Raw genomic sequence first — 60,948 nt, forward strand, 5'->3', positions numbered from 1 at the left:
CATAAATATCAAATAATATCACGTTTTGAGTAATGGAACAAATACGGAGTAAACTTGTTTGATGTTTTTCGAAGGAATGTAAGAATTATATTATTACTGAATGAGAGGAAATATTTGCTGGGCGGACATTTCTATATTTCATAATTCATTTGAAATCTAATAAAGTAAACTACTTCAGCAAAGTGATATGTGGAGGGCTTTGTTAAGCTTCACAAATCCTTTCCTTCTCTAATAGACAGACTCTGGAAGCAGGATGGAGATCAAATGTAATTAGATTCTGTTATCAACTCAGAAATAATCACAAGATGCTTCAGCAGAAAAATACGCTTTTGTAAATTCAATATGAAACCAATTGCATGGTATGTAATGTTTATATCGTAAACTACACCATCTTCGTGTCCAAATCTTCTGGTCATTGGACCAGGGGAACGTTGTCATTAAATCAAACTGAGCAAGGATTCTGCAGAAACTCCTTTTTCAAAAGCAAATTGAAAGAATAATTGGAATAGAGAAACTTCAAGATCACAGAAAGAGAGAAGGACATTGAGACTAATGGATTTTCTCTTTTTCAATCTATATTTTTATTCGACTTTTATCATTTTTACAGATAACACAACATATTTTCCAAACACCAGTTCAATGGGCTCATTGCCAATCAGCTGTTCTTTCAGTGTACTGGTTATCACGTTCCCCTCACACACCAAATGTCCCATATTATTATTATTCGAAACATTATTGACGTCATTCATCTAAATTTGCAGATAAGTTGTATCATTGTTATTTATTGTTCAATAGTTAAACAAATGCATTACCTTACACCCACAAAGTTCCAAATGATACACTGCAAAATCCTCTGTGATGGCGAACGGCAGGAATCGCAGTCAGAGAGTTCACACCTGTTAACTTTGAATGGTTTTCTAATGTGCTGTGATATTTGATGATTCTAATATCAGATCAATTTCTCCGCCAATTGCCTAATTTTCAGTCAAATTGTACTCCCACAATAGAACGTTCTTCAGTGCAATGAGGACGCACTATTTACTGTTCTCGGTCAGTGCGCTAAGCGTTGTCCCCTGTTTCTGTAGTGTAGTGATTACCATGTTTGCTTAAAGGCCCTCAGTTTAAAACCCGCACAGAAACATTATCAAACCCTATTCATTTGTGTGTGTGGAAAAGTTACATGATTGCAACTCATTACCATGGAAAGGAGTTGAGGAAAGTGCTGAGGTGTTGTCAAATGGAAACGGGACAAGCACATGAGAGAAAATGGAATCGAAAATCAGCTGAAAGGCTGAGATTTTATAGGTGTGACAGTCGGAGATGTGTGCCGAGTATGGACAGCAGCAGAATCTGTGACAGAATGGCCTGTTTGTGTCTTATATATTCACAGTAATTCAATGTAATCTCCTTTTACAGAATATTTGCAGATGCAAACATCATGTCGAGATCTGACAGAGTCACTTGATTCATCAGGACCGGCCTTTCAATGTGGAAGGAGAAATGTTTGTCTTCATAGATCATAGAATTTACAGTGCAGAGGGAGGCCATTCGGCCCATCGAGTCTGCACCGGCTCTTGGAAAGAGCACCCTACCCAAGGGCAACACCTCCCCCCTATCCCCATAACCCAGTAACCCCACCCAACACTAACGGCAATTTTGGACACTCAGGGCAATTTATCATGGCCAATCCACCTAACCTGCACATCTTTGGACTGTGGGAGGAAACCAGAGCACCCGGAGGAAACCCACGCACACACGGGGAGGATGTGCAGACTCCGCACAGACAGTAACCCAAGACGGAATCGAACCTGGGACCCTGGAGCTGTGAAGCAATTGTGCTATCCACAATGCTACCATGCTGCCCACAATGCTACCGTGCTGCCCTTCTTTTTTCACATAAAACATAATGCTTTACAGTTTTTCAAGGAACCATTAGGGGGAGAAACTGAGGTTTATTATACATTTCCCATTATTTTCATCTTCTCTACACAGCAAAAATTTTAAGATAATATTTTAGGTCTCATGTTTACTGTACTTTAAATGCTATTTATTACAAACTCATTACGAGTTAAAATTATTTGCAAATACTAACTAGGACAGATTTAGGCTCTTAGAAACTTCTCGATCCAGAAACGTGTTGGAGATAATAAGATCAGTTTGCCGATTGAACTGAGCTAGTCGCCTTCTTTCCACCTTCAAAGGAGACTCCAAGATGCTGTCCAAGATGGGGAGGTGAATTAAATGTAGCAGCTGCAACAAAGTTGCTTGCTTCCAAACATCTTCTACAACTTTTTTAGACAGCAGGTTGGTCGGTCTTTTTTGTTTAGGGTTTGGGGATAGCGAGGGATGAAGGCTAATCATTTTCAGAAGCTCTTTAATTCTTTTATCATGAGCTTCCAAGGCAACAGGATTCAAAGTCTGTTTTGTCTTTCGGAAAATATTTCAAAAATCACTGTGATTGGAAAAGCACCGAGACACAGACATCGAAGTAATTTTCCACACTTCGCTGGAACTGAGCTTTAACCAATCACACAGCATGAAATTAAATTGCAGCATTTACATCAGGGAGACACCGTACTCAGGCTTCAACTGATGATCCAAGTTGGAGAGACAAGGATATTCGGGCCATAGGAATCAAGAAGCAGCAATAGGACATTCAGCCCCGTGAGCCTGTTCCACCATTTAATAACATCACGACTGATCTGATAGTGACCTCAAATCTGCATCCCACCTACACCTGATAACCTGTCAATAACCATGGAGAAACCGTGAAAATGTGGGCACTGTGGGATGGGATGCTATCCCCGTCTGAATTGGAAACTCATCGACATATTCACATTGGGGAAAGGCCATTCACCTGCTCCCTGTGTCGGAAGGGACTCACTAAATCATCCAACCTCATCGCACACCAGCATGTTCAGACTGACCAGCGACCGTTTAAATGTGCTGACTGTGAGAAGAGCTTTAAAAACAGAAAGGATTTACTGATACATCAACGCACTCACACTGGGGAGAGGTCATTCACCTGCTCCGTGAGTGGGAAGGGATTCACTCTGTCATCCCACCTCCTGATACACCAACTTGTTCATACTGATCAGAGACCTTTTAAATGTGCTGACTGTGAGAAGAGCTTTAAAAGCAGAAATGATTTACGATTACAGCAACGCACTCACACTGGGCAGAGGCCGTTCACCTGCTCCGTGTGTGGGAAGGGATTCACTCAGTCATCGAACCCCCACACACACCAATGTGTTCACACTGATAAGAGGCCTTTTAAATGTGCTGACTGAGACAAGCTTTAAAAGTAAAAGGTGTTTACTGATACATCAAATCACTCTCCCTGGGGAGAGGCCGTTCACCTGCTCCGTGTGTGGGAAGGGATTCACTTGTTCATCCCAGCTTCTGAGACACCAGCGAGTTCACACTGGGGAGAGACCGTACACTTGCCGCGTGTGTGAGAAGAAATTCACTCAGTCATCCCACCTGACTTCACACCAACTTGTTCACACTGATCAGAAACCTTTTAAATGTTCTGACTGTGAATAAAGGTTTACAAGTAAACAGAATCTGCAGAAACACCAGCAAGTTCACACTGAAACAGAATCATAGCATTTACAGTGCAGGAGGGCATTCGGCCCATCGAGTGCACCGGCCATTGGAAAGAGCACCTTACTTAAGCCCATACCTCCAACCTAACCCATAACCCGACCTCACCTTTTTGGACACTAAGGGCAATTTAGTATGGCCAATCCATCTAACCTGCACATCTTTGGACTATGTAAACCGGAGCACCCGGAGGAAACCCACGCAGACACGGGGACAACGTGCAGACTCCGCACAGACAGTGACCTAAGCGTGAGTCGCCCACATGTGGGAGCGGTACTGGGGAGAGGCTGTTTAACTGCTCCGTGCGTGGGAGGAGATTCACTCAGTCAAACAGCCTGCACAGACATCAGCTTCACAGGCAACAGCAGGGTTTGGGTTCAGCTGTTGTGACCGGAAGACTGTTTCCAGTGGAGCTCTGGATTGTTCAGGACAAGATTCCATGCTTTGTGTGGTATATATGAATGATTTAAATAATTATTTTTCTTCCCAACACAGGGGACAACTTCACTTTTTTTTCCAAAATTATACTTTATCTGCCAAATATTTCCCACTGACTTACCCTATGTATGATCTTTCTGAGGCTGTGTAACTGGGTGAAGCTCTTTTCACAGTCAGTTCCCTGGAACTCTCTCACTTGGGTGTGTGTGTATCGGCACTTTTCCAGTCACAATAATATTTGAAATCTTTTCCCACGTGCAGAATAGACTTAACATTGCTCCTTCCACATTCAATGGCCTGTGGTATTTCAGTCCTAATGAATCGAATAACTGTTAACCCTCAATGTGATGTTAGTTTGAGTTTCTCATCTGCAAATTTTCCTCTTTAATACCTTGTACAAAATTCAGAACAGCCAATTCCACTTTCAATGTTTTCTTCTAATTACCCAAAGTTGTAAACCTCCATCCCACACACTCTCCCTCCTTCCTGGGCTGAAATCCAAACCCATCTCACCATTTCTTTGCTCCACTCCCAGTTTCCTCTCCCCTGCTCCCCCCCCCCCCCCTCCCCCCTCCCCCCCCTCCCCCCTCCCCTCTCCCCCCCCTCCCCCCCTCCCCTCTCCCCCCCTCCCCTCTCCCCTCTCCCCCCCCTCCCCTCTCCCCCCCCTCCCCTCTCCCCCCCTTCCCCTCTCCTCTCCCTCTCCCCCCCCTCCCTCTCTCCCCCCCTCCCTCTCGCCCCCCCCTCTCTGCCTGGGTTCAGTTCTCCAGCTCCTACGGTTTCTTCCTGATGTGGAGCCTGGTCCACACACACAGCCTGAGTACAGCCACTTCCTGATATAAATGGTGCAAAATTTTTACAGGCTATCTGACTGGTTAAAGCTCTTTGCAAAGTCAGTACACTGGAATAATCACTCAGTGTGTATGTGCCTCAGTGCTTTTCCAGTCGCACTGATGTTTGCAATCTTTTCTTTCAGGCAGACCAGACAAAGGCCGATGATTCTCAACTCCTGATGAATCGATAGGCTCTGTTAGGACTTGCATGATGTTTGGTTTGAATTTCCCATCTGCAATCCTAATATTGTGTGAAAGAAGTTTACATAGAATTACTTAGATTCTACAATGAACAGGCCAGTTGGTCCAACTGTTCTGCTGCTGATTCTTCTCGACCCACATCTCCTTCCATCCCATCCAACTCATCTCAGCCTGTCAGCTGATCTTTCCATTCCCTTTTCTCATGTGCTTGTCCCATTTCCTTTTGGAAACATCCCAGCACTTTCCTCAACTCCTTTCCCTGGTAACAAGTTGCACATTCTAACCCAGTGAATGAAGAAATGTGTCCATATCTCCCTCTTGGATTTATTAGTCACTCTCTTGTATTGATGACCGAGTTTATAATAATAGTCTTTATTATTGTCACAAGTAGGCTTACATTAACATTGCAATGAAGTTACTGTGAAAAGCCCCAGTCACCACACTGGCGCCTGTTTGGGTACACTGAGGGAGAATTCAGAATGTCCAATTCATCAAACAAGCACATCTTTCAGGACTTGTGGAAGGAAACCCGAGCACTCGGAGGAAACCCACGCAGACACGGGGAGAACATGCAGACAGTGACCCAAGCCGGGAATCGACTGGTGCTGTGAGGAAACAGGGACCCTGGCGCTATGATGCTACAGTGCTTGTCAGCTTCCTCAATGTCAAGCACAAAACCGGCAAATCCCACACTATTTCTCAGTGCTAACCACTGTGCTACACGGTAGCATAGGGGTAGCATGGTTGAATAGTGGTTAGCACAGCTGCTTCACCGCTCCAGAGTCCCAGGTTCGATTCCCGACTTGAGTCACTGTCTGTGCGGAGTCTGCATGTTCTCCCCTTGTGTGCATGGTTTTCCTTCGGGTGATCCGGTTTCCTCCCACAGTCCAAAGATGTGCAGGTTAGGTGGATTGGCCATGACAAATTGCCCTTAATGTCCGAAATGGTTAGGTGGGGTTACTGGGATAAAGGGGATAGGTGGAGGCGTGGGGCTCAAGTAGGGTGCTCTTTCCAAGGGCCGGTGCAGACTCGATGGGCTGAATGGCCTCCATCGGCACTGTAAATTCTATGACACCGTGCCGCCCATGTTGATTCCTGGCTCCCAGTTTTCGACTCCTTTTCAAGTGGCAGCATCCGCCCCACCTCTCCCCTGTCCAACCCACAGATCATTTTAAAGACTTGTATCAGGTCACTACTGAGTGATTTGTTTTCTCAAGAAAATAAGGCCCAATCTGTTTAATGTTTGCCGGATAGCTGTAATCTTTGTTTACAAAAATCATCACGAAGCATCCATGTCACAAATTGAGGAGACGAACCTTCCTTTGTTTGAGTTGCCACGTGCGCCTGCGCGGTTGCTTCTTCTGCAAAGATCCGGCATCCCGAGAGCCCCGCCCTTCATTCACTGATTGGTTGGAAGACCAGCCGCTCCCGTTCGGTCCTCCGATGAATCCTCTTTGCCAGGAGTTGCCGTCATTCACTCCGGGCATTGTGAGGTGTCAGGTGAGAGGTCAGTGTCGGGGGGCGGTGTTTACAAATCCCGAGTGCGGCCCCAGAGCCGAATGTGAAACAATGTTGTTATTGATCAATCAGCGAGTCAGCCTGAGCCTGTGGCCACTCTCATTGTCTGTAACCGTCACAATGCCCGGGTGATTGACGGCAGGTCCCGACCAATAGGAAGAGGGGAGGCGTAACTGGATGACCTATTGGGAGCGGCTGATCTTCCAACCAATCGGAGTGAATGAGGGGCGGGTCCACTGCGATTGAAGCATGCGCAGTGTGGGTAATGGCGAAGCAGCAGGGCTGTGTCTTCAGATCCGAAATTGGTAAGAGGGGTTTTACAATATGGAGGAAGCGAGAGATCGCGGGGGTGGGCGCAAACGTTGTGTAAAGTTGTTGTAAGCTGCAAACCTCGGAAAACTTTACGGGACCCCGTTTGGAGCGAGCGGAGCTGCAGCTCCTCATATTCGTCTCGGTTAACGGCTGCCATCTTTATTGGTTGTGCACCAGGGCGCATGCGCATTTGGCTTCTTTGTCGGGATGATGTTTCAATGAGTGGGAGGAGCTTGTTCCCCATTGTTCAGAATGTGGAGATGCCGCGTTGGACTGGGCTGGGCTGGGCTCAGTAAGAAGTCTGACAACAACAGGTTAAAGTCCAACAGGTTTGTTTGGAATCACGAGCTTTCAGAGGGCAGCTCCTTCATCAGGTGAGTGAAGAGGGAGGTTACAAAAACACATCCAATGATGAAAGATGATACTTTGAATGTGAGTCTTTGCAGATAATTAAGTCTTTACAGGATTTCGCAAGCCTAGATGGTGGGGGGTTAAAATTTGTAAAATGTACATGAATTCAAGATCCCGGTTGAGGCCGTACTCATGTGTGCAGAACTTGGCTATCAGCTTCTGCTCGGCGATTCTGCGTTGTCAAGCATCCTGAGGGCCACCTTGAAGAACGCTTACCTGAAGATCAGAGACTGAATACCCTTGACTGCTGAAGTGTTTCACGACTGGAAATGGACATTCCTGCTTGGTGATTGTCGCGCGATATCCATTCATCCGTTATCTTGGATTCATGTAGATTTCACTATATTTAACCGCCACCACATGGCCTGGGCTTGCAAAATCCTTCCACTGTCCTGGCTTGAGACAATTCACACATTTTTAACCTGTGATTACCCCTCTCCAATCACACCAGAAGGACCTGTAAAGACTTAATTATCTGCAAAGACTCTCATTTAAAGTATCACTGGTTTAGCACACTGGGCTAAATTGCTGGCTTTTAAAGCAGACCAAGGCAGGCCAACAGCACAGTTCAATTCTTGTACCAGCCTCCCCGAACAGGCGCCGGAATGTGGCGACTAGGGGCTTTTGGTTGGATTGGATTTGTTTATTGTCACGTGTACCGAGGTACAGTGAAAAGTATTTTTCTGCGAGCAGCTCAACAGATCATTAAGTACATGAGAAGAAAAGGGAATAAAAGAAAATACATAATAGGGCAACACAACATATACAATGTAACTACATAAGCACTGGCATCGGATGAAGCATACAGGGTGTAGTGTTGATGAAGTCAGTCCATAAGAGGGTCATTTAGGAGTCTGGTGACAGTGGGGAAGAAGCTGTTTTTGAGTCTGTTCGTGAGTGTTCTCAGACTTCTGTATCTCCTGCCCGATGGAAGAAGTTGGAAGAGTGAGTAAGCCGGGTGGGAGGGGTCTTTGATTATACTGCCCGCTTTCCCCAGGCAGCGGGAGGTGTAGACAGAGTCAATAGATAGGAGGCAGGTTTGTGTGATGGACTGGGCGGTGTTCACGACTCTGTAGTTTCTTGCGGTCCTGGACCCATCAATAAAATCAATGGGTCTTATTGGGATTTGGGGCCTCCAGCGGGTGTTTGTGAATCCTCCCTGCCCACCTGCCAGGGTTTCCTTCCTTCCCGGAGATCAGAGTCTTCATTGATTTTTAAAAATATATATATTTATTAAAGTTTTTTAACACAATTTTTCTCCCTTACAAACCACCTCGTAACAAAAAAAAAACGGGAAATCACGCAGAGCAAGATATATACATGGCAAAATGATATATTTACACAGCTTTGTACACTGGCCCTCACCCGTACGTGCCAGTTTCCCCAACCCTCAATGTTATCTCTTACTCATCCACCCTACCAGGCAGTCCCCCCTTTCTCTCTTCCCCTTCCCCCCCCCCCCACCTCCCAGGACATCCCCCACCCCCCCCCTGCCCAAGGTTGCTGATGCCGGCCTCTTTCGCCTCCTGCACTCCCGGTTCGTCCACTACTCCAAATATTGCTAGCCCCCAGCTTGGCTTGACCCGGACTTTCACCACCTGAGATATTGCTCCCGCCACTCTTCTCCAGAACCCCTCCAGTGCCGGGCATGACCAAAACATATGGACATGGTTCGCCGGGCTCCCTGAGCACCTTCCACATCTGTCCTCTACCCCAAAGAACCTACTCAACCTCGCCCCCGTCAAGTGTGCTCTGTGGACCACCTTAAATTGTATCAAGCTGAGCCTGGCACACGAGCAGGAGGAATTAACCCTACCTAGGGCATCGGCCCACAGACCTTCCTCGATCTCCTCCCCCAGCTCCTCCTCCCATTTACCCTTCAACTCTTCTACCAGCGCTTCCCCCTCTTCTTTCAACTCCTGGTGTATTTCCGACACCTTGCCCTCCCTGACCCATACGCCCGAGATCACCCTATCTTGAACTTCTTTGTGCCGGGAGCAACGCTGCATATATCTAAAGGCATTTCCCGGGGGTAACTCGAACTTCTCCAGTGCCCTAGGGTCACAAACGTCCCATCAATGAACAGGTCCCCCATTCTTCCAATCCCCGCCCAATGCCAGCTATGGAACCCCCCGTCCATCTTCCCCGGGACAAACCGATGGTTACCCCTGATCGGGGACCACACCGATGCTCCCATTGCACCCCGGTGCCGTCTCCACTGGCCCCAGATCCTTAGCTTTGCCGCCACCACCGGGCTCGTTGTATACTTTGTCGGCGAGAGCGGCAGCAGTGCCGTCACCAACGCCCCCAGGCTCGTTCCTTTACAGGATGCCATCCTCTTCCATGCTGCCCCCTCTCCCTCCATAAGCCACTTGCGGATCATCGCCACATTTGCTGCCCAGTAGTAGCTCCCCAGGTTTGGCAGCGCCAACCCTCCTCGGTCCCTACTGCGTTCCAGGAACCCTCTCCTTACTCTCGGAGTCTTATTCGCCCACACAAACCCCATAATACACCTGCCTACTCTCTTCAAAAAGGCCTTAGTGATCACGATGGGAAGGCACTGAAACACAAACAGAAACCTCGGAAGGACCACCATTTTGACCGACTGCACTCTACCCGCCAGCGAGAGCGGTAACATGTCCATCTTTTGAAATCCTCCTCCATTTGCTCCACCAACCTCATCAGATTCAGTTTATAGAGGGTCCCCCAACTCCTGGCTATCTGGATCCCCAGATACCGAAAGCTCCCCTCTGCCCTCCTCAGCGGTAGATCCCCTATCCCTCTTTCTTGGTCCCCCGCTTGTAATACAAAGAGCTCACTCTTACCTACATTGAGCTTATAGCCCGAAAACTCCCCAAACTCCCTTAGAGTCTGCATGACCTCCACCATCCCCTCCATTGGATCCGCCACGTACAGCAACAGGTCATCCGCATATAGCGACACCCGATGCTCTTCTCCCCCCTCGGACCACCCCCCTCCATTTATTAGACTCCCTCAATGACATGGCCAATGGTTCGATCGCCAATGCGAACAACAGGGGGGACAGGGGGCACCCCTGCCTCGTCCCTCGGTACAGTCGAAAGTACTCTGACCTCCGCCGGTTCGTCACTACACTCGCCATCGGGGCTCTGTAAAGGATCTTAACCCAATTGATAAATCCTACCCCGAACCCAAACCTACGCAGCACCTCCCAGAGGTACTCCCACTCTACTCGGTCAAAGGCCTTCTCCGCGTCTAGCTGCCACTATCTCCGCCTCTCCCTCCTCCGATGGCATCATTATCACGTTTAAGAGCCGCCGCACATTGGTGTTAAGTTGCCTGCCCTTTACAAATCCCGTCGGGTCCTCGTGGATAACCCCCGGGACACAGTCCTCGATCCTCGTGGCCAGCAACTTTGCATCCACATTGAGGAGCGAGATCGGCCTGTACGATACACATTGCAGTGGGTCCTTGTCCCGCTTTAGGATCAAAGAAATTGTCGCTTCCGACATTGTCGGGGCAGGGTCCCCTCCTCTCTTGCCTCATTAAAGGTCCTCACCAGTAGCGGGGTCAACAGGTCTGCGTACTTCCTGTAGAACTCCACCGGGAATCCGTCCGGTCCCGGGGCCTTCCCCGCCTGCATGCTCCCCAAACCCTTGCTCAGCTCCTCCAACCCAATTGGTGCCCCCAAACAAGCCACCTCTTGCTCCTCCACCCTCGGGAATCTCAGCTGATCTAGGAATCGTCTCATCCCCTCTTCCCCCGCTGGGGGCTGGGATCTATACAGCTCTTCATAAAAGGCCTTGAATACCTCGTTTATTTTCGTCGCACTCCGAACCGTGGCTCGCCTTCCATCTTTGACTCCCCCTATTTCCCTCGCTGCCATCCTTTTACGGAGCTGGTGTGCCAGCATCCGACTAGCCTTTTCCCCATACTCGTAGGTCGCCCCATGCGCTTTCCTCCACTGTGCCTCCGCCTTCCCTGTGGTCAACAGGTCAAACTCAGTCTGGAGCCTTCGTCGTTCCCCAAGTAATCTTTCCTTCGGGGCCTCTGCGTATCTCCTGCCCACTCTCAAAATCTCCCTCACTAACCTCTCCCTTTCCATACCCTCTGTCTTCTCCCTATGAGCCCTAATGGAAATGAGCTCTCCCCTGATCACCGCCTTCAACGCCTCCCATACCACCCCCACCCGCACCTCCCCGTTGTCGTTGGCCTCTAAGTACCTTTCGATACACCCCCTCACCTTCCCACACACCACCTCGTCCGCCAGCAGTCCCACATCCAGCCGCCACAACGGGCGTTGATCCCTCTCCTCTCCCAGCTCCAGTTCCACCCAGTGCGGGGCATGGTCCGAAATGGCTATAGCCGAATACTCCGTCCCCTCCACCCTCGGGATGAACGCCCTACCCAGAACAAAGAAATTTATCCGGGAGTAGGCTTTGTGTACATGGGAGAAGAAAGAAAATTCCCTGGCCTGCGGCCTAGCAAACCGCCATGGGTCCACTCCCCCCATCTGATCCATAAACCCCCTAAGTACCTTGGCCGCCGCCGGCCTCTTTCCAGTCCTTGATTTGGAGCGGTCCAGTGCTGGATCCAACACTGTATTGAAGTCTCCTCCCATTATCAAGCCTCCTATCTCCAGGTCCGGAATGCGCCCCAATATGCGCTTCATGAATCCTGCATCATCCCAGTTCGGGGCATATACGTTTACCAACACCACCCACGACCCTTGCAGCCTACCGCTCACCATTACATATCGCCCTCCATTGTCCGCTACAATAGTCTTGGCCTCAAATGACACCCGCTTTCCCACCAATATTGCTACCCCTCTATTCTTCACGTCCAGTCCCGAGTGGAATACCCGTCCTACCCATCCCTTTCTTAGCCTGACCTGGTCCGCCACCTTCAGGTGTGTCTCTTGGAGCATGGCCACGTCCGCCTTCAGTCCCTTTAAGTGCGCGAACACTCGAGCCCTCTTCACCGGCCCATTCAGGCCCCTCACATTCCACGTTGTCAGCCGGATTGGAGGGGCTCTCGCGCCGCCCCCCCCCCCCCCCCCCAACGCCCTGCCGACTAGCCATCTCCTTTTCTGGGCCAGTCCCGTGTCTACGCCTCCCTCACCCTCCAGTCCCCCAGAGGGGGGACCCCCGTCCCGACCACCTCTTCTGTGTCCCATTCCCTTTCGGCCAGTGCAGCAGAACCCTTCTTCCACCCCCCCACCCCCCCCGCTAGACCCCTGTCTAGCTTTTTTGCTTCCCCCCCCCCATGTCACTCCCGTAAGTCAGCTGACGCCTGCTGACCCCGGCTTCCCCCGCCGTCCCATTGACCTCCCCGCATGGGAGTCTCCCAATCCATATGCATTCCTTCGTTCGCCTTCCCGCGCGCGGGAAAACACCCCGCGCTTTCCAAAGCCAGCTCCGCCCCCTCTGGCGCTTCTCCTGTCGCGGCCTTGTCTCTCTCCCCCAGCCCATGTAACATTTCCTGCGCATGATTGACCCCCTGTATACAACAACCCTCACACATCAAACCCCAAAACATCCCCCCCACCCTCAGTTAGAGTCCAACTTTTCGGCTTGTACAAAGGTCCACGCCTCTTCAGACGTTTCGAAGTAATAGTGTTGGCCCTTGTATGTGACCCACAGTCGCGCTGGCTGCAGCATTCCAAATTTCACTTCTTTCCGGTACAACGCCGCTTTGGCCCGGTTGAAACCCGCTCTCCGCTTTGCAACCTCCGTGCTCCAGTCCGGGTATATTCGGATCTCTGCATTGTCCCACTTACTGCTCCGCTCCTTCTTGGCCCATCTCAGGACCCACTCTCTGTCCGTGAACTGGTGGAACCTCACCACCATCGCCCTTGGCGGCTCATTTGCCTGGGACTTCTTCGCCAGCACCCAATGTGCCCCATCCAACTCCAGTGGCCTCTAAGGGGCCTTTGTACCCATCATTGTCTCGCGCATCGTGCTCGCGTATGCCCCCTCCACTCCCTCAGGGAGACCCAGGATTCGCAGATTCTTTCTCCTCGATCTGTCCTCCAGGTCTTCGAGTCTTCCCGCCCACCTATTGTGTAGCGCCTCGTTCAGCTCCACTCTCACCGCCAGGCCCACGAGCTCGTCCTCGTTCTGACTGACTCTTTTCTGTACCTCCTGGATCTTAGCTTCGTGGGCCTTCTGGGTGATCCCGAGTCCTTCAATTGCCGAAAGAATAGGCGCCAACATCTACTTGCGCTGCTCATCGAAGCAGCGCGTGATGAACTCCTGCAGCTCCCCTTTGTCCCTGGCCGCCGCCATTTTGTTTTCTTTCCCTCGCTTCTCCCGTTGCTCCAGTGCCGCTCCTTTGGCCCTTACACTTCTGGTCCGTTTCATCGAAGTTGGAGGGGGACCTCTCTCTTCCCTTCCCCACGGGTTGCGTCGAAAAAAAAAGTTCTGTTGGGGCTCCTGTAACCAGCCCGAATGTCCGTGGTAGCGGGAGCTGCCGAATCATGCGGCTTAGCTCCGCATAGCCGCAACCGGAAGTCGAGAGGGAATCCTTTTGGCAGTGTTCGCTTCACCAATCTGCCCCAAAAACCCTATGGAAACTCCTGAAAAAGGTCTGAGAGTCCGTTCCAGACGGGAGCTGCCGAATGCGCGACATACTCCTCCATGGCCGCCACCGGAAGCCTCGTCCCTGCTTCTTCAATGGCCTTGGTAGATCTTTTCACAGTTGTTCCCTCTGCTGCTAGAATTCACCTTTGATAGAGTCAAGTCAGATTGCAGCTTTAAGCTTGCCCTTCCCCCGCCTGCATGCTGGAAGAGGCCTTTGTCTATTCCTGCAGCTCAAGCCAAATCTTTTATTGTTTCTGCTGGGTCTGGTAGCCAAAAGACATAACATTCCTGGGGGGACACTGTCAGGGGAATGCTGCAGTCGTCTTCCCACACCGGGAAATGTCAAACAAATGCCGTGGGGGCCCTGTAAAAGAGCCCAAAAGTCCGTTCCAAGCGGGAGCTACCGAATATGCGACCTAGCTCTGCATAGCCGCACCCGGAAGTTCCAGAGTCTTCATTGATGATTTGAGCCCAAACTGGAACGTGAAATTGTCCCTTAATTGAATTACGTGAAGGTTAGCGGCTGCACAAAATGTTTCCATCTCGTCCCACCCATCTCCTTAACAGGTTGACGCATTTATGTGACTGACTAAAAGGTTGTCTCTGGCGGCACAGTGGTTAGCACCGCTGCCTCACGGCACCAAGGATCCGGGTTCAATCCTGGCCCCAGGTCACTGTCCATGTGGAGTTCAACGCCTCCTCAACACAAAGATGTGCAGGGTAGGTGGATTGGCCACGCTAAATTGCAAAAAAAAAAAAAAAAAAAAATTTCAAAAAAGGCTTGTCTCTTTCCTAATGTTCACAATTAAAGGGGTGGGTTCCCCAGGAGATGGCTGACATTTCAGAGCAATTGAACTAATAATGGACAGAGATATGTCTACTGTGTTACATGGTACAGATTGGATATATTATTTACCGTTCTGTAATAAAGTAAATGTATTATTATTTCTCCTCTTGTAATATAAGACTGCAGCTCCGTTATAGATTTCCAGTCATCTCTTCCCTCAGAGGGTTGTTAGTCTTTGGATTTCTCTTCCACAGGGACCAGTTGTATCTGGGAGGCATTGAATATATTGAAGCAAAAGTTTGACAGATATTTTATTGACAATGGAGTTAAGGGTTATGGGGAACAGGTAGGAAAATAGAGAGAAAGGTGAGATGAGGGATTTCTTCACTCGAGGATGTGGTGAAGCTTTGGAATTCTCTACCCCAGAGGAATGTGGAGCCTCAGTCATCAGGTATGGTCAAGACAAATATTGACAGGTTTCTAGATATTGAAGATATCGAGGGATATGGGGATTGTGTGGGGAAAATGGTGCTGAGGTCGATCGGCCAAGGATCTCATTGAATGGTTGAGTAGACTCGGTGGACCAATTGACCTACTCTTGCTCCTGTTATAATCTCTGTGTCCTGGTCAGGAAGCAGTGAGCTGAGCTTGGATCTGTCAATCAACATGAATCAGCACCTTCAGGAGAATTGGGAGGGTGAATATTAGATACAGCAGAGTGAGAATGGAGGGAGATTGTGTGGGATGGAGATTTACAGCTTTTGGAGAACAAGAGAGGAAATATTTCATAGGAACTAGAATTGTCTGTTCTGAATTTCTATCTTGTACTAACAATGATGACCGTTGCAAATTGTTTTTAAAGGATATTGGAAGAGGAGGAATTATCGACCGAAATCTCAAAGGTCACGTCTCGATGTGACAAACTCAATCGATTCCTTCTGATCTGAATATCATCGGCGAGAAGGAGAAATGCTTGTCCGATCTGTCGGCTTCAAAAGATTTTAAGCGCGAAATGCAGAGACCCACACAACACACACCCGAGTGAGAGTGTTCCAGTGAACTGACTGTTACAACTATTACACAGCCTGAAGAAACATCACACCTTTCACAGTGAGGAGAGACAGTGCACATATTCTGTGTGTAGACAAGGCTTCCACTGCTTGCCCAGTCTGGAGAGACACGAGGAGACCCAAAACATGGAGAAACCGTGGAAATGTGGGGACTGTGGGAAGGGATTCCGAGCCCCATCTGAGCTGGAGACTCATCGACGCAGTCACACTGGGGAGAGGCCGTTTACCTGCTCTCAGTGTGGGCAAGGATTCACTCGGTTATCTCACCTGCAGGCACACCAGCGAGTTCACACTGGGGCGAGGCCGTTCACCTGCTCTGTGTGTGGGAAGGGTTTTGCTCAGTTATCCACCCTGCAGTCACACCAGCGAGTTCACACTGGGGCGAGGCCGTTCACCTGCTCTCAGTGTGGGAAGGGATTCATTGATTCATCCACTCTGCGGAGACATCAGCGAATTCACACTGGTGAGAGGCCTTTCACCTGTTCTGTGTGTGGGAAGGGATTCATTGCTTCATTCACCCTGCGGGAACATCACAGAATTCACACTGGGGAGAGGCCATTCACCTGTTCTCAGTGTGGGAAGGGATTCACTCTGTCATCTACTTTGTGGGACCATCAGAGAATTCACACTGGGGAGAGGCCATTCACCTGTTCTCAGTGTGGGAAAGGATTCATCGATTCATCCAAACTGCGGAGACATCAACAAATTCACACTGGGGAGAAGCCGTTCACCTGCTCTGTGTGTGGGAAGGGATTCATTGATTCATCCGCCCTGCTGGAACATCAGAGAATTCACACTGGGGAGAAGCCATTCATCTGCTCCCTCTGTGGGAAGGGATTCACACATTCGTCCAGTCTGCAGACTCATCAGCGAGTTCACACTGGTGAAAGGCCATTCACCTGCTCCCTCTGTGGGAAGGGATTCACACAGTTATCCAGTCTGCAGAGACATCAGCGAGTTCACACTGGGGAGAGGCCGTTCACCTGCTCTTAGTGTGGGAAGGGATTACATAGAAACATAGAAAATAGGAGCAGGAAGAGACCATTTCGCCCTTTGCGCCTGCTCTGCCATTCATTATGATCATGGCTAATCATCCAACTCTTTTCACAGTAACTTCATTGCAGTGTTAATGCAAGCCTACTTGTGACAATAAAGATTATTATTATTAATAAGATGTGCAGGATAGGTGAATTGGCCACGCTAAATTGCCCCGTAATTGGAAAAAAGAATTGGGTACTTTAATTTTTTTTAAAAATCATTAATATATCTTGTGAATATCTGGGGTCCTAGCACCGATCCCAGCGGTACCCCAATGGTCACTGCCTGCCAATTTGAAAAAGACCATTAATTCCTACTCTTTGTTTCCTGTCTGCCAACCAGTTTTTTTTAATCCATCTCAATACACTTCCCCTAATCCCACTTGCTTTAATTTTACACACTAATCTCTTATGGGTGATTTGGTCAAAAGCCACTTAAGTCCAAATATACCACATCCACTTGCTCCCCCTTGTCAACTCTACCAGTTACACCCTCGAAGAATTCCAGTCGATTTCGTCAAGTATGATTTCCCCTTCACAAATCCATGCTGACTCTGTCCGATGCTGCCACTGTTTTCTCAGTACTTTGCCATAAAACCTTTGATAATGGATTCTAGAATTTTCCCCACTGTCGATGTCCGGCTTCCTGGCCTATAATTCCCTGTTTTCTCTCTCTCATTTTAAATAGTGGAGTTATATAAGCCACCCTCCAATCTGCAGGAATTGTTCCAGAGTCTAGAGAATCCTGGAAGATGACCACCAATACATCCACTATTTCTAGACCACTTCCCGAAGTACTTTGGTTGCAGATTATCAGGCCCTGGGGATTTATCAGCCTTCAATCCCATCAATTTTCCCAACACCATTTCTCTACTAATATTGATCTTCAGTTCTTCCCTCTCACTAAATCCTGCGTTCCCCAACATTTCTGTGTCTGATTTGTGCCCTCATTTGTGAAGACAGAACCAAATTATGTATTTATTTGCTCACCCATTTCTTTGTTCCCTATTATCCATTCCCCTGATTCTGACTGAAAGGAACCTACATTTGTCTTCACCAATCTTTCCCTTCATATTCCTATAGAAACTTTTACAGTCAGCCTAATTTCCTGTATTAGGCCATTCCCAACATCACCACTGCAGTTTGGGGTCTATATACGATGCCCACTAATTGTTTTGCCCCTTGTTGTTTCTCAGCTCTACCCATACAGATTCCACATTGTCGGAGCTAATATCCTTCCTGACTATTGCATAAATTTCCTCTTTAACCAGCACTGCCACTCCACTGCCTTTTCCTTTTTGTCTGTTCTCCCCAAATACTGAATATATTCAATTCCCATCCCTGGTCACCCTGCAGCCATGTCTCCATAATCCCCATTATCTCACACCCGTTTACATCTATTTGCACAATTCACTCGATTATGCCGTCTGCAGTCACAACAGGGTGTTCATACTGGGGAGAGGCCGTTCACCTGCCCTCAATATGCGAAAGGATGTTGTAATTTATCGCACTTTCTGAGACACCAACAAGTTCACAACCGATTGGAGGGATTGGATTCTGCTGTCCTTGTTTCTGTTCTCAATTACATACTGGGCTGTATTTTGTTCATTCTGTTGGTCAATGGGGCTGATCAGAGGGTTTCTTTCTGTTGGACTGGCCGGTCTCACAACTTTGCCGGTCTCTGAGCCTTCTTGCGAATATCTGGTTGCACATTTCACAATGAGTGAAAGGGGGTTTGGAGGTTAGAAGATGTTTCATTGCCATTTCTGTTTGGAAACCCCCAAAATCATGCCATATTGCCATGAAGATGGGCTATGGTGGTTCCATGGTTCTTTTGTTTAATTTATCTTGGTGCTTCTCACAGAAGAAAACTATCAGAGTATGAGGGGCAAGTTGTCTGAGGTGCCCTGGGAAACTACATTAAATAGTATGGTGGGAGACAGGCAATCACTAATATTTAAGGAATTATTACAGATTTACACGGGGATCGGTTAGCTCAGTTGGCTGGTTTGTGCTGAGTGACCCCAACAGCATAGGTTAAATTCCCATACTGGCTGAGGTTAGCCATGGTCTGTCAGTATATATGCTCCACATCAGTGTTCTTCAAACTTTTTTTCCGGGGACCCATTTTTACCAACCCGGCCGACCTTCGGGACCCAACCCGGCCGACCTTCGGGACCCAACCCGGCCGACCTTCGCGACCCACGCCAGCCGACCTTCACGACCCACGCCGGCCGACCTGAACAACCCACCATTTTCTCTTACCTTGTTTGCTGCTGATAAAAATGGAGGAAATGGTTTTGGGTTCCTTGGCGCTCGTACACACTCCTCCAATGGAACCTGTCGGATGAAGGTGAAGCCTTCCGGTTTCGGGAAGTATGGAGTCTCCTGTCCAAAGTTCTGCAATTTTTTCCTGTAAAATTTTATCACATAACCCCCCGAACTTGTTAAAAAAAATTAAAAATAATATAAATGAAATTTAAAAATTAAATGAAAATAAATGAATAAACCCCCCCCCCCCCGAACTTGAAACAAAAAGCTGCGAGTTTAAAAAAAATAGCAGCAGCACTGCACTTGCGTGTCCGATCATCGGCGCACATGCGCATAGGTTTGCGCATGCGCGCCGATGATCGTGCGCGCATGTGCAATGCGACCGAATTTTATTTACATGTTCGTGGCCATTTTAAAGGCCACTTGCAGCCGGCGTTGTTAAAAGCCGGCTGCTGCGCGGGGATTTGCGCGATCAGGAGCGCCGCGAAGCACGGCTCCGTGACCTTCCCGACACCCGTCTGCGACCCACCCGCGGGTCGCGCCCGACTTTGAAGAACACTGCTACACATGATCCTCCACCCACCCCTCTACATCTCCCCCATCAGCATCTCCTATTCTTTTTCCCTCATGTATGTATCTAGCTTTATGTTCAATGGATTCATGCTGTTCACCTCAACCACTCGCTGTGGTTGTGTTCCACAAACTCACCACTGGGTAAAGAGGTTTCTACTGAAATTGTTATTGGATTATTGAATCCCTTCATAATCTTAAAGACTTCCATCAGTCTTCTCATTTCCAGTAAGAAAGCTGCCCCAGCCTTTCCTGAGTGTTAAATGCTCTCAGTTCTGTATATTAGGAATCTTGCACTTTATCCAATGCCTCTATTTCCTTTTTCTAAATGTTGACAGTGCTCCCAGTGTAGTCTAGCCCTGGTTTGAAACAAGTTGAACATTTGCTCTGTGCTTTTCAATACTATCCCTCTGGAATGGAACCCTATATATGGGCTCCACACTTCAGGAAAAATGTGAAGTTCTTAGAGTGGGTGCAGAGACCATTTACAATAAAAATGTCAGAAGTAGGCTTACATTAGCACTGCAATGTAGTTACTGCGAAAAGCCCCATGCCACCACAATCCGGCCCCTGATCTGGTACACCGAGGGAGAATTCAGAATATCCAATTCACCTAACCACATCTTTCTGGACTTGTGGGAGAAAACTGGAGCACCCAGAGGAAACCCACCCAAACATGGGGAGAACGTGCAGACTCCACACAAACAGTGACCCAAACTGGGAATCGAACCTGGGACCCTGGAGCTGTCAAGCAACAGTGTTAACCATTGTGCTAGAATGGCACCAGGGATAAGGGACTCCTGTTAGTTGGAGTGACTGGAGCAGCTGAACTTCTCTCCTGATATCACAGCATCTGGAGGATGGGGCCATTCAGCCCTTTGTGACCATGTCGGCTCTCTATGGAGCAAGCCAGTCTATCCACTGCCCTGTTCTCTCCCCGAATCCCTGTCGGTTTATTTCTCTCCGTAACCGTCCAATTTCTGAATGAAATCCTTCTGTCGTCTCTGCATCTCTTACCCTCATCAGCAGTCGGTTCCAGGTCGTTACCACTTGTTTTACCTGCATACAAGGCTCCGAGAGCACGCGAGAGGAGTCTATTTGGCCCATTTTTCCCATGCCAGCTCTTTGTACAACCCATTTAATCCCAGACTTCGCCTGTTTTGTTTTCTTTTTCAGAATTCATCAAATTCCCTTTTGGAAGTTATAGTCCAATGAGATTCCAGGACCATTTATAGACACTGTATTCCAAATCACAACAGCTCGCTGTGTTTTCCAACAAATAATTGTGCATATGGTGTGTCTGGAGTTTCACAGAGTATTCAAAATGGTGTCAATGACGTGGTTGTTACACAAAATTAAGACACTATTTTTATCAATGATTCTGGTGAGGACACCAAGTGTAATATATCCTAGTTTGCGGACAATTAGAACAATTATACATTTCTAGAAAACCACTCTCGGCCACTGGACCTCCTAAAGTGTTTTAAAGCCAGTGATAATCTTTATTGTCACAAGTTGGCTTACATTGCAATGAAGTAACTGTGAAAAAACCCTAGTTGGCACATTCCGGCGCATGTTCGGGTACACGGAGGGAGAATTTAGAATGTCCAATTCACCTGACAAGCACGTCTTTCGGGACTAGTTGGAGGAACCCGGAGGAAACCCCCGCAGACACAGGGAGAACGTGCAGACTCGGCACAGACACTCTCCCAGCTGGGAATCCAACCTGGGACCCTGGCATTGTGAAGCCACAGTGCTAACCACTGTACTACCATGCAGCCCGATGGAGTACTTTTGAAACATATTCACTGTTGTAATGTAGGAAGCTGTAAATGTACATATGTAATCACATTTAGTTTTAAAATTGTTATTTTCATAGTGTGTTCACTGTCATTAGTAACAAGGGCAAGGAAGCCCTATTATACCTCTAACATGTGGCTTCCTATAGCTATTTAACCTTCAATCCTTTTTCTATATTAACTACATTGATTTCATAGGTAATTATCTTGTAAAGACTAGATCTTTATTTTTAAAAATAACACGATCAACCAAAATGTTTCCAGAAACTGCAGAGCTATCAGAATTTGTTGAAAAATAAATGACTCTATAATTTTGAGAAGTTACTAGATGTGGTGATATGCCTGTAGATAATATTACATGTACTCAGCAGTGTGACAGCCCACCAGGTGGTGTCAGAGATCAGTCAGGGGACATCCAGCTACCAGCAGAAGGTTGTAAGGTGTACACGCGGATGTCTAAAGTAACTGTGATAACTTGGTCTGTGTCGCATTCTGATCATTTACTTACCACGGGTCGATTAATAAATCATCGTTTTGGCTAAGTCAACAGCAGTTCTGTAGAATCATTGCAAGACAAGTTCACAGAACACAACATTAGGCATCATATTCTGCCAAGAGTATTGGGATCGGCAGTGGCGTAATGGCATTGTTACTAGGCTAGTAATCCAGAGACCCAGGTTAATGCTCTGGGGATCTGGGATCGAATCTGCCTATTACAGTAGTTGAATTTGAGTAAAAGTCTCAAATTAAAAGTCTAATGATGACATTGTGCATTGTTGTAAAAACCCATCTGGTTCACTAATGTCCTTCAGGAAATCTGCTCTCGTTACATGGCCTGGCCTACTCGTGACTCCAGATCCGCAGCAATGTTGTGGTTGATTTGTAAGTGCCCTCTGAAACAGCCTCACAAGACACACAGTTCAAGGGCAATTGGAATGAGCAGTAAATGCTGGTCCAGCCAGTGACACCCACCTCCCATGAATGAATACGTTTTAAGAAGACTTTTCAATCTGAAGACTAGTTAGAAACTGTCTCTTTGGATAGGTTTGACTTATTGTCACGTGTCCCGAGGTACAGTGAAAAGTATTGTTCTACAGTCCAGACAGATCGTTCCATACATGAAAAAACAAAGTGCGGATCTTGGCAGTTTGCTCAGTTCACAAAAGAAGTTAATGACTTTGTCGAAGCAGATTAATATTTTAATCACCATCCAAAACATATTGAATGGTAATGTGTGCTCATATAGACAGAACTGAATTGGAGGAAATGACAGAGATTTAACTCAACCACCTTTTTGAAAAATTCGGTCTTCATGATAGAGAAACAGGAAAAGCCACTCAGGGAGATGAGGAAATCCAGGCTCAGTGCGGATTTGCTGTCACCCCTCCTTTCCTATACACAAACAGTATTTAGGCTGCAGAACGTTTCACACCAAAACACAGAGGGGTCAAATATAAGCAACACATAATTCTCATTTCTCTTCCATTTAACGATATTTGACTTTGTTCAAAAGCTGTCTGAGATCAAATTGAACAAAGATTGATGGGATTTCTGTTACCCAGTGAAATGCTTTCTTTTCTTGGTCAGTCATGTCTGCAATTCAATGGTGTATATTTCAGTTATTCAGAGTGAAGACTCGAGATCTATTCAATTCAAAATGAAGTCATATAACAAATAAATATACTGATGTTCAACATTGAATAACGAAACATAGAGTAAAATTGGTGCAAACTTTCTGTAGGAAGATAAGAATGATGCATAATTTTTTTTTTAAATATATATTTTATTCAAATTTTTTGGCCAAACAAAACAATACAAAGGTTTTCCTTTTTACAACAGTAAAACAGTATAAATAACAGTAGCCGTTTTTAACAAATAAATAAATAATATATAAACTAAATGGCAACTGCCATATCAAAAATAATAACTCTCCAAAAATAAAATCAAACAATCCACTATACATAGCTTAATACAGATATCTATACAAAAGCACCCCTGAGGACCCACCCGGGCCCTCCCCCCTGGGTTGCTGCTGTTACCTTCCCATTTCCTTTATCGTTCTGCGAGGTAGTCAATGAACGGTTGCCACTGCCTGGTGAACCCTTGAGCCAAACCCCTTAGTGCGAACTTTATCCGTTCTAGTTTTATAAACCCTGCCATGTCATTTATCCAGGTCTCCACGCCCGGGGGTTTGGCTTCCTTCCACATTAGCAATATCCTTCGCTGGGCTACTAGGGACGCAAAGGCCAAGACATCAGCCTCTTTCACCTCCTGCACTCCCGGCTCCTCTGCAACCCCGAATATAGCCAACCCCCAGCTTGGCTCGACCCGGACCCCCATCACCTTCGAAAGCACCTTTGCCACCCCCACCCAGAACCCCTGTAGTGCCGGACATGACCAAAACATGTGGGTGTGGTTTGCTGGGCTTCTCGAGCATCTCCCACACCTATCCTCTACCTCGAAAAATTTACTGAGCCGTGCTCCGGTCATATGAGCCCTGTGTGAAACCTTGAATTGTATCAGGCTTAGCCTGGCGCACGAGGACGACGAGTTTACCCTACGTAGGGCATCAGCCCACAGCCCCTCCTCAATCTCTTCCCCAGCTCTTCTTCCCATTTCCCCTTCAGCTCATCCACCATGATCTCCCCCCTCGTCCCTCATTTCCCTGTATATATCCGACACCCTACCATCCCCCACCCATGTCCCTGAGATCACTCTATCCTGAACCTCCTGCGTCGGGAGCTGCGGGAATTCCCTCACCTGTTGCCTCGCAAAAGCCCTCAGTTGCATGTACCGAAATGCATTCCCTTGGGGCAACCCATATTTTTCCGTCAGCGCTCCCAGACTCGCAAACGTCCCGTCAACGAACAGATCTCTCAGTTGCACAACCCCAGCTCTTTGCCATGCTCCAAATCCCCCATCCGTTCTCCCCGGGACAAACCTATGGTTATTTCTTATCGGGGACCACACTGAGGCTCCTGTCCTTCCCCTATGTCGTCTCCACTGCCCCCAAATTTTTAGTGTTGCCACCACCACTGGACTTGTGTATTTCTTCGGGGAGAACGGCAACGGCGCTGTCACCATTGCTTGTAGGCTGGTTCCCTTGCAGGACGCCATCTCCAATCTCTTCCACGCCGCACCCTCCCCTTCTCCCATCCACTTACACACCATTGAGATATTGGCGGCCCAGTAGTATTCACTTAGGCTCGGTAGTGCCAGCCCCCCCTATCCCTGCTACGCTGAAAGAACCCCCTCCTCACTCTCGGGGTCTTCCCGGCCCACACAAAACTCATGACACTTTTCTCAATTCTCTTGAAAAAAGCCTTCGTGACCATCACCGGAAGGCACTGAAACACAAAGAGGAATCTCGGGAGGTCTACCATTTTGACCGCCTGCAACCTACCCACCAGTGACAGGGGCACCATGTCCCATCTCTTAAAATCCTCCTCCATCTGTTCCACCAATCTTGTTAAATTAAGCCGGTGTAAGGTTCCCCAACTCCTGGCTATCTGAATCCCTAAGTACCGGAAATCTCTTGTTACCTTCCTCAGCGGTAAGGCATCTATTCCCCTGCTCTGCTCCCCCGAATGCACCACAAACAACTCACTCTTAACCATATTCAATTTGTACCCCGAAAATTCCCCAAACTCCCTGAGTGTCTGCATTATCTCAGGCATCCCCTCCACTGGGTCCGCAACATACAGCAATAAATCATCTGCATACAAGGATACCCGGTGTTCTTCTCCTCCCCTGAGCACTCCCCTCCACTTCCTGGAGCCCCTCAGTGCTATGGCCAGGGGCTCAATCGCCAATGCAAACAGTAACGGAGACAGGAGACACCCCTGCCTTGTCCCTCTATGAAGACGGAAGTAATCAGACCTCTGTCTGTTCGTGACCACGCTCGCCACCGGGGCCCTATACAGCAGCTGTACCCATCCGATATACCCTTCTCCAAAACCAAATCTCCTCAGCACCTCCCACAGATAATCCCACTCCACTCAGTCAAATGCTTTCTCGGCATCCATCGCCACCACTATCTCCGCCTCCACCTCTGGTGGGGGCATCATCATTACCCCTAGCAACCTCCGTATGTTCGTGTTCAGCTGTCTCCCCTTAACGAACCCAGTTTGAACCTCGTGGACCACCCCCGGGACACAGTCCTCTATCCTCGTCGCCATCACCTTGGCCAGGAGCCTAGCATCTACATTTAAAAGGGAAATGGGCCTGTAGGACCCACACTGCAGCGGGTCTTTTTCCTTCTTCAAAAGGAACGATATCGTTGCCTCCGACATAGTCGGGGGCAACTGCCCCCTTTCCCTAGCCTGATTAAAGGTTCTCGTCAAAAGCGGGGCCAGTAAGTCCATATACTTCCTATAAAATTCCACCGGGAATCTGTCCGGTCCCGGGGCCTTCCCTGCCTGCATGCTCCCAATCCCTTTTACCACCTCCTCCATCTCAATCTGTGTTCCCAGTCCCGCCCTCTCCTGCTCCTCCACCTTAGGGAATTCCAGCTGATCCAAGAAACACATCATTTCCTCCTTCCCTTCCGGGGGCTGAGCCTTATATAACCTCTCATAAAATGCCTTGAACACCCCGTTCACTCTCTCCGCTCCCCGTTCCATCTCTCCCTCCTCATCTCTCACCCCACCCATCTCCCTCGCTGTTCCCCTCTTCCTCAATTGGTGGGCCAGTAGCCGACTCGCCTTCTCTCCATACTCATACTGTACACCCTGTGCCCTCCTCCACTGTGCCTCTGCCTTACCCGTGGTCAGCAGGTCAAATTCCACATGTAGCCTTTGTCTTTCCCTGTACCGTCCCTCCTCCGGTGCCTTTGCATATTGCCTGTCCACCCTCAAAAGTTCTTTCACCAATCGCTCCCTTTCTTTACCCTCTTGCGTCACTTTATGTGCCCTTATGGATATCAGTTCCCCTCTAACCACCGCCTTCAATGCCTCCCAGACCACTCCCACCTGAACCTCTCCATTGTCATTAAGCTCCAAGTACCTTTCGATGCACCCCCTCACCCTTAAACATACCCCCTCATCCGCCAATAAGCCCATATCCATTCTCCAGAGTGGGTGCTGTTCTTTTTCCTCTCCTACCTCCAGGTCTACCCAATGTGGAGCGTGGTCCGAAATAGCTATGGCCGTATATTCCGTCCCTGTCACCTTCGGAATCAGTGTCCTTCCCAAGACAAAAAAGTCTATCCGTGAGTATACTTTGTGGACATGGGAGAAAAATGAGAACTCCTTACTACTAGGCCTACTAAATCTCCAGGGGTCTACCCCTCCCATCTGCTCCATGAAGTCCTTGAGCACCCTGGCCGTTGCCAGCCTCCTCCCGGTCCTGGACCTCAATCGGTCCAGCCCTGGATCAAGCACCGTATTGAAGTCTCCCCCCATTACCAACTTTCCCGCCTCCAGGTCCGGGATACGTCCCAACATACGCCTCATAAAATATGCATCATCCCAGTTCGGGGCATATACGTTCACCAGAACCACCGCCTCCCCTTGCAATCTGCCACTCACCATCACATATCTACCCCCACTATCCGCCACTATGGTCTTTGCCTCAAACAGTACCCGTTTCCCCACCAAGATAGCCACCCCCCTGTTCTTCGCATCCAAACCCGAATGAAACACCTGCCCCACCCATCCTTTACGTAGTCTGACCTGGTCTATCAGTTTCAGATGCATCTCCTGCAACATAACCACATCTGCCTTTACTTTCTTTAGGTGTGCGAGTACCCGTGCCCTTTTAATCGGCCCGTTCAGACCTCTCACGTTCCACGTGATCAGCCAGGTTGGGGGGCTCTTTACCCCCACCCCCTTGTCGACTAGCCATCCCCTTTTTTTAACCCAGCTCCTCACCCGGTTCCCACGTACCCGTGTATCCCCCCGACGGCGCCTTCCCGCCTCGACCACCCCATCCCATAACAGCTCCCCCTTCTCCTTAGCAGCAGCAACCCAGTTAACCCCCCCCCCTCCGCTAGATCCCTTTCTAGCGTAGTTGCAACCCCCATGTTGCTCCCAGAAGTCAGCGAACTCTGGCTGACCTCGGCTTCCCCCATTGTCCTCGGCCCCCACTGTGCGAGGACTCCTCCTTCCTGCGTCCCTGTTCCCGCCATAATTACCATAGCGCGGGAACAAAGCCCGCGTTTCCCACTCGGCCCCACCCCTAATGACCGGCGCCCACAGTTCCTCATACTCCCCCCCCCCCCCCCCACCCCCCAACATGGGGAAGAGAGAGAAGTTACAGGATCGCAAGATTAACAAATTTCCTCGCCCCACATAATCACCCCACCACTTTGTCCCAAAAGTTCTTTCTCTCGCCAGACTATTCCAGCTTCTCGTCCACAATGAATGTCCACGCGTCTTCTGCCGTCTCAAAGTAGCGGTGCTTCCCTTGGTGTGTGACCCACAATCTCACCGGTTGTAACATTCCAAACTGGATCTTTTTGTGAAGCACCGCTTTAGCCCGATTAAAACTAGCCCTCCTTCTCGCCACCTCCGCACTCCAATCCTGGTATACGCGGATCACCGCGTTCTCCCAGCTACAGCTCCGAGTTTTCTTCGCCCATCTGAGGACCGTCTCTCTGTCATTATAGCGGAGAAACCTCACCACTATAGCTCGAGGTATTTCTCCAGCCCTCGGTCTTCGCGCCAAAACTCGATAAGCTCCCTCCACCTCCAAAGGGCCCGTCGGGGCCTCCGATCCCATTAGCGAGTGAAGCATCGTGCTCACATATGTCCCGGCGTCCGCCCCTTCTGCGCCTTCGGGAAGATCCAGAACCCTTAAATTCTTCCTCCTCGAATTATTCTCAAGTACTTCCAGCCTTTCCACACACCTTTTGTGCTGTGCCTCGTGCATCTCTGTCTTCACCACTAGGCCCTGTATTTCGTCTTCATTTTCAGCAGCCTTTGCCTTCACGACCCGAAGCTCCTACTCTTGGGTTCTGCTCCTCCTTTAGCCCTTCAATCACCTGTAATATCGGGGCCAACAGCTCCTTCTTCAACTCCTTTTTCAGCTCTTCCACACAGGAACTCTTGTTGGTCTGGGCCCCATAACAAACGGCCACCTTCCGACGCCATCTTGCTTTGAGCTTGCCTTCCTTGCCGCTGCTCCAGAGGATCCTCCGCAATCCGGCCGCTATCCTCTCCCTTATCCATGCGTGTCCGGGGGGATTCCCTTCTAGTTTACCGCACGGTGTTTTGGGCCGTTTAAATTGCCGTTGGGGCTCCTATTAAGAGCCCAAAAGTCCGTTCCACCGGGAGCTGCCGAAACGTGCGACTTAGCTGGTCATCGCCGCACCCGGAAGTCCGAATGATGCATTAATGATTGAACAGAAAACATTGTTCCGTTAGATATTTGCTGAACAAATGCTAAAGTTCAATATAAGTTCTATATCTTATGGACTTACAAGTTGAGACATCTGTTTTGAAGGAACAGCTGTCTTCATGTAATCAGTGACACGGTCTCCCAGCCAAACCATTGAAAACTGCAGCAAGACTGTGCAGTTGAATGTTGCACAGGGCCATTGGGTACTGTGCTGCCAGCTGTTTCTGTAGCGTAGACGTTATCACATTCACCTAACGCGCGAAAGGTGCCTGGTTCAAAACTGGCAGAAGCATTAAATGCTTCTCATTTATTTTTTTCTTATTTAACATTTTTTTTTGGGGGGGGGCAATTTAGCGTGGCCAATCCACCTAACTTGCACATCTTTGGGTTGTGGGGGTGAAACCCATGCACACACTGGGAGAATGTGCAAACTCCACACGGACAGTGACCCAGAGCCGGGATTCGAACCCAGGTCCTCAGCACCACAGACTGTAATGCTAACCACTGTGCCACGTGCTGCCCTAACTGTTTCCCATTTATGATGTGGCGATGCCGGCGTTGGACTGGGGTGGGCGCAGTAAGAAGTCTTACAACACCAAGTTAAAATCCAACAGGTTTGTGTCAAATCACTAGCTTTCAGAGCGTAGCTCCTTCCTCAGGTGAATGAAGATGTGGGTTCCACAAACACATATGTAGAAAAATTCAATGATGCGAGATGGTACTTTGAATGCGAGTCTTTGCAGGTAATTAAATCTTTACAGGTCCAGACGGTGCGACTGGAGAGAGGGATAATCACAGATTAAAGAGGAGTGAATTGTCTCAAGCCAGCACAGTTGGTAGGATTTCGTAAGCCCAGGCCAGATGGTGGTGGGTGAATGTAATGCAACATGAATTCAAGGTCCCAGTTGAGGCCATACTCATGTGTGCAGAACTTGGCCATCAGTTTCTGCTCAGCGATTCTGCATTGCCGTGCATCCTGAAGGCTTCCTTGAAGAACGCTTACCCAAAGATCAGAGGCTGAATGCCCTTGGCTACTGAAGTGTTCCCCGACTGGAAGGGAACCTCCCTGCCTGGCGATTGTCATGTGATGGTTTAGCTCAGTGGGCTAGACAGCTGGATTGTGATGCCGAACCACCTTACCCGAATAGGCGCCGGAATGTGGCGACTAGGGGCTTTTCACAGTTACTTCACACAGCGTCTGCATGGTCTCGCCAATGTACCATGCCTTGGGACACACTTTCCTGCAGCGTATGAGTAGACAATGTTGGCCGAGTCGCACGTGTATAGTATGTACCGCGTACCTGGTGGGTGGTGTTCTCACATGTCGATGATCTGGCACGTCTTGCAGAGATTGCCATGGCAGGGTTGTGTGGTGTTGTGGTCGCTGTTCTCCTGAAGGCTGGGTAGTTTGCTGCAAACAATGTTCTGTTTGAGATTGTGCGGTTGTTTGAAGGCAAGTAGTGGGGATGGCCCACACAGCCTTCGATGATACGTTGAAGGCTGCGAAGAAGATGCTGTAGTTTCCCCTCTCTGGGGAATTCATCAGGCGAATGGGTCTCCGGGAGTTCTTCCACAGACCCCAAGAGGCCGACAGCGAACCCAATGAGACAACCAATGAACCGGAACAGCAGACCGAGAGATCTGTGGGATTGGAAGATCCAGCCAGCAGGAAGGGCTGAAAAACCCCAATTGAAACAATCCGATCAGCTGATTCTACAGCTCATCTTCCACTGAACCACTAAGTAAAACTGCCTCTAAAGTCCTTTCTTGTCCAAATTCTGAACTCACATCTTTCCCCTCTTTTCCTGCTATCTCCCATCATGCTCTTCCAGAGCTCATCTTGTCTCTGATACTTACCCTTTGCTCCTTTGACCCGATTCTCACTGAACTGTTGAACATCCAACTTCCACAATCACCATGTTTCCATGGTATCTCCATGGAGTCAGTGTCTTTGTGTATTTCCTCTTTAGACAATCAAGTGAAGCTTCGTCCTCACACAGAACACGTGTATGGTTTCTCCCCTTAGTGAATGGTGCGGTGTTTCTTCAGGCTGTAACTGGTTAAAGCTCTTTCCACAGTCAGTTCACTGGAACACACTCACTCGGGTGCGTGTGTGTCTCGGTACTTTTCCAGTCACACTGATGTTTGAAATATTTTCCCACAAACAGAACAAACATTTTTCATTCCACATTCATCGTCTGAGGATATTCAGATCCTGATCAATTAAATGACACTGTCGGATCTTAATGTGATATTTGGTTTGTGTTTCCTGTCTGAAAATCCTCTCCTAATGCCCTGGAAAAGGAGTTTACAAAGGTCACACTATCAGTACAGGATAGAAATTCAGAACAGACAATTCCAGACGTTTTTTTCTCTCTTCTTTCCCCAAAGCTGTAAATCCCCGTCCCACACACTCTCCCTCCTCCCTGGGGCTGAAATCTAAATAAAGTATAAGATGATTATTTCTGTATCTTTTTACCAAAGTTATATAATTAGAGGTAAGAATATGCTTTATAAGTCACTTCATTCATGACTTGTGGCAGACATTAGTCTGAATACCCTGACTGAGCAGACAGAATAACAGATGTTAACCTTGTGTCCAGAACTGACTGTATGGAGATTTGATGAGCAATCGCGAAGGGCGTTTCTCCAAATCTTCCAGGGTTTCCTTTGTTCTTCCTCTGCCTCTCGAACTAAGTTATACCGGATATCAGACTCCGGGTCCATTGTGGTTCTCTTCCCGCTGATGAAATAACTTCAATCAAATATGGAGAAGACTGAATCCACTGTTCGGTTTCCTGCTCCAACCTCCATTCCTGACATACCAACTCTATCCCTCTCCTTGGCAATAGTCTTAGAGACTTTGCCAGTCTCTTTGTAAACTTGATTTGATCCCAATATGAGCTTCTGACCTCATAGAATTTACAGTGCAGAAAGAGGCTATTCGGCCCATTGAGTCTGCACCGGACCGTGGAAGGAGCACCCTACTGAAGCCCACACCCCCACCCTATCCCCGTAACCTCACCTAACCTTTTTGGACACTAAGGCAATTTAGCATGGCCAATCCACATAACCTGAACATCTTTGGACTCATGTCTGTACTATAACAAAGACCACCTGTTTCCACTTGTCATAGAAGGATCATTCATAGAATTTACAGTGCAGAAGGAAACCATTCGGCAATTTACCATCGTCACCTCCCGATTTGACAATTCCATCACACACCTGGCTGCTCTCCCACATTCTACTTCTGGAAACTTAAAGTGATCCAAAAGTCTGCTACCCATGTCTTAATTCACAGCCAGTTCCTTTCCCCTATGATCCCTGTGCTCCGAGACTTGCATTCGCTCCCAGTCAATTCTCACCCTTGTTTTCAAATCCCTCCATGGCCTCGTCTCTCCCTGTGTCTGTATCTCCTCCAGCCCCACAAACCCCTGAGATATCTGCACAGCTCTGATCCTGGACTCTTGTACACCCCCGATTCTAATTACTCCGCCATGGTTTTCAGTTCCCTCGGCCCCAAGCACTGAATTCCCTCCCGAAACCTCCCCGTCTCCACCTCACTCACCTCCTTTCAGACTCTTTAAAACTCACCTCTTTGACCAAGTTTTTGGTCACCTGCCCTAATATCTCCTTTTGTGTCTGGGTGTCTCACTTTGTTTTATAATGTTCCTGTGAAGTTGACTGGGATGATTTATGATGTTAAAGGTGTTATATAAATAGAAGTTGTTGTTGTTGACTGTAACCCTGACCTCCTGCTTTACAAAATCCCATTGGTTTCACAACAAACTCTATCTCTGATGTTTTGCCCCCTGCGGGTTTGCAGCCTCTATAAAGACGGCAGCCGTTAACTCAGGCCTGTCACCGGGAGCAGGCCGCAGCTGTCCCCCCGCTCGATGCAAACCCGGGCCCGGAAACCTGTTATTGGGGTTTGGAGTCTCCACCGGGTTTCAGTGAAACCTCCCGGCCGAGTCCAGCATCGGCACTGCGCATGCTCCAGCTCACAATGCCCTGGGAATGATTGACGGCAGCTCTGGCCCAATAGGAAGAGAGAGGCTGGACTGGAGGTCCGAGCGGAGCGACTGGTCCTCCAATCAATCGGAGTGAATGAGGGGCGGGGCCGAGCCCGGTCACCCACGTGCGCTGGAGCATGCGCAGTGCCGATGACAGCTCAGGATTCAGTCGGTCGGGTGGAAATCGTCACCTTGTCAGATCCCGCTCGGTGAGTCATGAGGCATGGATAGAGCCGGTGGATGGGTCGGGAGGCTACATAAACATTTCGTGAAGGCCCCAAGCCCCGAATATTAAGCTCGGATACGGCAGTTGAACCGGCGACCGCTGGTCGGGCTTTTCCCGGAGACAGGCCCGGGTGGACGAAGTGTGCGGCGTAGCGCATGCGTAGTGAGTGAGAGCCCCGGTTCCCGTTCACCCTGATTGGTTGGAGGACCAGCCACTCCCAGTCAGTCCTCCAGCTCCGCCCCCTGAGCTGGAGCAAACCCTTCAGAATCATCCTGCAGATAGAAGTCTGACAACACCAGGTTAAAGTGCAACAGGTTTGTTTCGATGTCACTAGCTTTCGGAGCACTGCTTTCTCAGCTGAATGAAGAGGTATGTTCTCGAACACTGTTCTTCAAACTTTTTTTCTGGGGACCCACTTTTACCAACCGGCCAACCGTCGGGACCCAACCCGGCCGACCTGAGCGACCCACCATTTTCTCTTACCTTGTTTGCTGCTGATAAAAATGGAGGAAATGGTTTTTGGTCCCTTTGGCCCTCGTACACGCTCCTTCAATGGAACCTGTTGGATGAAGGTGAAGCCTTCCAGTGTCGGACAGTATGGAGTCTCCATCGGTCCAAAGTTCTGCATTTTTTTTCCTGTAAAATTTTGTCAAATAAAACCCGTCCGAACTTGTAAAAAAAAAGAATAAATTAAATGAAAAAAATAAATATTAAATGGAAAAAATGAAAATTAAATGAATAAAATAAATGAATAAAACACCCCCCAAACTTGTAAAACAAAAAGCTGCGACCATGTAAAAAAATAGCGGCCGCGCTGCGCATGCACGCTCGATCAGCGGCGATGATCGTGCACGCATGCTCAATGTGGCCGAATTTTTTTTTACATGTTCGCGGCCGTTTTAAAGGCCGCTTGCAGCCGGCATTATTAAAAGCTGGCTGCTGCGTGGGGATTTGTGCGATCAGGAGCGCCGTGAAGGACGGCTCCGCGACCCTCCCGACACCCGCCCGCAGGCCACGCCCCCGAGTTTGAAGAACACTGTTCTCGAAACATATATATAGACAAAGTCAAAGATGCAAGACAAGGCTTTGAATACGAGCATTTGCAGGTAATTAAGTCTTTCCAGATCCAGAGACAGGGGTGTGAGCATTTGAAGGTAATTACGTCTTTACAGATCCAGAGACAGGGGTATATCCTAGTTTGTGGACTATTAGAACAAATGTACATTTCTATAAAACCTTGCACTGCCAGTGGACCTTCTGAAATCTTTTAAAGCCAATAGAGTACTTTTGAAACATATTCACTGTTGTGATGTAAGAAGCTGTAAGTACGCATGTGTAATCACGTTTAGTTTTAAAATCGTTATTTTCATAGTGTATTTACTGTCATTAGTAATGAGGCACGATCAATTGGACAAAGACGATAGTTGAATCCAACTGAGGCTTTATTGCTATCAGATGTGTGGCCTCTCACAGCAGCTGGCTAAATGGCTGCTAGCTGGAGGACATGTATATTTATACCCCGCCTCCTGGGCGGAGCCAGCAGGCAGGGACTACCGGCGAACCTGTAGTACAGGTCCTACCGTACAACACCTAATACAGGTTCAACAGTGGTTTACCACATTCACCCCATGTTAAAGTATGGCGGGGTGGTGGATAACTATATACAACAATAAGTTAATATTTACAAGATTTGAGCAAACAAATGTCCTTTGATGTCCGGTGGACAGGTCAGAGGTTTAGCCGGTCCGGGGCCTTGATGTTCCTCTGGGAGCGACGCAGTGGTGTCAGCGATGTTGGTGCTGATCTGGTCGAAGGTGACTCCGGGAGCGTGCCGAAATCCTTGTCATTGTCGGGCGTGGACAGAGGGGGGGGGGCAGACGATCCTGGGGTGGGGGGGGGGGGGGGTTGCTGTTGTGAGCGACGGGGGTGGGGAGGGTGGTGCCGGGGGCGAAGGGGGTGGTGTGGGGGTGGAACCTGCTGGTGCCAGGTCCCTGAGGGAGACAGTGTCCTGGCAGCTGTCGGGGAACGCCACATAGGCGTACTGGGGGTTTGCGTGGAGCAAGTGCACCCTCTCCACCAACGGGTCCGCCTTGTGGAGTCGGACGTGCTTACGGAGAAACACGGTTCCCGGAGCTGTGAGCCAAGTCGGGAGCGACGCCCCGGATGTGGACTTCCTGGAGAAGGCAAAAAGACGTTCATGGGGTGTATTGTTAGTGGCAGTGCAGAGTAGTGAGCGAATGGAGTGGAGTGCATCAGGGAGGACCTCCTGTCAGCGGGAGGCCGGGAGGTTTCTTGACCATAGGGCCAGCTGGACGGCCCTCCATACCGTCCCATTCTCCCTTTCTACCTGTACGTTTCCCCGGGGGTTGTAGCTTGTCGTTCTGCTGGAGGCGATACCCCTGCTGAGCAGGAACTGACGCAGCTCATCACTCATGAATGAGGTTCCCCTGTCATTGTGGATGTAGGCGGGGAAACCGAACAGAGTGAAGATTGTGTTGAGGGCTTTAATGACGGTGGCAGACGTCATGTCGGGGCAAATGGGGATGGCAAACGGGAACCTGGAGTATTCGTCGATCACACAAAGGAAATATGTGTGACCATCGGTGGAGGGGAGGGGGCCTTTGAAGTCCACGCTGAGGTGTTCAAAGGGGAGGGAGGCCTTCACCAGGCGCGCGCGGTCCGGCCGGTAGAAGTGCGGCTTGCACTCCGCACAGACCTGGCAGTCCCTGGTGATTGTCCTTACTTCCTCGCCGGAGTTGGGCAGATTTTGTGCCTTAATGAAATGTACAACCGTGTGACTCCTGGGTGATATCACGATTGGCCACACTAAATTGCCCCTTAATTGGAAAAAATTAATTAGGTACTCTAAATTTAGGGGCTGGTTTAGCACAGTGGTCTAAACAGCTGGCTTGTAAAGCAGAACAAGGCCAGCAGCGCGGGTTCAATTCCCGGACCAGCCTCCCCAGACAGGTGCTGGATTGTGGCAACTAGGGTCTTTTCACAGTAACTTCATTGAAGCCCATTTGTGACAATAAGCGATTATTATATATTGGAGGAGACACAGCCGGAGTGAGACGCATCCAGAGTGGAAATTTGGAACTTCGTAATTTGGTGGAGGTAATCAGGAAAGGGAGAGAACCAGAGAGCATCTGCGAACCTGGAAATGTAAGTGATTTTTATTACCTTTTCAAATTGTATGTGGGGGGGGGGGGGGGGACACAGAAGTGACATCACAGTAAAGCTGTGAGCTGATTGGCTGGTTGGGAAGGTACACTAAATTAAAAAAATTAAGCATTGTTAAACTAATTAAACATATTTACTTTTAACTTAATTATAATTTAGAGGGGTATCTAAGCCAGCGATCGGAGAGTACTCTGTATAGCTTTCACATTTATAGTAGAAATCTAGTGCGAGGAAACAGATAGTTAACAGTAACTTTAAAAAAAAAAACTTTTAAATTTAATTTACTAATTAATTGACGCAATGTCAATTAGAGGGATGCAGTGCTCTGACTGTGAGATGTGGCAGGTCCGTGAGGCTTCCAGCGTCCCAGATGGCTTCATCTGCAGAAAATGCACCCAACTGGAGCTCCTCACAGACTGCATGGTTCGGTTGGAGCAGCAGTTGGATGCACTTAGGAGCACGCAGGTGGCGGAAAGCGTCACAGATAGCAGTTATATAAATGTGGTCACACCCAAGGTGCAGGCAGAGAAATGGGTGACCACCAGAAAGGGCAGGCAGTCAGTGCAGGAATCCCCTGTGGTTGTCCCCCTCTCGAACAGGTATACCCCTTTGGATACTGTCGGGGGGGGATAGCCTATCAGGGGAAAACAGCAGCAGCCAGAGCAGTGGTACCACGGCTGGCTCTGATGTTCAGAAGGGAGGGTCAAAGCGCAGAAGTGCAATAGTCATTGAGGACTCTATAGTCAGGCGCACAGATAGGTGCTTCTGTGGTCATGAAAGAGACTCCAGGATGGTATATTGCCTCCCTGGTGCCAGGGTCCAGGATGTCTCCGAACGGGTAGCAGGCATCCTGAAGGGGAGGGCAAACAGGCAGAGGTCGTTGTACATATTGGTACTAACGACATAGGCAGGAAGGGGCATGAGGTCCTGCAGCAGGAGTTCAGGGAGCTAGGCAGAAAGTTAAAAGACAGAGCCTCTAGGGTTGTCATCTCAGGATTACTCCCTGTGCCACGTGCCAGTGAGGCTAGAAATAGGAAGATAGAGCAGCTAAACACGTGGCTAAACAGCTGGTGTAGGAGGGAGGGTTTCCGTTATCTAGACCACTGGGAGCTCTTCCGGGGCAGGTGTGACATGTATAAGAAGGACGGGTGGCATTTAAACTGGACAGGCATAAATATCCTGGCCGCGAGGTTTGCTTGTGTCACACGGGAGGGTTTAAACTAGTATGGCAGCGGGGTGGGCACCGGAGCAATAGGTCAGAAGGTGAGAGCATTGAGGGAGAACTAGGGGATAGTTCCAGTATGGCTCTGAGGCAGAGCAGACAGGGAGACCCGCTGCACCGGAGCAATAGGTCAGAAGGTGAGAGCATTGAGGGAGAACTAGGGGATAGTTCCAGTATGGCTCTGAGGCAGAGCAGACAGGGAGATGTTGCTGAACACAGTGGGTCTGGTGGCCTGAAGTGCATATGTTTTAATGCAAGAAGTATTACGGGAAAGGCAGATGAACTTAGAGCTTGGATTAGTACTTGGAACTATGATGTTGTTGCCATTCCAGAGACCTGGTTGAGGGAAGGACAGGATTGGCAGCTAAACGTTCCAGGATTTAGATGTTTCAGGTGGGATAGAGGGGGTTGTAAAAGCGGTGGCGGAGTTGCGCTACTCGTTAGGGAGAATATCACAGCTGTACTACAGGAGGACACCTCAGAGGGCAGTGAGGCTCTCTGGGTAGAGATCAGGAATAAGAAGGGTGTATTCACAATGTTGGGGGTTTACTACAGGCCTCCCAACAGCCAGTGGGAGATAGAGGAGCAGATAGGTAGACCGGTTTTGGACAAGAGTAAAAACAACAGGGTTGTTGTGATGGGAGACTTCAACTTTCCAAATATTGACTGGGGCTCACTTAGTACTTGGGGCTTAGATGGGGCAGAGTTTGTAAGGAGCATCCAGGGGGGCTTCTTAAAACAATATGGAGACAGTCCAACTAGGGAAGGGCTGTACCGGACCTGGTATTGGGGAATGAGCCCAGCCAGGTGGTAGAAGTTTAAGTAGGAGAGCATTTCGGGAACAGTGACCACAATTCAGCAAGTTTTAAAGTGCTGGTGGACAAGGATAAGAGTGGTCCTAGGGTGAATGCTAAATTGGGGTAGGCTAATTATAACAATATTAGGCAGGAACTGAAGAATCTAGATTGGGGGTGGATGTTTGAGGGTAAATCAACCTTTTAAATTTTCTATCCAGAGAATTCTGCCTTTGTCTTAATTGTTTAAAGTCTTGTCTGAACCAAAGTGAATTTATTAAATGGTAAGTTGTGGGTGGCTAAAATTCATTAAATTTCAGATAACAAGATCAGTTAACACAAATCTTCAATTTTAAAACTTGCATTTCTATTGCGCCTTTCACACCCACAGGACGACCCAAAGTGCTCTACAGTCAATTAAGTGCTTTTGAAGTGTTGTAATATAGGAAACGCAGCAGCCACTGTTGTAATGTAGGAAACGCAGCAGCCAATTTACACACAGCAAGATCCCACACACAGCAATGTGATAATGAGCAGATGATGTGTTTTTAGTGATGTTGACTGAGGGATAAATAGTGACCAGGACACTGGGGATAACTCCCCTGCTCGTCTTCAAAATAGTGGCTGTGGGAACTTTTACCCCCACCTGAGAGGAGCAGACATGGGCGGCACAGTGGTTAACACAGTTGCTTCACAGCTCCAGGGTCCCAGTTCCGATTCCCGGCTTGGGTCACTGTCTGTGCGGAGTCTGCACGTTCTCCCCATGTCTGCGTGGGTTTCCTCCGAGTGCACCGGTTTCCTCCCACAGTCCAAAGATGTGCAGGTTAGGTGGATTGGCCATGCTAAATTGCCCTTAGTGTCAAAAAGGTTGGCTGGGGTTACGGCGGAGCTGTGGGCTTGGATAAGGTGCTCTTTCCAAGAGCTGGTGCAGACTCGATGGGCCAAATAGCCTCCTTCTGCACTGTAAATTCTATGATGACAAGGGCCTCAGTTTAACATCTTATTTGAAAGAAGGCTGTTCTGACAGTGCAGCACTCCTTCAGTGCTGGGACAAGAAAGGCTGGATGTGATTTTTGTCGTCGGGTCTCTGGACTGGGATTTGAACCAACAAACTTCTGACCCAAAGGTGAGAGAGTTGCCCACTGAGCCATGGCTGAGACTAGTAAGGGAAAGTTACCCTTTAAAACCCTCACCCTTTGCCTCCAGTGCCTCAATCTAATAATAAAACCCCCAGTATAAATAACATGGATTTGTCTGACAAATGTTGAAGTGCTTGTTTCCAGCCACAAGTTTCAACTTCCCATTTGAGCATCGGGCACCTTTCTGTCTCTATTGCTCGTGTCACTGACAGGCAGGCGATGGAGCTGAAGGCTGAATTTAGCTGAGAATAACGGGGCCTGCGTGCCAGTTGGGAAATTGCCATGGACGTCGCTAATAGAGAGACAGGAAGGTGCTGGAGGACTGACTGGGAAATGGGCCTCCAACCAATTATTACATTGGTTACTCTGCGCTAAAGAGAAACCCATCTCTTTAAATACATATACAGGGAAGAGGCTGACATGAAATCTGTCCCTTTTAACCTGCACAAAAGCAAGCGGTTCAGATTCACAGGCTGCAAGAGTCCATTCGGCCCATCGTGCCCCTGCTATCTTTTTGAAAGGACTCTCTGATTCATCCAACTGCTCTGCCCTTTCCCCACAGCCCTGCAAATTCTTCCCTTTCAAGTATTCACCCGTTGGAAAGATACGATTGAATCTGTTTTGAGGGAGATCAGAACAACTCATTGCTTCACATAGATCTTTGTGAGTAAGGTGTCAAAGTTGCAGGAGTGTACCGGCAGGCAGGAAGGTGGTTTAAAGTGTGTCTTCTTCAATGCCAGGAGCATCCGGAATAAGGTGGGTGAACTTGCGGCATGGGTTGGTACCTGCGACTTCGATGTTGTGGCCATTTTGGAGACATGGATAGAGCAGGGACAGGAATGGTTGTTGCAGGTGCCGGGGTTTAGATATTTCAGTAAGCTCAGGGAAGGTGGTAAAAGAGGGGGAGGGGTGGCATTGTTAGTCAAGGACCGTATTACGGTGGCAGAAAGGGCGTTTGATGAGGACTCGTCTATTGAGGTAGTATGGGCTGAGGTTAGAAACAGGAAAGGAGAGGTCACCCTGTTAGGGGTTTTCCAAAGGCCTCCGAAAACTTCCAGAGATGTAGAGGAAAGGATTGCAAAGTTGATTCTGGATAGGAGCGAAAGCAACAGGGTAGTTGTTATGGGGGACTTTAACTTTCCAAATATTGACTGGAAACACTATAGTTTGAGTACTTTAGATGGGCCTGTTTTTGTCCAATGTGTGCAGGAGGGTTTCCCGACACAGTATGTAGATAAGCCAACGAGAGGCGAGGCCATATTAGATTTGGTACTGGGTAATGAACCAGGACAGATGTTAGATTTGGAGGTAGGTGAGCACTTTGGTGATAGTGACCACAATTCGATTACGTTTACTTTAGTGATGGAAAGGGATAGGTATATACTGCAGGGCAAGAGTTATATCTGGGGGAAAGGCAACTATGATGCGATGAGGCAAGACTTAGGATGCATCGGATGGAGAGGAAAACTGCAGGGGATGGACACAATGGAAATGTGGAGCTTGTTCAAGGAACGGCTACTGCGTGTCCTTGATAAGTATGTACCTGTCAGGCAGGGAGGAAGTGGTCGAGCAAGGGAACTGTGGTTTACTAAAGCAGTCGAAACACTTGTCAAGAAAAAGAAGGAGGCTTATGTAAAGATGAGACATGAAGGTTCAGTTAGGGCGCTCGAGAGTTACAAGTTAGCTAGGAAGGACTTAAAGAGAGAGCTAAGAAGAGACAGGATGGGACATGAGAAGTCTTTGGCAGGGAGGATCAAGGATAACCCTAAAGCTTTCTATAGCTATGTCAGGAATAAAAGAATGACGAGGGTAAGAGTAGGGCCAGTCAAGGACAGTAGTGGGAAGTTGTGCGTGGAGTCCGAGGAGATAGGAGAGGTGCTAAATGAATATTTTTCATCAGTATTCACAGGAAAAAGACAATGTTGTCGAGGAGAATACTGAGATTCAGGCTATGAGACTGGAAGGGCTTGAGTTTCATGAGGAGGTGTTAGCAATTCTGGAAAGTGTGAAAATAGATAAGTCCCCTGGGCCGGATGGGATTTATCCTAGGATTCTCTGGGAAGCTAGGGAGGAGATTGCTGAGCCTTTGGCTTTGATCTTTAAGTCATCTTTGTCTACAGGAATAGTGCCAGAAGACTGGAGGATAGCAAATGTTGTCCCCTTGTTCAAGAAGGGGAGTAGAGACAACCCCGGCAACTATAGACCAGTGAGCCTTACTTCTGTTGTGGGCAAATTCTTGGAAAGGTTTATAAGAGATAGGATGTATAATCATCTGGAAAGGAATAATTTGATTAGAGATAGTCAACACGGTTTTGTGAAGGGCAGGTTGTGCCTCACAAACCTTATTGAGTTCTTTGAGAAGGTGACCAAACAGGTGGATGAGGGTAAAGCAGTTGATGTGGTGTATATGGATTTCAGTAAAGCGTTTGATAAGGTTCCCCACGGTAGGCTACTGCAGAAAATACGGAGGCATGGGATTCAGGGTGATTTAGCAATTTGGATCAGAAATTGGCTAGCTGGAAGAAGACAAAGGGTGGTCGTTGATGGGAAATGTTCAGACTGGAGTCCAGTTACTAGTGGTGTATCACAAGGATCTGTTTTGGGGCCACTGCTGTTTGTCATTTTTATAAATAACCTGGAGGAGGGCGTAGAAGGATGGGCGAGTAAATTTGCAGATGACACTGAAGTCGATGGAGTTGTGGACAGTGCGGAAGGATGTTACAAGTTACAGAGGGACATAGGTAAGCTGCAGTGCTGGGCTGAGAGGTGGCAAATGGAGTTTAATGCAGAAAAGTGTGAGGTGATTCATTTTGGAAGGAATAACAGGAAGACAGAGTACTGGGCGAATGGTAAGATTCTTGGCAGTGTGGATGAGCAGAGAGATCTCGGTGTCATGTACATAGATCCCTGAAAGTTGCCACCCAGGTTGAGAGGGTTGTTCAGAAGGCGTACAGTGTGTTAGCTATTATTGGTAGAGGGATTGAGTTTCGGAGCCATGAGGTCATGTTGCAGCTGTACAAAACTCTGGTGCGGCCGCATTTGGAGAATTGCGTGCAATTCATTTCGCTGCATTATAGAAAGGATGTGGAAGCATTGGAAAGGGTGCAGAGGGCGGAGAGATGGCAGATGGAGTTTAATCCGGACAAATGTGAGGTAATGCATTTTGTCTAATGCAGATAAGGAATATACAGTGAATGGTAGAACCCTCAAGAGTATTGAAAGTCAGAGAGATCTAGGAGTACAGGTCCACAGGTCACTGAAAGAGGCAACACGGGTGGAGAAGGTAGTCAAGAAGGCATACGGCATGCTTGCCCTCATTGGCCGGGGCATTGAGTATAAGAATTGGCAAGTCATGTTGCAGCTGTATAGAACCTTAGTTAGGCCACACTTGGAGTATAGTGTTCAATTCTGGTCGCCACAATACCAGAAGGATGTGGAGGCTTTAGAGAGGGTGCAGAATAAATTTGCCAGGATGTTGCCTGGTATAGAGGGCATAAGCTATGAGGAGCGGTTGAATAAACTCGGTTTGTGCTCACTGGAACGACGGAGGTTGAGGGGCGACCTGATAGAGGTCTACAAAATTATGAGGGACATCCCGACAGAGTGGATAGTCAGAGGCTTTTCCCCAGGGTAGAGGGGTCAATTACTAGGGGGTATAGGTTTAAGGTGCGAGGCGCAAGGTTTAGAGTAGATGTCCGAGGCAAGTTTTTTACACAGGGTAGTGGGTGCCTGGAACTCGCTACCGGAGGAGGTGGTGGAAGCAGGGACGATAGTGACATTTAAGGGGCATCTTGACAAATACATGAATAGGATGGGAATAGAGGGATATGGACCGAGGAAGTGTAGAAGATTGTAGTTTAGTCGGGCAGCATGGTCGGCACGGGCTTGGAGGGCCGAAGGGCATGTTCCTGTACTGTACTTTTCTTTGTCCTTTGAGCTGGTTCTTTGGGGTTGAAGACAGCTGTGCGGGAGGACCAGCAAACCATGTCCATATGTTCTGTGCATGTCCGATGCTTAGGGGATTCTGGCAAGGGTTTGTGGGTGTCATGTCCACGGTGTTAAAAACAAGGATGGCACTGAGTCCAGAGGTGGCGAGTTTCGGAGAGTCGGAAGACCCGGGAATCCAGGAGGAGAAAGAGGTAGACATTCTCGCCTTTGCTTCTCTGGTAGCCCGGAGACGGATACTATTAGCTTGGAGGGACCCAAAGCCCCCGAAGTCGGAGACCTGGCTAGCTTTCTCTGTTTGGATAAAATCAATGACGCTTGATAGGGTCAATGTTAGGGCTCGCCCGGAAGTGGCAGCCGTTCGTTGACTTCTATAGAGAAAATTAACTGTCAACAGAAGGGGGACGGGACGGGGGCAGAGGGTTAGTTTAGCTTAGAGTAGGGGGTTCCTTAAAGGTGGGACCTGTAAGGGAGGAAGACGGCTTTTGCACTATGTTTATATTTTCGTGCACATTGTTTATTTTGTTGTTGTAAAACCATAAATAGGTCAATAAAATGTCTATTAAAAAAAAAGACTCTGACTGGCATGGCCTGGTGACACGTGGCCATCAATTAATTTCCTTTCCCCCGAGAGAAAGCAAGGACCTGACACAGTGTGTTTGAGACAAAGCTGATTTATTTCACAAACAACAAGATATTAAACTCTAGCCCAGCTCAGTTACAGAGATTCGAAATAACCCCCAATTGTCAGAATGAAGATGGTTCAGTTCTGGGTGTGATTAACAGTGACAGTAACAGCAGAATCAACACTTTTAAGATGAACAGAGGGCAAATATAAATTCCTTCCGTTGGTTTGACAGTTCAGGAATCGTCAGTGGCATCTTATGATGTGGAGAAATTAGCTCAACAAACCTATGAACTAAAATTTAGTCTGGCCTGGTGTCACCAAGCTGAAATCCAATCTTTCTCTGACACATTATTCTTAATGACATAGCTGACAGGTTAAGAGTGAAAAAGTCAACTATTTAGCAGTACGTGGAAGAGGCAAGTTTGTAGATGTTCTACAGTGTTACAGACTGGCTCGTTGGATCTTATTCTGTCCCATCTTACATTCAGCTAACAGTAAAATGACTAAAATACTGCAACATACAGGCATTTGGGGACAACGGTGAGTTTGCTGCTCAGATTAGTTAAAGTCTCCATATTGTAAAATGGATCTCGAAGGACTGGAGAAGATGCAGGAAAAGATATTTGAATTGTGCCTGAACTGGCAGGTTATACCCGGCAACAAAGATTGGACAGGGTGTAAACCTTTTCTCTGGAAAAGGGAATGAAGGATGACCTGATCCTGTAAGATTATGAACAGGTTTGATATGATAGACAAGTGGAAGATGTTTCCACTGGATGAGAATAAATATGAGTTAGTCATTAATTAATCTAATGTGCAGTTCAGGAGCAGTTCAGAGGGAGATCACTCACACACTTCATGTGTGCAATGGGATTTCCTCAGTTTTGCCACTGGTTAACACTCCAACTTTAAAAGCCCAGACCATTTGATCCAATTTCAGCACATTGTTATTGACGAGGGGCAGTTTAACTGTTCTGTCCACAAAGACAAAAATCACTATTCACCTGAACCTGCTCAGACCCCAACATGTTAAGGACGGTAGAAAGAGGGAAAATAGACCATGGATATCTAAGGAAATAAGGGAAAGTATCAAATTGAAGGAAAAAGCATACAAAGTTGCAAAGATTAGTGGGAGACTAGAAGACTGGGAAATCTTTAGGGGGCAACAGAAAGCTACTAAAAAAGCTATAAAGAAGAGTAAGATAGATTGAGAGTAAACTTGCTCAGAATATAAAAACAGATCGTAAAAGTTTCTACAAATATATAAAACAAAAAAGAGTGGCTACGGTAAATATTGGTCCTTTAGAGGATGAGAAGGGAGATTTAATAATGGGAGATGAGGAAATGGCTGAGGAACTGAACAGGTTTTTTGGGTCGGTCTTCACAGTGGAAGACACAAATAACATGCACGTGACTGATAGAAATGAGGCTATGACAGGTGAGGACCTTGAGAGGATTGTTATCACTAAGGAGGGAGTGATGGGCAAGCTAATGGGGCTAAAGGTAGACAAGTCTCCTGGCCCTGATGAAATGCATCCCAGAGTGCTAAAAGAGATGGCTAGGGAAATTGCAAATGCACTAGTGATAATTTACCAAAATTCGCTAGATTCTGGGGTGGTCCCGGCCGATTGGAAATTAGCAAACGTGACACCACTGTTTAAAAAAGGAGGTAGGCGGAAAGCGGGTAATTGTAGGCCAGTGAGCTTAACTTCGGTAGTAGGGAAGATGCTGGAATCTATCATCAAGGAAGAAATAGCGAGGCATCTGGATGGAAATTGTCCCATTGGGCTGACGCAGCATGGGTTCATAAAGGGCAGATTGTGCCAAACTAATTTAGTGGAATTTTTTGAGGACATTACCAGAGCGGTAGGTAACGTGGAGCCAATGGATGTGATATATCTGGATTTCCAGAAAGCCTTTGACAAGGTGCCATACAAAAAGTTGCTGCATAAGATAAAGATGCATGGCATTAAGGGTAAAGTAGTAGCATGGATCGGACGATTGGTTAATTAATAGAAAGCAAAGAGTGGGGTTTAATGAGTGTTTCTCTGGTTGGCAATCAGTAGCTAGTGGTGTTCCTCAAGGATCAGTGCTGGGCCCACAACTGTTCACAATTTACATAGATGATTTGGAGTTGGAGAACGAAGGGCAATGTGTCCAAGTTTGCAGACGACACTAAGATGAGTGGTAAAGCAAAAAGTGCAGAGGATACTGGAAGTCTGCAGAGGGATTTGGATAGGTTAAGTGAATGGGCTAGGGTCTGGCAGATGGAATACAATGTTGATAAATGTGAGGTTATCCATTTTGGTAGGAATAACAGCAAAAGGAATTATTATTTAAATGATAAAATATTAAAACATGCTGCTGTGCAGAGAGACCTGGGTGTGCTAGTGCATGAGTCGCAAAAAGTTGGTTTACAGGTGCAACGGGTGATTAAGAAGGCAAATGGAATTTTGTCCTTCATTGCTAGAGGGATGGAGTTTAAGACTAGGGAGGTTCTGCTGCAATTGTATAAGGTGTTAGTGAGGCCACACCTGGAGTATTGTGTTCAGCTTTGGTCTCCTTACTTGAGAAAGGACGTACTGGCACTGGAGGGTGTGCAGAGGAGAATCACTAGGTTAATCCCAGAGCTGAAGGAGTTGGTTTACGAGGAGAGGTTGAGTAGACTGGGACTGTACTCGTTGGAATTTAGAAGGATGAGGGGGTATCTTTTAGAAACATACAGAATTATGAAGGGAATAGATAGGATAGATGCGGGCAGGTTGTTTCCACTGGCGGGTGAAAGCAGAACTAGGGGGCATAGACTTAAAATAAGGGGAAGTAGATTTAGGACTGAGTTTAGGAGGGCAAGGTTTACAATTGGGGGAAGGGTAAATACGATGTTGTCAGGCAAGAATTGAAGTGCATAAGTTGGGAACATAGGCTGTCAGGGAAGGACACAAGTGAAATGTGGAACTTGTTCAAGGAACAGGTACTACGTATCCTTGATATGTATGTCCCTGTCAGGCAGGGAAGAGATGGTCGAGTGAGGGAACCATGGTTGACAAGAGAGGTTGAATGTCTTGTTAAGAGGAAAAAGGAGACTTATGTAAGGCTGAGGAAACAAGGTTCAGACAGGGCGTTGGAGGGATACAAGATAGCCAGGAGGGAACTGAAGAAAGGGATTAGGAGAGCTAAGAGAGGGCATGAACAATTTTTGGCAGGTAGGATCAAGGAAAACCCCAAGGCCTTTTACACATATGTGAGAAATATGAGAATGACTAGAGCGAGGGTAGGTCCGATCAAGGACAGGAGCGGGAGATTCTGTATTGAGTCTGAAGAGATAGGAGAGGTCTTGAACGAGTACTTTTCTTCTGTATTTACAAATGAGAGGGGCCATATTGTTGGAGAGGACAGTGTGAAACAGACTGGTAAGCTCGAGGAAATACTTGTTAGGAAGGAAGATGTGTTGGGCATTTTGAAAAACTTGAGGATAGACAAGTCCCCTGGGCCTGACGGGATATATCCAAGGATTCTATGGGAAGCAAGAGATGAAATTGCAGAGCCATTGGCAATGATCTTTTCGTCCTCACTGTCAACAGGGGTGGTACCAGGGGATTGGAGAGTGGCGAATGTCGTGCCCCTGTTCAAAAAAGGGACTAGGGATAACCCTGGGAATTACAGGCCAGTTAGTCTTACTTCGGTGGTAGGCAAAGTAATGGAAAGGGTACTGAAGGATAGAATTTCTGAGCATCTGGAAAGACACTGCTTGATTAGGGATAGTCAGCATGGATTTGTGAGGGGTAGGTCTTGCAAGTCTTATTGAATTCTTTGAGGAGGTGACCAAGCATGTGGATGAAGGTAAAGCAGTGGATGTAGTGTACATGGATTTTAGTAAGGCATTTGATAAGGTTCCCCATGGTAGGCTTCTGCGGAAAGTAAGGAGGCATGGGATAGTGGGAAATTTGGCCAATTGGATAACGAACTGGCTAACCGATAGAAGTCAGAGAGTGGTGGTGGATGGCAAATATTCAGCCTGGATCCCAGTTACCAGTGGCGTACCGCAGGGATCAGTTCTGGGTCCTCTGCTGTTTGTGATTTTCATTAATGACTTGGATGAGGGAGTGGAAGGGTGGGTCAGTAAATTTGCAGACGATACAAGATTGGTGGAGTTGTGGATAGTGAGGAGGGCTGTTGTCGACTGCAAAGAGACATAGATAGGATGCAGAGCTGGGCTGAGAAGTGGCAGATGGAGTTTAACCCTGAAAAGTGTGAGGTTGTCCATTTTGGAAGGACAAATATGAATGCGGAATACAGGGTTAACGGTAGAGTTCTTGGCAATGTGGAGGAGCAGAGAGATCTTGGGGTCTATGTTCATACATCTTTGAAAGTTGCCACTCAAGTGGATAGAGCTGTGAAGAAGGCCTATGGTGTGCTAGCATTCATTAACAGAGGGATTGAATTTAAGAGCCGTGAGGTGATGAAACAGCTGTACAAAACTTTGGTAAGGCCACATTTGGAGTACTGTGTACAGTTCTGGTCGCCTCATTTTAGGAAGGATGTAGAAGCTTTGGAAAAGGTGCAAAGGAGATTTACCAGGATGTTGCCTGGAATGGAGAGTAGGTCTTACGAGGAAAGGTTGAGGGTGCTAGGCCTTTTCTCATTAGAACGGAGAAGGATGAGGGGCGACTTGATAGAGGTTTATAAGATGATCAGAGGAATAGATAGAGTAGACATTTGGAGACTTTTTCTCCGGGTGGAACAAACCATTACAAGGGGACATAAATTTAAGGTGAATGGTGGAAGATATAGGGGGGATGTCAGAGGTAGGTTCTTTACCCTGTGGAAGTAGTTGAGTCGGAAACATTAGGGACCTTCAAGCAGCTATTGGATAGGTACATGGATTACGGTAAAATGATATAGTGTAGATTTATTTGTTCTTAACGGCAGCACGGTAGCATTGTGGATAGCACAATTGCTTCACAGCTCCAGGGTCCCAGGTTCGATTCCGGCTTGGGTCACTGTCTGTGCGGAGTCTGCACATCCTCCCCGTGTCTGCGTGGGTTTCCTCCTACAGTCCAAAGAGGTGCAGGTTAGGTGGATTGGCCATGATAAATTGCCCTTAGTGTCCAAAATTGCCCTTAGTGTTGGGTGGAGGTGTTGACTTTGGGTAGGGTGCTCTTTCCAAGAGCCGGTGCAGACTCAATGGGCCGAATGGCCTCCTGCACTGTAAATTCAATGATAATCTATGATTAATCTAGGACAAAGGTTCGGCACAACATCGTGGGCCGAAGGGCCTGTTCTGTGCTGTATTTTTCCATGTTCTTTACCCAAAGGGTTGTGAATCTATGGAATTCCTTGCCCAGTGAAGCAGTAGAGGCTCCTTCATTAAATGTTTTTAAGATAAAGATAGATAGTTTTTTGAAGAATAAAGGGATTAAGGCATATGGTGTTCGGGCCGGAAAGTGGAGCTGAGTCCACAAAAGATCAGCCATGATCTCATTGAATGGCGGAGCAGGCTCGAGGGGCCAGGTGGCCTACTCCTGCTTCTAGTTCTTATGTTAACAACTCACTGTCCGTGCTTGGTCTGTTGTCAATCATACCCAGGACAGACTGTGATCGATGGGCCTGTACACCTTAGTTGCTGTATTAATTTATTTAATACATTTGTTCCCTTGGCCCAACTGTACCAATTGTAATCGGTTGGCAAAGCATAATTTGAATCAACAAACCGATTTCAATGGTGGGATTATTACCCATCGTGCGTTACGGCTGAGAATGTGCTCTATTCACATCACAGAACTTCCGCGGACATGCACAGATTCCAGCTGTGCCCAGCGCATGCGCAGTTCAGGTTGTTGCTGACGGTGCGAGGAGCGGGAAAGGAACAATCGAGCTACTTTCAGGATTGGAGCCGGTGGGTGGCTGGGGAACAATAGAAGCTGTGGAGTGAGCCGGGAGGCTTCATAAATACCCCGTGGAGGCTTCAACTCCCGAGGAAAATGTTAACGGTCCCGTCTTAAACAGCATTGAACAGAGTGAGAGCTGAGCAGTGATAGGCCCGGGTTACCGGCCGCCATCTTTACAGAGGACAAGGTGCCGCAGGGCGCATGCGCTGTGAGCCTGGACCGGATGCCAACTCTCCCGGATTCACTGACTGGAGTCTCCAGCATTTTATTTTATTAATTTGTGGAGTCACTGGCTGGGCCAACCTTCACTGCCCTAATTGCCCTTGAACTAAGTGTATCATAGAGAGCATTTCAAGAGTCAACCAGCTGACTGTGGATCTGGAGTCACATGTGGGTCAGACTAGGTAAGGATAGAAGATTTCCTTGAACCAGATGGGTCTTTGCAACAACCAACAATGGTTTCATGGTCACCACTAGACTTTCAATGAATTCAAATTTTACTTTCTGCCTTGGTGAGATTCATGCCCGGGTCTCCGGGAAATCATCAGCACAGCACAGATTTTTTTGTAATTTTCTTTGAATATTTCTCTTCAGCGGATATAAAAATATTGAAAATGGATAAAGATTGTTTGGCTGACAGTCAGTCACTGTCCTGTGAGGTAATGAGTCCTTTTGCTTCCCAATTGGCCGAGGAAGGCAGTGTGTCACAAGGATGGATGTGTTTACCGATTAATGGCTGGAGGATGGGGGCAGGTCATGTGATCAAACCTCCAGGAATACATTGAATCAAAGTTGGCGAGGAGAGAATGTTGTGAATTTCTATCCTAAACTGACAGTGAGGTTTCTGTAAATTTACAGGAAGTGGAGGTTTGACAGACGGGAAACGCAAACCAAACGTCACATCGTGATCTGACAGAGTCACTCGATTCATCAGAACCTGAATATCAGCAGCATCTGGGTGTGGAAGGTGAAAGGTTTGTCTGTTTTGTCTGTGAGGGAAGATTTCAGGTCTTAGTGTGACTCGAAAAGCCCCGAGATTCACAAACCCTGGTTAGACCAAACCTGGAGAACTGTGTTCTGTTCTGGGCAACAAACCTGAGGAAGGATAGAATGGCCTTGGAGGGAGTGTAGCACAGATTTATCTGAGTGATATCTGAACCCGGGGTAAAATTACAAAACTAGATTACACAAAAGAGTCAGCGACATGATGGCACAAAGAAGGGCATTTGGCCCATTGAGTCCATGCTAGCTCTCTGGAGCAATCCAGTCAGTGCCTTTCTCCTGCTCTATCCCTGTATCCTCGCAGGTTTATTTCCCTCAGATGTCTATCCAATTTCCTTTTGAAATCAAATCTTTCATTGTGTCCATTTTCAAACTCCCTCATAGTCAGCAAGTATCAGGTCATTGCCGCCAGCTGTGTAAAAACATACATCTCATATGACCTCATATCTCCTGTACCTTTTACATACAAACTAGGAACAGGTCACTCGGCCCCTCGAGCCTGCTCAGCATTCAGTAAGATTGCGGCTGATCTCATTCTAACCTCAACTCCACATTCCTGCCTACCCCTGATGACCTTTCACCCCCTTGCTCATAAGAATCTATCCAGCTCTGCCTTAAAAATATTCAAGGTCCCTGCTTCCGCTGCCTTTTAAGGACGTGAGTTCCAAAGTCTTACAGCCCTCAAGAGAATAAAAAATCCTCATCTCCATCTGAAATGGGCGACCCCTTATTTTGCAACAGCGATGCTCTCGTTCTCGATTCTCCCACAAGAGGAAACATCCTCTCCACATCCACCCTGTCAAGACCCCTCAGGATCTTATATAGTTCAATCCAGGTTTTACCCAAAACTTTAAATCTGTGTCCCGACTGCTTGTACGATCAGTCAATGGAAATACAGTTTCTTTGTCCACCCGATTGAAATCTGGCATAATCTTGTGTCCCTGAATCAAATCTCCCCTCATCCTCCTTTGCTGGAACCATTCTGGTAAATCTGCACCTTCTCCGAGAACTTTCACATCCTTCCTGAAGCGTGATGACCAGAGCTTTAGAAAGATTCATAAGAATTCCTACAGTGCAGAATCATAGAATTTACAGTGCAGCGGGAGGCCATTCGGCCCAAGGAGTCTGCACAGGCTCTTGGAAAGAGCACCCTACTTAGTTTAAGCCCATGCCTCCACCTTGTCCCCGTAACCCAGTAACCCCAACTAACCTTTGGGGCAATTTACCATGGCCAATCCACCTAACCTGCACATCTTTGGACTGTGTGAGGAAACCGGAGCACCCGGAGGAAATCTACGCAGACATGGGGAGACAATGCAAACTCCACAGAAGCAGTCACCCGAGACTGGAATTGAATCCGGGATCGTGGAGCTGTGAGGCAGCAGTGCTAACCACTGTGCCACCCCATAGCCCCACCTAACCTGCACATCCCTGGACACGAAGGGGCAATTTATCAAGGCCAATCCATCTAATTTTCCCGTCTTTGGACTGCGGGGGGAATCCGGAGAACCGGGTGGAAACCCATGCAGACACGGGGAGAAAGTGCAAACTCCACACAGACAGTCACCAAGGCCAGAATTGAACCCGGGTCCCTGGCGCTGTGAGGCAGCAGTGCTAATCACTCTGCCACTGGAAGCCGAGCTACCCTGTTTTGGTATCAATATTTCTAATTATGAAGCTCAAGATTGAATTTGCTTTGCCAACTACTCTCTTGATATGTCTTGTAGATATACAAAAGCCCTCTTCACCTCTTTCTCTCCAAAGAGGCCAGTTGGGTTTTTATGACAATCCAGCAGTTTTCATGGTCACTTTTACCCAGTGCCGGCCTCACAAATGACCAGATTCATTCAGCTCAATTTCACAACCTGCCTTTGTGTTTTTGTGGGTTCTCTCTCACTCCCTATTTTCTGTTTTAAATCAGTATCACAGGGTGTTCGAAGGGGAGGCTTCAAAGTCTGGAAACTCAAACCAAGCATCACATCAGGATCAGACAGAGTCCTCAATTTATCATATCCTGAATATCATTGTACTTTGAACATGGAAGGAAAAAGTATTGTTCACAGTGGGGAGAAACCGTACACGTGTTGTGTGTGTGGACAAGGATTCAGTCAATCATCAGGCCTCACAAGCCACAAATGCAGTCACACTGAGGAGAAATCATGGAAATGTGGGGACTGTGGGAAAGAATTCACTTACCCATCCAGGCTGGAAACTCATCGACGCAGTCACACTGGAGAGAGACCATTCACCTGCTCCAAGTGTGGGAAGGGATTCACTCGGTCATCCACCCTGCGGAATCACCAGCGGTTTCACACTGGGGAGACACCATTCGCCTGCTCCTGGTGTGGGAAGGGATTTGTTCAGTCATCTGACCTGCGGAAACACCAGCGAATTCACACTGGGGAGAGACCATTCACCTGCTCCAAGTGTGGGAAGGGATTCACTCAGTCATCTGACCTGCTGAGTCATCAGCGAGTTCACACTGATGAGAGACCGTTTCAATGTCCAGACTGCAGGAAGTGCTATAAAAGTTCTGGGGAACTGATGCTCCATCAACGTCTTCACACTGACGAGAAACCGTTCAGGTGCTCTCACTGCGGGACTGGATTCAGACGATCATCTCACCTCACTGTACATCAGCGAATTCACACTGGGGAGAGACTATTCACCTGCGCCCAATGTGGGAAGGGATTCACTCAGTCATCCGTCCTGCAGAGGCACCAGCGAATTCACACTGGGGGGGGGCCATTCACCTGTTCCTGGTGTAGGATGAGATTCACTCAGTCATCTGACCTGCAGAAGCACCAGCAAATACACACTGGGGGGAGGCCATTCACCTGCTCCTGGTGTGGGAAGGGATTCACTCGGTCATCCGACCTACGGAATCACCAGCCGATTCACACTGGGGAGAAACCATTCGCCTGCTCCTGGTGTGGGAAGGGATTCACTCAGTCATCCGACCTGCGGAAACACCAGCGAATTCACACTGGGGAGAAACCATTCGCCTGCTGGTGTGGGAAGAGATTCACTCGGCCATCTGACCTGCAGAGGCACCAGTCAGTTCACACTGGAGAGAGGCCATTCACCTGCTCCAAGTGTGGGAAGGGATTCACTCAGTCATCCGTCCTGCAGAGGCACCAGCGAGTTCACACTGGGGAGAGGCCATTCACCTGCTCCTGGTGTGGGAAGGGATTCACTCAGTCATCCGTCCTGCAGAGGCACCAGCGAGTTCACACTGGGGAGAGGCCATTCACCTGCTCCTGTTGTGGGAAGGGATTCACTCAGTCATCCGCCCTGCAGAGGCACCAGCGAGTTCACATTGGAGAGTGACCATTCACCTGCTCCAATTGTGGGAAGGAATTTACTGCTTCATCCCACCTGCTGACACACCAACGAGGCCACAGAGCAGATACATTAACGGCGTGCAAAAAGCATCTTGACAAACACATGGATAAGATGGATACAGAGGGATATGGCAGAAGGGTTTTGGCCACGGTTGGTATCATGACCGAAGGGCCTGTTCCTGTGCTGTATTGTTCTTTGATCTCTGTGCAGTGATTGGATTTTGCTGTGACTCACATTCAGGACTGAACCATGTTCATTTGGGTCTCTTTCTGCTGATAACAAACTCCAGCCCACTTACAGGGGCTAATATTCTGGCTGAAGGCAAATAAATTAGATTTGTGTGAAATACGCAGTGTTGAAACTTTTTAATATCTCTGACACAAGTTAGTTCCTTTTGAAGTACTCTCGCTCTCCCCTGTCTCTTCCATCCTCACCTCCAACAGGAAGTGTGAGGAGCTTGTGGAGCTTTGTGACTGAGATTGAGTAAATCCGATCAGCTGCCTCTGCTGCTTCCCTCCCTTCCACGGGCCCACCGGACCAAACGGTCTCTAAATTTCATCCTTTCCCGAGCCCTGAACCCACATCTTTCTCTAGCTTCTCTCCCATCTCCCCTCAGGCCCTCTCAGAGCTCAACTTGTCCATGAGATACTGCTCCATCGACCCTATTCCCACTGAGCTACTGATCAGCCAACTACCCTGTGTCCATGGATATTGTCAACATTTCCCTCTCTTCAGGTACTGTCCCTCTATCCTTAAAATCTGCCATCATCACCCCCTCAATAAAACAAACCCTTGACCCTGCCATCCTTACAAATTACTGCCCCATCTTCAACCTCCCTCTCCTCTCCAAACTCTTTGAACATGTTGTCACCTCCCAAAACCTTGCCCATCTTTCCCAGAACTCCCATGTTTGAATCCCTTCAATCAGGTCTCTGGCCTGTCACAGTGAAATACAAGAGACAAACAGAATCTTACCCGCAGAGAAAGACAGACAATCTGGGAGCTTGGATCATCTGATCAGATAAGACCAGAAGCAAGGGAAGCAGCACAGTCATTATCGAGAGACAACAATACCTGCTGGAAACAGACAGCTAAACAACATGAATCACAACACCAAGATCCCTTGACTCATATACCCGAGACAGGAAGGAGAATTGGAGACGGACTGGAAGAACTGAAAGACTCCAGACACATTAACCAAAAACAGTGGAACATCTGAGGGACAACAGGTCGAACCAAGGAAGATCTACCTGCTCCTTAATATACTGAACACCCTAAAACACAAAGATTATTATCATTGTCACAAATAGGCTGACATTAACTCTGCAATGAAGTTACTGTGAAAAGCCCCTAGTCGCCACACTCTGGTGCGTGTTCGGGTACACAGGGAGAATTCAGACTGTCCAATTCACCTAACAAGTACGTCTTTGAGGACTTGTGGGAGGAAACTGGAGCACCCGGAGGAAACCCACGCAGACATGGGGAGAATCCGAACAGACAGTGACCCAAGCAGGATTTGAACTCGGGACCCTGGTGTTGTGAAGCAACAGTGCTAACCATTGTGCTCCCATCAGGGAAATACTACAAGACAGACCCATTGGATCAGGCTGAGAGAGAAAATCATACAGAATCATAGAATTTACAGTGGAGAAGGAGGCCATTCGGCCCATCGATCCGGCACTGGCCCTTGTAAAGAGCACCCTACTTAAACCATGCCTCCACCCAATCACCGTAACCCAGTAACTCCACCTAACTTTTTTTTGGACACTAAGGGGCAATTTAGCACAGCCAATCCACCTAACCTGCACATCTTTGGACGGTGGGAGAAAACTGGAGCACCCGGAGGAAACCCACGCAGACACTGGGAGAACGTACAAACTCCACACAGTCACCTAAGGCCAGAATAGCTGAAACATCAACACACTGCTCCTGGTAGTCGATGGTAGTTGGAGTTCAATAAATATAATCAGTGGATTAAAAAGGTGTGCAATATAGAATAAAAGCAGAAAATGCAAATTAACTCAACAGGTCTGGCAGCATCGAAGAATCCCTACAGTGCAGAAGGAGGCTATTCGGCCATCGAGTTTCCACCAACACTACAAAAGAGCACCCCACCCAGGTGCACTTCCCCCGCCCTCTCCCTGTAACCCCACTTCACCTTTAGACACTAAGGGGCAATTTAGCACAGCCAATCCACCAAGATCCCACAAACAGAAATGTGGCTGTGAGCAGAGAATCCGTTCAGTGATGTTTGTTGAGGGATGAATATTAAGCAGTAAACCAGGGAGATTTCCCCTGCTCTTTGGAATGACATCATGGGAACGTTTACACCCAACTGAGGGCAGATGGGCCCAGAGTTGAAGGTCTGATCTGGAAGACAGGACCTTTGACAGTGCAGTGCTCCCTCAGGACTGCATCAGAATATCAACCTGGATTTGATGCTCATGTTTCTGGAGGTGGGTTTGAACCCACAACCTCCTGACTCAGAGATAAGAATGTAACCTCTGAGCCACAACTAACACCTGTAAAATAAAATGGGAAGAATGTAATTTGAAACATGAAGGTCTGATGATCAACCCGAAGGAATATGAGAAAATGCAATGCTTAAAAATGATATAGAGAAGTTAAAGCAGAAGTCTCTCAAAGGGTTAACAGCAGCAAAAAGTTTTAGACTGCAGACAGTTATTATCACACAGGCTTTGGGATAACACCTCGCAACAACTCGTGCTGTAACCCAATACCTTTCAAGTTAGAGAAATTCTAGCAAAGTTAAGTTTTAAATTACATAAAGGGAACAAGTTCTCCCCCCCTTTGATAGAAGGTAATTATTTTAGCAAGCAATTGGGTGGAGTTGTCAGAATCTTAAATTTGAATTACTTGAAATAATGTTTATTTGTGAATGATAGAAACTTAATGGCACCAGTTAAAAGTGGAAATGTGGAGATGACAGTTGCCTTTGCTAATGTACAATTCACCGCAGCTAACTGCTTCTTCCCAAAAAGCAGCCAACAATTTTGTAAAATTGTAAAATGCGAAGAATGTGATTTGAAACATTTGAAAGGAACATGAGAAAATGAAATGCTTAAAAATGATATAGAGAAGTTAAAGCAGAAGTCTCTCAAAGGGTTAACAGCAGCAAAAAGTTTTAGACTGCAGACAGTTATTATCACACAGGCTTTGGGATAACACCTCGCAACAACTCGTGCTGTAACCCAATACCTTTCAAGTTAGAGAAATTCTAGCAAAGTTAAGTTTTAAATTACATAAAGGGAACAAGTTCTCCCCCCCTTTGATAGAAGGTAATTATTTTAGCAAGCAATTGGGTGGAGTTGTCAGAATCTTAAATTTGAATTACTTGAAATAATGTTTATTTGTGAATGATAGAAACTTAATGGCACCAGTTAAAAGTGGAAATGTGGAGATGACAGTTGCCTTTGCTAATGTACAATTCACCGCAGCTAACTGCTTCTTCCCAAAAAGCAGCCAACAATTTTGTAAAATTGTAAAATGCGAAGAATGTGATTTGAAACATTTGAAAGGAACATGAGAAAATGAAATGCTTAAAAATGATAAGGAGTTAAAAGGCTGAAATACAACAAAATAATTAGCAGGAAGCTTCCCTGCCAGTGTTCTGACAATCTAAGGTCATGTTAATGTGAAAGCGTTATCATGTTAGACACCACGGCAACCAGATGTATCACTCTTTAAGTAAAAGTCTGACAAGCTGAGGTCATGTTAACACATTAAAAAGAGGTGTACTTGCCCTTTAGCAGAATTAAACATATATTAACAAATGGACAAAATATATACATCAGTAAGCAGAAGATATTACTTTTGGAGAAGGCCATGTAAACAGTAAGGCTGCGAGAAGGGTAATAAATACCCTGAATTGCTAGTTGCCAGCATGAACTTTTACAGCTACTTTGGTGCATGGGGACTGCAGTACTGAGGAGCCAAACAGAATCGAAACTACTGAGAACACCCACAGATAAGAAGGGAGATTGTCAAGAGGGTCACGAAAGTCTGATCAACTCGAACGGAACACCAGAAGCAAGATCTTTTACTTGTTGTAAAAACAATGATTTTATCTTTTGAAACAAAATAAAGTAAGTTAAACATTTACACTCACCTGAAATAGTGGTTATTACAAAATAGTCAGTCTACTTCACTGTACGTCAGCAAAGGAGGACCCAGGATTGAAGCTACTCGAGTAGTAAGTAGATAAAATCTTCTTTGTAGATATAGGTTATACCAGGAATAACTTGAAATGTCACTTTGACCCTGAATAGCACCTACTTAAGTCTGCCTTAAGGAGTCAAGGAGTGAAAGTCCTTGTACACCATTTAAAGAATGTTTTTGACCCTTTTTGGATTAGCAGGAGATTTCTAAGAAAAGTGATAAAAATACACACCTCATCATTACTCTGGATTATTTCAGTTCTCAGACCTCCCGTTACTCTCATGGACAAGTGTCCAGGAGTCACAGATTATCCAAAAAGGGGGTCAAAATCATATGTGGTTTTAAAGCAGTTGATTAAGAAGCAACAGTTTAGATATAATGCATCAGCTGAATAGACAGAAAAGATGTATGACCCTGGATCAGGTGGGAACAGTATACTGGGCCCACATCAGTGGGGTGCTTATCTCCTTGGCTGGAGGTGACGTGTCCTCGGAATGGCTTACTGGTCCTGGATCAGGAAGATGCTGATCTCTGAGGCTGGAGGTGAGTTTTCTCGGAATGGTTTGCTGGCCCTGGATCAGGGAGATGCTGATCTCCGGGGCTGGAGATGAGTTTCCTCGGAATGCTTCACTGGTCCAGGATCGGGCGCTGCCTTTATGAATAACCTCTGCCGGTACAGGAATTGAACCCACGCTGTTGGCCTGGCTCTGTATCACAAACCAGTTGTCCAGGCAACTGAGCTAAACCAGCCCCCACTTTCTTATTTAGAAAATATCCACAAGGTGGATGCAGGTGAACAAAGAGCTGGAGAATTTTTAAAGTCCGTGCTTGAACTTCTGTTTTGAGCCAGATGTATTCACAATTTTTATGTGATGCAGAGCAAGGCCAGCAACGTGGGTTCAGTTCCCGTACCGGCTGAGGTTATTCATGAAGGCCCCGCATTCTCAACCCTGCCCCTCGCCTGAGGTGTGGTGATCCTCAGGTTAAATCACCAGCAGTCAGCTCTCCCCCTCAAAGGGGAAAACGGTCTATGGGCATCTGGGACTGTGGCTACTTTACTTACTTATTTTCTAAATCCAGATTCCACATCCCTCTTCACTTAAATTTTACTCCCTCTGATGGATGAAAATGAAAATCGCTTATTGTCACAAGTAGGCTTCAAATGAAGTTACTGTGAAAAGCCCCTAGTCGCCACATTCAGGCACCTGTTCGGGAGGCTGGTACGGGAATTGAACTGTGCTGCTGGCCTGCCTTGGTCTGCTTTCAAAGCCAGCGATTTAGCCCTGTGCTAAACCAGCCTGTTTAATCTTATCCTGATTGTTTTAAAGTCAGTTTCTCAATGGACGATTTAAAATGTCCCATTCTGATCACTCAGTGTTGTTCTGTTTCTAGTAGCTGAGTGTATCTGGGACCCGTTCTTCAGTGCAGGCTCACTCTGCATTTCACATGTCAGTTACTCCATATGTAACAAATCAAATCTGCTCACTCAGACCGGTATCCCAATATCATGTCACACTGATACAAGGCACTATTAACTGTTAGGTAAACTTTAAAAAGATCGGGGCGGAGGGGCAATGGTGTCTGTCTATAGATCTTGGCATATCTCCCTACCGCCGCCCTCCCCCGTGGCTGCATGCGTTTCCTCCAGCATGATGTCTGGTTTCTGTCCATAGTCCAATGATGTGCAGGTTAGGTGGATTGGCCATGCTAAATTGCCCCTTGGGGTGGGGTAGCAGGAAAAGGGCAGGGGATTGGGCCTAGGTAAGATGGTCTTTCGAAGGGTCGGTGGTGACTTGAAGGCCTCCTTCTTTGATTTTATGAGGAATCTCTGAGCGGCACTTTTCAAATCACTGGATGGGATTCTCAGTGAACCAACATCATTTGCTCAGAGAGAGGAAGGTTTGTGTTGCAGCTGATTAGAAGCAGCATAGATAGTCTGCAGACACACACAGCCACATTTTCATACACCGAGAACCACAGACACACACACTAATACAGGAATACTTCCTGTCACATAGGTAGACAGTACCATCAACCTGACTAATACTCGGGTTCAAATACCAGTGTAAAGACCACAATGTTACAGAGATTCAAGTAAACAGGTTACAAGGGGAAAGATTATAATGGAAATGTTTGCACTGAGCAAGAGAAAACTCTAAAGCTACAAAAATAAGAACTTTATTGATTGTCAAGGTGGGGAATGTAGACAGAGGGAGACCAGGCGGAGAAGATCTGAATAACTTTAATGAACACTTTTCAACAGTAATGTCACTTACACACATTAAAACTAAGGACCTACAGAGGTCACACTGAGGATAAGATTAGTCACGAAGAGATAAATGATCTGGAAGGACAGACAATGGGCCGAATGGCCTGCTTCAGCACAGTCGGGATTCTATGATTCTATGAATGTAAGTTCTCGACACTGAGGCAGATGGTCAGGAGATGGACTCAATACAAAGATATTATTAGGTTGTTCAGAAAGAGATGAGAAATTCAGATACAAACCATGAAAAAAGCAATGACAATATCGCACAAGGCTCACTAAAGAGGATGACATCATTTATCAGGTGAATTAATGGGTTAATGTGTTCCGTTTTGATAAACAAATAACCAGAATTTATTGAGATGTTATC

The 60,948-nt window shown here is 47.5% G+C and overlaps 1 protein-coding gene across 5 annotated transcripts; it reads left to right on the forward strand.

Annotated features, from left to right (window-relative positions):
* The first annotated feature begins 32,900 nt into the window (after window positions 1-32,900).
* On the forward strand, window positions 32,901-58,255 carry LOC140419683 (uncharacterized). 5 transcript variants are annotated; one of them, XM_072503605.1, is made up of 4 exons: window positions 32,901-32,970; window positions 36,043-36,152; window positions 50,645-50,760; window positions 52,710-58,255. In XM_072503605.1, exon 4 carries the CDS (start codon window positions 52,826-52,828, stop codon window positions 54,116-54,118), a length of 1,293 nt encoding a protein of 430 aa, XP_072359706.1. In that variant the 5' UTR covers window positions 32,901-32,970; window positions 36,043-36,152; window positions 50,645-50,760; window positions 52,710-52,825; the 3' UTR covers window positions 54,119-58,255. The 5 variants fall into 5 exon arrangements, with proteins under 5 accessions (XP_072359706.1, XP_072359710.1, XP_072359707.1 ...); XM_072503609.1 differs by having other exon boundaries at window positions 50,645-50,753; XM_072503606.1 differs by having other exon boundaries at window positions 32,913-32,970; window positions 36,046-36,152.
* The last annotated feature ends 2,693 nt before the right edge of the window (window positions 58,256-60,948 follow it).

This window comes from Scyliorhinus torazame, chromosome 5 (assembly GCF_047496885.1).
Source record: "Scyliorhinus torazame isolate Kashiwa2021f chromosome 5, sScyTor2.1, whole genome shotgun sequence".
NCBI classification, from domain to species: domain Eukaryota; kingdom Metazoa; phylum Chordata; class Chondrichthyes; order Carcharhiniformes; family Scyliorhinidae; genus Scyliorhinus; species Scyliorhinus torazame.

Coding starts and splice junctions, on each gene's coding strand:
- LOC140419683 (XM_072503605.1), top strand. CDS start 52,826: ATGGAAGGAAAAAGTATTGTTCACAGTGGGGAGAAACCGTACACGTGT.